The sequence below is a fragment of the Lissotriton helveticus genome, chromosome 1_1 (genome assembly GCF_964261635.1).
Source record: "Lissotriton helveticus chromosome 1_1, aLisHel1.1, whole genome shotgun sequence".
Taxonomy (NCBI): Eukaryota; Metazoa; Chordata; class Amphibia; order Caudata; family Salamandridae; genus Lissotriton; species Lissotriton helveticus.
Window position 1 is genome coordinate 272492016 of NC_136057.1, and position 72089 is coordinate 272564104.

Genomic DNA, 72089 nt, shown 5'->3' on the forward strand with positions numbered 1-72089 from the left:
GTATAACATGTCGATTTACTGCATTATGGACCTAGTATAAAACCAGGTTTTAATGTTAAATCCTCTGAGTTGTGCAGGAGGTGCCAACATCCTGTTGACTGAGTATCCTTTAGTGAAGAATACACCATTACAATTACCTCCTGCATAAGAATAGTAAAGTGAAGCAATTCAACTGGAGGAGAATCAGCAACTAGCTGATTTAGCGCCTCCTGTATTAAGCAGAGAATTTTTCAATCTTATTTCAACTCTAAATCAGGCAACTGTCACCCTATGGTGTTGTGTTTCGGTTTAGATGTCCGTATATAGGTTTTCCCGATACATGTCCTTATATAGGCACACTTCACATTGCCCTTATAAAGGCACAAGATCCCAGCCCTTATTTAGGCATTAGCCATGCTCTCCAAATATGGCATGGTCACCTTCATACGTCCACCCCAACATCACAACGAGTTCTTAGAAACCAGACCTTTAAGCCATTGGGACTTTCCCTATACTAGGACTATTGATTTCTCCAAGAACTAATCTATTATGCATGAACCGCTATTCCTTAAGTGTTCATTCATGACGTCTTCCTCTGCCCGTCTTTACATCAATGCAAACATTATTAAGCACCTTCCAGGTATAAATATACCTTTCCTTACCATGGTAAACCACGGCATGCCTCGACTTGGCTGCATGGTTTGCCACGGCAAGTTCAAAAGAGATCGTATCCCAACCTGACGCACTGACTAGACGCTGTCACCCCTGCTCGCAGAGTATCCAGCTTCCAGTGTTCTAACTCCCTTTGCGGGGTGTTGGAGCTGACTACAACCTAGACGGACTCTTGGGATACCAAACTATAGCTTACCATACTATAGAATACAGCACCTACTTCTTACCTTGTACTACACTTAGGTTAGGTACAACGGGGTAGAACTAATTAGAAGCATTAGATGAGTATCTACATTTTAGCCTGTGTTATTTATGTATATGTATATGAATATGTGTCATAGGTAAAAGACAATGCTATTGCAGTATTATTTCTTCCTACTGCTTACGCTGTAAGTAATATATTTCGCATACTGTGTTACGATTGTAACAGCTCATATCTCTTACACGAGAAATAGGACTGTCTGATAAATCCTTTTATTGAAACGCCCGTCTATCTCTTTCTGTGTAACTCTGAAGAAACTAAGCATGCACGATTGTTTCCACGATTTTGAGACATTTTCCGATACTAAAATGAAACAAAGCTGTCGTGTTTATGTGGTTGCCAGAAACTACTCCCTCCTTATTTTTCAAGGAGTTTCTAGTGGCCTCTGAGATAGCTGGCACTCAAAGTAATTAAGTTTAATGTACACGATAGGAGCATACTGACCTGAGTCCTATGCCAAAACTATACTGTATATTATTCCAATGCGCAGAGCCTATTAGGGAAATAGGAACTACACTAATTTAACGCTAGATACTGAAGTAACTCAGTCGTTCTTTTCTCAGAGACCCCTATTCATGATACTCCATAAGACGTCTGGAGTGGGTAGGGTTAATATCCAAATGCTATGTGTGCGGGTGGACCTGCACACCTGTATAAATATTCTTTTTGAACGTTTTAGGCTGTATTGCTTGGTTCTTGACTGCGTTTCAGCGTGCTATCTCTCGATAGGGTTTAGCCCTAACCCCTTGGTATTAATGAGTAGACTAAATGTTTGGGGTGCCCCAAACCTGCGTGATGCATAGCTAATAACACTAAGGTCTCACAAAAATTCCAATAATTCTCAAACGTTATTATAATTGCTGATATACAAGCTCAAACTCAAGTTAAATATAAGTTGAATATGACAAGCTTGTATTCCTCATCAATCTGCTAAAACAATATACAATACACAAACATAATTGAATCCTCATAGGTTCATGATGCAATATCATGAAAACACATTCTTTCAATATTACAAACACGTAAAATACAAATTTGAGTATAAATCCCAAAACATTTCGGGTTGCAGTCAACCCTTCTCAGGGGTATTTTGTAACAACAAAGTAGTGAAGATGGTGTTTTTGAGGAAGTCCTCTCGATCGCCGCCTCCTGCGTGCGCACGCAGGAGGCGGTGATCGAGAGTAGCAGGGCAAAAACCATTGATTGTACTGAAGCTCAGATGCTTCAGATTTGCACATACCGTGAAACGCGGCTATCTAATTTTCTTTTTGTTCCATACGGAGGACTTCCCTCAAAAACACCATCTGCACTACTTTGTTGTTACGAAATACCCCAGAAGAAGGGTTGACTGCAACCTGAAATGCATTTGGATTTATTCTCAAATTTGTATTTTTCTTTTTTTAATGTGGCGATGAATGGTATATATTTAAGCTCTTGTTAGTAAATAAAGAAAGAACAGTATGATAAATATGTCCAAAATATCGCTACGATTTTCATTTTAAAGCCCCCAAATGTAACTTTCAACCAAGTTCAAATGCTCCATCCACCCAGGTTAAATCAATCATTGTGTTAGTGCAATTCCTTGATGCTATTGAAATTTGGTCTATTTGGTCTTGTATAGTCAATGCAATGTTAGCTACGAAAGAGCAACATTCTGATTCCACTATGGCACAGATACCATCCTTGGTAGACAAGACCACAGGACCTGCAATTCTATTTTACAAAGTAACTGTTATTTGTGGTTCTCCATGTGATCAAAAATGAACCCCAAAGTGAGGACAGTTGCGTAGGGTCCTTTTCCTCAACCTTAGCAACAGTTTTAGACTTGTGGATAGTTGGTACTATTTCATATATATATGGAGTTGGGAAGAAGAAATTCTTGGACAACCTTTTGCCCAGTATTGCCCCTCAATACTCCATCAAGGCCCTTCTTACTTACAAGCCTGTTTTTGAGCCTCAGGTGTGTCTTCCTGTAAATTAGAAACATCTTTGAGTGCTGTACTAGAGAATCATCAGTTTGAACTAAAAGCAGAGTTACTTCAGAATTCGGAAAAGTGCAGTCTTAATAGCTGTTTGAGCACCAATTGTATTGCCCCTAGACATTTCATCTTGTGAAGACTCAGGGCCGGCACATTTATCAATCACAAGAGACAACAAAGTTACATCAAGCAAATCTTAAAATTAAGTATAATTCTTAAGGTGTGCTCCTTAGCTATGCCAGGATGCTAGTATGGCTAAATTTTAGAAATGTAAAACCGGGAAAATGTAGCTGCTATGAGAGTTGTGGGCTATTCCAAAGGCATATTTTGAATCAGTAAATATAGTGCCAATCTTTTGAGCAAAAAGGATGCATTCTTGGGAGGGGCTAGTAACTCAGCAACTTCGGCACCTGAGAGAAACCACAACTCTGCAACTTTGTATTGTACACACACACAACATATTTGATACTAGGGAGCAGAAATCATTCCTGAAATATGAACCCTCAACATAGTATTTGAGATCACATTATGGCATTGGTGAATCAGAGAGTTCAATCCAGGGCATAGTCAAGTATGCAATAACAATCAGGAAATCATAGTGCCCCCTCCCCCTCTCGAGCTTTGGGCATCAGGGATGCTGGGTGTAGAGTAGGGCACTGAACCAGGGATTTTGTGAGAAGCAAAAAGCAAAGGGATCTCATATCTGGAGCATTTATCAGGTTTTAGCAATGAAAAGAAGGGTAGTTGCATATTGGGGCACAGCTACCATGAGTTTGTGTAGAAAAAGCCTAATCTTGGATGATAATCACCATTTGTTTTGGAGTGATGCTGCTGTTTTTTTTCTCAGTACACTGCTGACAGGTGCCAGGGCTTGTGCTCTGACCCCGTAAAACATGTCAAAATTGGCCATACTCCTAATTGGTACATTCAAATTACATGTAAGTCCCTAGCATATAGTACCATGTGATCCTAGGGCCTGTAAATTAAATGCCACTAGTAGACTGTGACACACATTGTGCCACCATTAGAGTGACAGTGCAAAATATGAGTGCATGCCTACCACTGTAGCCTGTCTGTACAGTTTTAAAACTCCAATTTCGACCTATCAACATAGCCCTCTTGACAAGGCTAAACCCTCCAAAAAATTGACACAGAATTTTTTTCACAAACTCTTATTTAAGTTTCTCCTCCTGGCCCTTCTAGAACTCAACAGCCATATAAACGATTGGTAGTTTGTTTTCCCGTGAAAGATCCAAGTAGCTGAACAATTAAACAAATGTCAGAGACGATATAAGGCATTTTTTGCATTTTGAATGTTTCAACCTTAAGATAAATCATTGTATTTGTCATTGAATTTTGTCTGTTTTTAAACCACAGAGGTCCTTACTGCCCAGTCATTGTTCTATATTTGTTATCTTAAAATATAAATCTTATTAAATCATTGATCATACACGAAATTCCTGGCATGTGACACATGATGTGTACTTGGGATTTGTATTTACACAGGGGGGACCCAGGGATCACTGGGGAGCTGAGGTATTGATAGTAACATAAAGAACAGTGGTCCCTATTGATAGCATGTACAATGCAAAGAACCATATAGCATTATCATTGGTCAAGAAAAACCTGGGAATTCAAAAACATGCACAATGGCCAATGAACATTAGTGCAAGCCAACATGCTCTAAGCTCTCTTTTGAAACGATACAATAAAGTGATGAAACATGCCCACCAAGTGTACCAGTGGAACATGCATAGCATGACCGGTCTCAAAAATAGACAGTCTGAAAGGGTTCTTGCTTTTATAACTCTTCAGTGTTTCGATCACTTTGCAAATGATGGGATCACCACTAGGATTCAAAATAATATAATAAGCCTGAGATAGTTCAACGAATGGGATGCACTAGAGGGATTTCAGGAGTCCCGGGGTTGGGGGGGGGGTGGTGTGACGGTCAATCCCATCAGAGACTATGCCTGGGTTGGCATTGGTGATAATGAAGCAGCTGAAATAACAAAGGGGCATATTACCAAGCAATAGTGATAATTATCGCTATTGCTTGGTTAGAGACAACAATTTACCGCTGAGCTGCGGCGATTTTTATCGCAGATAAACCTTGATATTACCAAGGTTTATCGCAAATGCGATAAAAAACGGCCGCAATGCATGAATATCGCTGCAAAGTCAGCGATATTCATGCATTACCGAGCTAATGCTCTTAGCCATGTTATCCACCTCCCATTGGATAACATGGCTAAGAACTGCTCAGAGCAGGTGTTAGCTTTTGGAGATATTCGCGCTTAGCGCGAATATCTCCAAAAGTTGGTAATAGGAGATAGCGATGTTAGCGACTGTTTCCAGTCGCTAACATCTTGGCACGCCCACTTTGCATGTCATTAGTGATAAATATCACTGACATGCAAAGTGGGGCCCAAGATGGTCGCTATCTCCTACTAGCTGTCGCTAACTGGTGTTAGCGAAAGCTAGGTAATAGGGAGATCATTTTATCTCTGCTTTCTTGGCTTTTAAAGCCAAAAAAGCGGAGATTAACCCCCTTGATAATATGCCCCAAAGTCCCTAATTCAGGAGGACAGCAGGGTAATTCTGAAAGGAGGTGACTTTAGTGGAAGCTCCGTGCTTGGGACAAGAGTCTCGGGAAGAAACACTGGAGGACCACAGTCATTCATTGAGTATTTGCATGGTATTGTTCATACTCTTCACACAACTATGTTGATCTGGAAAGTGTTAAATGATGTATAACTAAGTTTAACTGTTCTAGTTTCTATTTATGAATGAAACTAACATCACACAAACACACACTTTTAAAAGGGCTAAAGAGTACAAAAGCCAATTTGAAATTGTAGAGGATTTCATTTTGACCTTAAGTGTGTATATAAGAGTACTTTGCATCAGATAGAAGCTTTAAAAAAAGAATCCAAAATTAAAAATGTCAACACATTAAAATGTAAAATTTTTCTTTATTAATAGCATTGCAAATTAAGCTGTAGAGCAGATAAATCAGCAGAGACATGAGTGTATCACATGAATCAAGCACTTTCTCAAAGTACATATTAAAAATATTTTGCGTACCATGATCTGTGCCTGTCAGGCATTTTTATTATCATGTAACATTTATTAGACATACACAGTGGAAATTCGTGCCAGGCCAAGTCAGAAATACACTATGAGACACAAAAACAGTTTCTTAAGATATAAGACATATAAAGGAAATAACATATGACACGAGATCCTTCAGAGCTCCCTTCCTCTTAGTCTGTGATTGATATGTTGGGTAAGGGTGAAGCTTTTATTCTTCTGGAGGAATTAGCAGATGTGTAATCATTTTATATTTCGTGAAGTCTTGAGAATTTGACCTATATTCACACTATGAAAGTTTTCCCTTCAAAATCTCTTTTTTGGGGTTGGGCTCTGAATTTTTAGTCCAGGATACTAACATCATTTGCAAAATATCAAGAGACAATGGGGCATATTATCAAGGGGGTTTATCTCCGCTTTTGTGGCTTTAAAAGCCAAGAAAGCGGAGATAAAATTATCTCCCTATTACCAAGCTGTCGCTAACACCAGTTAGCGACAGCTAGTAGGAGATAGCGACCATCTTGGGCCCCACTTTGCATGTCAGTGATATTTATCACTAATGACATGCAAAGTGGGCGTGCCAAGATGTTAGCGACTGGAAACAGTCGCTAACATCGCTATCTCCTATTATCAACTTTTGGAGATATTCGCGCTAAGCACGAATATCTCCAAAAGCTAACACCTGCCCCTGAGCAGTTCTTAGCCATGTTATCCAATGGGAGGTGGATAACATGGCTAGGAGCATTAGCTCGATAATGCATGAATATCGCTGACTTTTCAGCGATATTCATGCATTTCGGACGATTTTTATCGCTTAGGAGATAAACCTTGATAATAGCAAGGTTCCTAAGCGATAAAAATAGGCGATGCTTAGCGATACTTAGCGATACAAAAATTGTCTCTAACCCTACTTAGCGATAAATATCGCTATTTGTTGATAATATGCCCCAATATTTCTATACCTAACTCCACAAATATGTACCTTGACAATACTTATACCTTGAAGGTACGTATGTGTGGAGTTAAGAAAAGTAAATCTATGCTTCCCTCTGTGCATTTACCTTTCAATATTTTGTCCCTCGTTATTTTGTCCAGGATAGTAATGTACCACAATATTCTGGTACTCGATATCCAAGAGTACATTTGTGTAAAACTTTTCTCCCTTAAGATTTTTTAGCATTATAACTCAAAGACCTGTTTCACCTCTCTTGTTGAATACAACACTAAACTTGATGTGTTTTATTCACACAATTAAATTATATCTTTACAACCTTCAGAAGTTTTAATGTGTTTGCCACCATTCCCAAAAACTTCACAATGTTTGCACACTCTTAATTAATATTGACGCACGTAAATCAGTGTCTTTACATTGTGCGTACCTTTAATCTCTGGTGATGGGTTGTTTATGAATACCATGGGATAAAAACATGAACATTTTAGAAAAGTGGTCAAGTATCTTTCAAAGGTGTTGAGAAGACACAGGTATGAACCCCTGCCTCATTGGTGGGTTCTAAATCATGTAATTCACATGGCTGTCACACATCTTCAAGAAAGGCTATTTTTATTCATCTTTAAAGTGACACTGCCTTTAGACTACTAAATTGTTCAGAGTTTTATCTTGCAATTTTATGAGTTATAAAGTGTCATTGATTAGTGAAAATGTCATACCCATACTTTCAGCCTTGATTCTGGGGTGGTATCCCTGGAGGGGCAGGTATATCATTGCAATACATATTTTTCTATGATGGATTATATTCTCATTACTTAAAGGTAGTGCATAACATCAAAGACTGAAAGAATAGAGGCTTCAAAAATACTGCCATAAACAATATCGACCATGTGTAAATATCTACCTATAAACATTTAGTTTTTCCACTAAATATGGCATGATGCAAGTTTGGCTCTATATATATATATATATGTAAAACTGGGAAAATTTAGCTGTTATTTGACAACCTATGGTTTTAGATTAACATTTCTCAAGTATATATTGTTTGACATGTCTCTTACTAAAGTGGCAACTGTCAGTACCCTCTCCCCACTTTATCCCTCTTCCACCTAACAAGTCTCTAGTGGGATAAAGGTGATAAAAGAACAAAATCCCATTTTACACAGCCCTTTGAAGATTTTATTATAGATTATTTGCACGTTTACTCTGCACTGGACACCAAAATTTACTTGTGCGTGAATGTCTGACAATGATAGCATGGTTCTCATAGCAAGTATGCCCTCATCTTGTTAGCCAAACCAATTATATGCTCATGAACATGATGGGACTTGCTATTCTTCCTCCCGGGGACCAGTGATGTCAGCAGTGGCGGCCTCCTGAGCAATTTTGCATAGGTTGGAATTGCGTTTAACTTTTGCATAGCCGTTTTCGGCCCATTCTGTCCCCCAACTGTAAGTAATAAGATTAATAATATTGGTAACACATTACAATGCTATTCCTATTACAGAAAAACTCTAACAATAATCGTAAAAAAATGTATTTAAAATGTTTTAAAGATATGCTGGTATTGTAATCATTCATTGACCTTCGATTCCTCTTTGTTATGCCATCCAACTTAGATTTGAAGCCTAGTTTTTTCTTTTCTATCAGCTCTATTAGCACTGTTGGTACTTTGATCCAATTTGATGAGACAAATTGATGGCAATGCAGTGTCTGATCAATGTTACTCTGCTTTACAGAAAAGACCACAGTTTCTTTGCCAGAATTGTTGGGAATTTGACTGGAAAATAGCCAACAGGTATTCAGAACTTCTCCAAAACTAGTGGTGACAAAAAGAGCTATTCTTTATAGTTCCAAAAAATGAAATACATATTAAAGAAGCATTTCTTATATGTCACAACTCTCACAACATTTCTAGAACACTTATATCTTGACTCCCCACATATTTAGACAATTTATCATGGAATTGATCTATCCGTCATGGACCTACTTTAAATACATTGCTGTACACAGATGTAGATCTGCCAAGTATAGTGCAATCCAGTGGACATCAAAATGTTGGCATGAGTAAGAGGAAGAGGCAATGTTGGGCCTGTAATCCTTGGTGTGGTTTTCTCCCAATCCTTTGCCTTCACCCCTCCTGTTTGATAAGTTTTGTCTTTTGTTGGCATTAGGTTTCTGTGCACTTTACCACTGCTAAAGTGTTTGTGCTCTCTCCCTTAAACATGGTAAAACTGGCCCATAACTGATTAGCACACTTAAAGTACTGGTAAGACCCTATTAAAGTGATACTACTTATATCCACTGCCCCAGATGCACTATGCAGAGCACTAATCTAATCTCTTCCCTTTACAGTTTCCATTTTCTCTCTGCCCGCTAACTAATCTGCTATAGCACCAGGATACTCCTCCGAGTGGCAGTTGTGCTCTACAAATACTCTCTAACATAACATAATATAACATCCAGTCCTTGTAAATTAAATGCTACTAGTGAGCCTGCAGTACTCAATACGCCAATTAAACCTGACAATGTAAACCTTTTGTCAGACCTAAGCTTTCCATTTTACTACATATAGGTCACCCTTATGGTGAGCCTAGAAACAACCCACAAGGCAGGGTGCAGTGTATTTAAAAATTAGGATATGTGTTTTTAAGTTTTACATGTTCTGGTAATAACAAAAATCCCACATTTGTTTTTCACTACTGTAAGGCCTATCCCTCCCACTGGATAACACTGGGTTACTTTATTACCGTTGATTAGTGCTGACTTGAGAACAGATAAGAATGGCAAGTTTGGACTCAAATGGATTGTAATTTAAAATCATCTCATATTTAATGGTTAAGTCACAATCCTGAAAATGCCACTTTTGGAAAGTAGGCATTTTCTTGTCCCACCAATTTGGTGCCTGCAGCCTGTGTCCTGGGTCACATAACTTAATAGCTTAGCCTTTATGTATTGCTCCCAGACAGTCAGACAAAGTGGAACCAGGTCCTGGCAGGATGGGCCATCCTACCAGGATTGTGGGGGGAAGCTGTTTCCTGTCTCACTTGCATTTCACATTTTTTCCTCCAAAAGACTCACAAAGGCACTTGACACTAGTCTTTTGTCACCCCAGACTTCTTGGAGCATTGGCATTGGAAGGGGGAACTCTGGAGTACCAATTGTGGTGTGAGGAGGTGGGAATCAGGCTGTCACCCCAACTTGAAAGGCTGGCATAAATATTGGACCTCCTAAACCACCTCTTCAGTACACCCCTGTACCTGTGGAATATTCAGAAGATGCACTGCTTGCTGCCCTGCTGACCTGCTAACCCTCCTGATGGGCTGCTGGAAGGAGTACCTTACTGCCCTGCTGACTGGAGGAGGATTGTGCCTGTTCTTTGAACCAGTACCAGCAGAGTGACTCCAAGGGCTAGTTGGCCTCCTATGTGAGCTCCAGGGACATAACAAGCTCCAGAGACCTAGAACACTGCATCTGGTCTCTGCTTGGAGTGAATGCTACCTAACTCCCCAAGTGATGACCCCAGATCCTGGGCCCTTTGAAGTGGTGTTAGAGATGCTGCCCCTGCTGAATCCTAAACCTTGGTAAGAAAATCCAGCAAAAGGTGCCAAAAGAACCGTCAGAAGACTGGGACCTACCAGCCGTCTGATCCGCCCATGGTGCATTACTTGTAAACACAGGAAATCCTGTTTATCTGTACCTCTGAGCAATGGTTTACGACCCCCTTGATACCTCTTCAGCTATGACTTGCAGCTTCGTCCAGCTGGAGGTTTTTGACTTCCAAAAATAGGTCTAGGCCTGAAGGTAAAAATCTTAATCAGACTCGATGGTGACAGGCTCCGCATTGAAGACAGCATGCTCCTTGGCCTGAAAATTCTGCGTTTCCTGCTCAAAGCTGTTTCTTGCCATTGTCAACAGGCTTCACTGAGACTTCGCCCAGGTGCTCCCTGACAATGATGATGCCTATTCGGATACAGCCTGCTGCCTTGCCCCGCAGAACTCTACATTCTACTGGACTTTTATCTAAAAATGTTGTTAAGTCCAACCTAAGACATAAGCCAAAACCGGACCATACGTCTCTTGTATCCGACCTGCTCTCTATTGTGGTCGTCCTTAACTTTTAACTTTGCCCTGCTCTCGCGAGACCAGATATCCATGGCTGACGCTTTGCTCATTTATGTGCTATTCTTCACTTATAACTTTGCAAATTCAGAACTCTGATTCTACCAATTGGATTTATTTCAATTTGGTGTCATTATATTTATTTATTAAAAGTTTGTCTAATTTGGTAAATGTGTTTTTGATTATTCTTGTAGTGTCACTTTATTACTGTTAATATTACTGCTGCATAAATACTTAATACACTGCCTATAATTTAAGCCTAACTGCTTTTGTGCCACGCTACCAGATAGTTAAGCACAGGTTAATTTAGTGACTTTTGTGGTTCACCTGGACAAGGATTGTGTTTGTTGCTTGAGAAGGTTTCTCACCCCATAACTAAAAGCCCAATTTCTTACAGATAGGAAGAGGAAGGGACAAGAAAATAATAAACTACAAAGAGAATCAGTCTTTCTAAGCCATCCTGAAGCCAAACAGGCAGGCGATGACATAATAGAAGGTCTAAAAGCAATAGAGTCTCAGGATGGTACTTTCACACACACATAGAAATGGAGCTACATCAGTAATGTCACTGTGAAGAAGAGGAGAAAAGCCCAAAAGTGTTTTAATATTGCCCTCACCCACAGAAATCTGTGGCATGCTTCATCATAGGGATGCTAACACACCTCCATGCAGACCAACGCTGGAGGTGGAGCAATAGGGAGGGGGAGACAAAACAAAAGACACTGTGCGGGATCAAGTTAAAGGTGCAGAATGATGTTTAAAATACACCTCGGGATCTCCTAACCAAAACCTTTAATAATGGACTCTCTGGTCTAATTAAAAAGGTCATTCCAGGACCAGAGGATGGTGGATATTAATAAACCACCTACCTCTCCGATATGCAAACGGTCAGGATGGTACTGCCCACCTGTAGTCACCTCTGGACTTTAGTGCTTGACCTCCATCAAAAAAGTGCTAAACCATATAGTCATCTGTGATCAAGAAGGCCGCTGAAACTGTACTCTGGCCTTTAATGGCTGCTCTTCTTCAGGCTGAAAACCAGACCGACTGCGGCAAAAAGGTACTGATTTATGTCCCATGTGATAAACTGCATCAATCATACAGTGCATGGATTTCAATGGCAAAGCCTGACAGCTGTCTGGTGGGCTACTCCATTGCTCGGTATCTCCCTAGGCAACAAAAAGCTTAGTACATGGAAATTGATGTAAGAAAAGATTTCAGCTAGTCAAGTTGATGTGGATCAGATTTGAAGTAGATAATGCAATGTCCATGGATCACCTACATTTATCTTTTGCCTGTTTTCCAAATATTGAAACCTCCTTTCAGTGTTTTTTTGTGCACAAGCTCATGCAACGGATGCACCACCAAATCAGTGATGCGAATGTAAACACACTCCTGTCTAATATTAACCTATTCAAAGTGGAGCAGGGGCTTTACTAGAGGACTGGTCCAGGTAAGGAATCATTTTGATCCAAGGGACAAAGGATTTAAGTTCCACAGAAGCTCACCTGTTCTTGATTATCCAAAAATCTTCGCCATCTTCGGTTCCATAACCGACAATAATGATGGCATGGTTTACTTCCTCTGCACAGACTCCATCAAATATTCCTATGAAAAATATGTTCCAGAGTTAGCAGTGCTTTAAACCCCAAAATTCAAATTATCCTCCAAATATGTAACCGCCTTGTTTGTAAAATCTTCACAATGTATACTAAATGGTCATTATATAGGTGAATTCCTTTTCTTACAATTGGGATTCACCTGCAAGCCCCTGGTCAGCGAGTAGCAGTGCAGATTCATTATAGCATAATACTGAGTCAATAACAATAAAAAGGCAAGAATGTCCTCCTAAAACCCCTTCCCCCTCTACCCAGCCCCCAAGCAGCAACAAATATCAAGCAATTTAACAGACTATGTTATTGCTAATATATGCAAAGTGAGAGGCCATGTCCCTGTAAAAAGCACTAAGAAATTTAAGGGATTCTCACTTTGTCATCTGAGCAGGGTCTTTAGAATAAGATGGAAGATTCATTGGACATGAGGAGTGTGTAGTTCTTGTGTTCCCAAGAGATCATTCTAATAAACAGAGGCCAGTATGTATTATATACCTTAAGTCTGTTCTTTAGAGATATTGGAATTTTTTCCATGGCAAGGGCCTCTCACAATTGCAGCAGCCAGTTTCGGGACTCTATGCTTCTCCAGTAGACTAAAATGACTTGTATAGCTGTTACGGGAGTGACCGTTAGTTGATTCCTTTCAAGGATCTGTGGGATCTTTAACTAGGAAATTACAGGCCATGGGGAACTACCACAGGATCTCTCAGAATCTATACTTCAAAATCCTAGTCTAACTTTTTGAGAACCTTCTACTAATATCTATGTAAGTTGGGACAATTACACAGTAGCTGAATTAGCCAATAGCGCCACATGCCACTTGTCTGGTTTTGATTATTCTAATGTAGTTATTTTACCTGGGGTATTATACCAATATGTGAGGGTCTGTTATGGGTTTCTCTAAGATCACATTCTGACCAGAGATGGTGCTTTGTTATATAAGTGGCCCAAGTTTTTTGGGGCTATATCCCCACCAAGCTCCCAGTCCCACCGTTTCTGTTCATGTGTTTTCGCAGTCGAGGCCGGGCCCAATAATAATTTTTATAGGACCAATATTACCTTGCAATCATCAGTCCAATCCTAAAGTAATTTTCGAAGGATTTGAATGGAGAATCTGTTACATTCTTCATTGAAGGGTGGAAAATCCAGTGCCTTATCTGCAAGTATGCAAACCTCTCTGTTTCTGACAGGTTACAGTGCTTTTTAATGTCTTATTTTATGTGATCCCTGTAAAACAGAGAGCTAACCATAATACATCTATCGCCGCACCCCCCATCTTCGAAACCTTCACAAAGTTCAGAACTGACACCATCACCATCATATCTTTTATTAAGTTGCATTTAATGGACGTCAGAAGCTGAACATCAGGAAAAACAATAAACTACAAATGTAGATAGCAATGACAATACCCACAAAAAGTTACCAGTGAACCCACTGTCCATTAACCTTACAAAGCATTCTTGGACAAACATCATCAGGGAGATTTGTCAATGAATTGGCTTAAACTGTCATAATCTGCAATGCTCATGCATTTAGAATGTGTTTTGATGTTTAATTGTCTTGGGGCCAGATGTAGCTTGCCAATTACCGGTCGGTAATGGCCGATTTCGGCCATTACCGACCGGTATTTGGGAATTGACATGTAGGTGGCCTCATATTTACAGAATCTGTATATTTACCGATTCAGTAAATTTACCGATTCTGTAAAATACAGAATAGGTAAATTTACCGACTCGGTAAATGCAGATGTAGGTGGCACTGGAAGTGCACAGGCCATTACTGATTCGTTATTTACCATGTAATACAATTGCATGGTAAATAACGAATTCCAGTGTACAGGCACATCTGTGCATGTACACCTGTGCCATGTGGCACACAGACATACCCTAAGGGCATGTTTGTGTGTCACATGCCACACAGGCCAAAATCAGGGGTGCAACAGGGTGTCAAAGTGACACCCTGTTCCCCTTGCAAAATCGGTAATTTTACCGAATCGGTAATTGCCATTGATTCCTATGGGCCTCTAGGCCCATAGGAATCAATGGCAATTACCGAATCGGTAAATACCGATTCGGTAATTACCGAATCATACAGATTCAGTAAAAATTACCGATTTTTTACCTACATCTGATTTACCGAATCTAGAATACCGAATCGGTAAAATTCGGTATTCTAGAGTCGGTAAATCAGATTTACCTACATCTGGACTCTAGTGACTTTACCTAGACCAAAGTAGCGTATTCAGCCTCAAAACACCTGACGAATGAACGATATTTACGAACTGCAGAAGGAGGAGTTTCTAATCCCCATCCCCCGTTTTGCGTCCTTCTCTGAAACAGACCACAAGAGTGAAAATAATCAGCTTTATTCAGAGGTATCTAGGTGATACATAGATGTATTAGTGTGTCCCATGACAACACTTATGAGACGCTCCTCCTTTTTCCGTGAAACTGTTTTCCATGGACACCTCATTCAGAAAATACTTCCTTACAAAAATATCCCTTATATATTATCCCCACAATTCCAGTGGTCCCGATATTGACACACCTCACTTTTTTTCATCTTGAGAAAAGTCTGTCAGAATCACGCTGTATTCATTTTGTCCACACAAAACAATATCAAATGTCAATTTATTCCATGCCTTTTCCAGCAGCATCATGGCAATCACAGGACATAGCACTGGCATTTTTGTCTTAAGAGTAACCACATACGATCATTCACAAGTATTTTAATCACCATACGCAGCCTGTATCCATTCTTCCACAAACACGCAGAAGGTGATGGGAAGAATGCTTGCAATTTGTCTAACCACTGGCAGTCACACCTGGCAGCATTTCAACCCATTATTTTGCCCACCATGCCACCTCAGATTACATCCAGACATATGCTCACGAGTCTTAGTCCTGCGCTGATAGGGGCAGTCCAGCCCCAACTGCCATACAAGGTCCTCTCTGAACATGAATATAAGCATCCCAGGTCCGGTTTCAGCCTGATTCGACCTTTTCATGTGGGTAGTAGGTACAGCTTGGTTCCAGTTGAACATTGAGCAAGGGCCCATGTCTGGGCATACCTTTGGCTGCAGAGGGCATTACATCAAACACATAAAAGGTGATGTGAGAAATTTTTGCAATTAATGTAACCATTGGGTAGGATTCTATTCTTCCTATTTCAAATCTGCTATAAAAATCAATGTTAGGCCCACACTCTCAAAAGTTTACGCATTCCCTCTGGTCACCTCTTGCATATCACCTGCTAATGGTATTGTTGACAAGAAATCTTTAGATATTAATATCATATTCCGGCATCTGGCAAAAACACTCAATTGTGTAAGAGAATTCTGACAAACTCAGTTTCTATTTAGCAATTACTGTTATTCCACAAAAATCAATCAGCACTTTAAAGTAACCACTGCAATGTGTCCGCGCTGCAATAAGGTGGGCGCAGATTTCTCTCACATGATGTGGGGATGTCCAGAGTTAGGATTATATTGGGAAGAGGTGGTGACACAATTGCAGTAAATTACTACTAGGGATATAGAGACCACAATGGGCCTTTGTTTATTACATTAGTTCCCGCACTCATCTAAGAATAAGGTAACAAGCAAATTCATTGATTTAGGGCTGGTACTGGCGAAGAGGGAGATCACAATTCATTGGAAATCGAAAAAAGGCCCTAGTTTTCGAAGATGGCACGCCGAGTTTCTTAAATGGGCAGAGTGTGAAGGGACTACGAGAATACTTCTGGAGACCCGAGCTAATAATGAAAAAGCTGTAGAGATGGCGCATGCTTGGGAAGCAACGGTGGTGTTGTTAAAAATTCCAGAAGCAGACTCGGATGCAAGTTCAAGTGAACCAGACTTAAACATGTCGCCTTGAGAGGGCCCCTGTTAGCAAGGAGGAGCCCTTTATTGTCTTGTTGGGGTATTACCACTAACGGTGGCGCAAAATGTTATTGTATGACATCCTACATTAGCCTAAACTAATTGCAGCTGCAATATGTACTTCCAAATGCCTATTTATTGCTGTTACACCAATGAGGATGGAGGAGGGATTTGTGGGTGGGGTGGGAGTTCGAATTTAGTAATGTCAGGTTTGTGACAAGAAGTTTTATACATCTTTTCTGCTATATAACTAAGAGTGATTACACTTCATTGTACGAAACCTTGACTATATATATAGCTGTTTGTTGACAATTACCGCGATGTTTACATTAAAACAATAAAAATATATTCAAAAAAATTAAAAAAGAAGCTCCTTTAGAGGTATATACTTCAACCAATGATTTATCATCAGCACGAAGAACAAAGTTCTTGTTTCCCCATAATCATGGTCGTAAGTCATGCACACACTACTAGCACACCAATGTCTCATATTTGATTACAGAGATTGTTGCTACCACACTCCTCACAGCTCTGGAAGTGAATGCTTCACTTCTTCTGTTCCACCTCTTCTCTGCCTGAATACTTAGCAAACAGACACTCACACTGATGGCTACTATTTTGGGGTCACACATGCTAAAAGCCTTAAACAACATCTTTTCTCCCCTCCACAATAGCAAGTGAACGTTCTTCTCCACATACTAATGCTTCTCCTAAATGCTCATAAAGGAACTTTTTCTAAAAAAACGTGGAAGAAATCTGGTGTAAAATTGTACTGTGTCCACGAAAGATCTCCATTGCTCCTTATTTTGCAAATTGGAGGTAACTTGGAAAGCTTCAACTTAACTCCCCTTGTGTGTTGCACCATTGCTTGATGATGCCTTACGTAGGCCATGCCAGCGCCTTGAGACCCTCACAGGTGATTTGCCATGCTTTATAAATTCTTGATTGATTCCACTCACTCCATACTTAAGTGATCACAATGTCATTCCCTTTTCACTCAAGATTCCCAGTAAATGCTCCGATATCTTTTAGTACACTCTTTAATACAGTAATACATCACATTGAAAGCATAACATTTCATCAAGACTCTTTAAGAGGACGCCCATTACTCTGAGGAAAACAGCTGAGGCCAATGTCAGTCCAAATGTCATGCCTATTTAGATTTTCAATGTATGTTAAGTGTTTGTAGTCTTTGTGAAGTACAATTTGGTGCTTCGTGACTGCTGTGTTTAGGTTGGTGAATACCTTTGCACTTTTAAGTGATGTCAACATCTCTGATATATTTGACAGTGGCTGCCTGTACACCCAAATGTTAGTATTCAAGTTGTAGAAGTCAACATCCATCCTGAATGATCCATTTGCCTTTTGGGCAGAAAACTAGAAACGACCATTCTGCACTCGCTATTATTTATAACATATTAACTTAGAAGAGATGATTTAGCTGTGCTTTTAATTCTTCCTTTAACTATATTGGTATCCTCCGGGCTGTATGGACACTGGGTTGCAAATTAAACAGACATGAGTTGTATTGTGTATTAGCCATTTGACTTTAGAGACTTTTTAATGTCACACCTCGGGAAATTTCCATTACAAATAAGGTTTTCTAGTCTATTAATTGTCTTTTTTTCTCTTTTCAACAAAACCTAATCTAGGAGATTGGCTTGAGAACTGTCTCAAGATATCTTTGTTCTCCCAACTCTTACCTTCATTATCAACATACATAATTCTTCATATGGAATTTGTTCTAAACTGTAGAATAGCATCACACTCCTTATGGGTTTCTTCACATATGCTATGGGTCTGGCACTCCATTTTCTCAAGGTCATGCCATTATATTTTATACCATTCTTGTTCTTCAATTAATGTGCATCACGATTCTGAATCCGGCCTCATTTTCATGCACACCCCATTAACACACATCATTACCTTAATAAGTTGCAAACTCTCTTCACTCTCTCATCACTGTCCTGAATGACTTCAAAACTGCTTGTCTAATGCATTTAAATTACGAAATTATTTTCATTAATAATAACAAACGAAGCAAAAGGAATGTGTGCTAGTGCAGTTGTGCGTGACTCGTCAGTATGAATAAGAAGTTTGTGAACATGGAGTGAGCTGGTTGGCTGGCTACGGCGCTAACTAAAGGTGGAATCTGACTGTCTGTAAAATGATGTCAGTCCCAGAGTGGGGATGTAGCAAGTAACAAAATGTAGTGTTACCCAGTGCAGTAGACATCTTTGCACCTGTGCTTTTTCATAGGGTTTTCTACCGTGCACCAGGAAAACTCTCAAGATGGCATCAGTGGCGGCTTCTCCGCTAAGGTGGAGCAGCGTCGCGCCACTGCTTAAAGGAAAAATAAAATGATAACAACGTATTGTTATTATGATTTTATTTTTCACATTGGAGACAGTGGTGGGCCGTGCTGGCAGGGGCAGGGAGAGGAGTAGTTTGCACTCCTTAAGTGGATATGACTGCTGGGTGAGCCAAAGAGTAGCTTGTGAGTTACCAAAAAGTAGGTCTCCTGAGTGCTGCCCACCTATTAAATTAGAAGCTTTTACTTGGCTGACTTACTAGATATATATCAGATTTGAAAACAGAGTATTCGAGATAAAAATGGGTGTATTTGCAGAACTCCGAAGCTGATGTCAGGAGAAAAAAAGGTTGAATTACCAAAATATATTTAAAGCTTATATTTGAGTGATAAATCATGCAGCATTGAAGAGAAGTTCCTAATATTATCTTAGTGCCAGTGGCATTGGAGCTATGATTGTTATCTTGCCCTGATATAATCTTGTTTGATGGGGTCACTGTTACACCACAAATAATAATATTAGCTCAGGATGATTTTCAATCAATGTAAGTGGCTCTTGTTAAAGAAAAGGTTGGCGACCCCTGGCCCAGTGTCATCATAGGTAGAGTCGCAGGCCTGGCAATGACACAAGTTTCGCTGCAATCTTTAAGGGGCAAAGCTTTCTCCTTGACTCAGGGTTCTGGGAGCCATAGAGCTACTGGCAACAAAGACTGCACAAACCCTCGGGCTATTGAAAGGACACACACCTCTTTAACAAACATGTGCATCCTTTGTTTATAATGGTCACGTGATAGATGGAGTTAAACATATTACCTTCCCCGCTATGCAGCATAAAATCGAGGGAGACAGCGAATGCTACAGTAACCGGTCCCTCGAAAGCCACCGCGGCGGCAATGTTGGATTCTTCGGGCAGGACGTAAAATTTGGATATATTCATTTTTATAGCATCTTTCTCTTGGTAGGCGCACATCTCAGCCTGCAGGAAGAAATAGAAACAACCTTAGGCGAGCGACCACCATTTCATTTTCTATCGCGGACAGTGAAAGTTAATCACATGAAAAAGTGCTAATGTGCTAATGTACTGAGAGGTGATTTCCGGTCCAGTCCACAGTTTATTCAATTGCACAAAGCAGCCTGGACAATCCTGTGTTATTTAGCGCAGCACCCACATGAATGAAATAGTATTTTGTTCCCTCTTTTCCAAACGTATACTTATTATATAAAGATTACAAAAATATGTGAGATTGGGCTTTTGTTCGAAAATTGGAACTTTCGCAATGATTTTAATATTGCATACTCCGCTTTTTCGCAATTTTTGCACGCAGGTGTACTTGAGCCTCCCTTTTCCTTGACACTGTAGCTTCACCCACAGAGGGGAGCGACGCAAGCTATGCTTTCACATGTAAACACTTACAGATTAGCATCCTTTGTGCCAAGAGTTGAGCTGAGATAATTCCCAGGTATGCACAGAGCCAAACAATGGGTCCTCACTTAGAAGACATCCAGATCCAATTGTGATTGGCTGTTCTAAGTAAAGGAATCCCCCAATGCAAAATCAGAACTGATGCATGAGAACAAGTAATTAGGGCACTTAGGTCTGAGTGTGAAAGTTGATGTACCAATGTAAGTCATTCCAAATTCAACTTACCTTCATCAGACATAATTATGACTGGTTTCCACAGGGAGGACTTTCAATGCACGCCTATAGAAGGAGACCATCCTATGGGGCTACAAGTCATGCACACTCTATGCCCAGCTCAGTCTGAGGGACAAGCCCTATTAGGAGCCCTTTGACAAGACTATGGGTCTGGAGTTTGGAGGACGTATTACGCCATTACAAACGTGACAGATATCCTGCCTGCCTTATTTCAAAAGCATTACATGGTATGGCCCTAGCAAAAAGGCAGAAGGGATATCTGACACATTTGTGATGGAGCATCCGACCGCCAAACTCTAAAGCAGGCCTATGTCATTCATACAAATCCTTTGACTCAAGATACTAAACTGTGAGTCGGGTTTGCTTCAGAGAACCTTTGTACACCTCTGTCTCCAGGTGCACTCCCTGCTTGGATACAGTACATTAAAGCCTTGACTCACTTCTCTTGCTGTTCGGTTTGTGACATCATCATGAGTGGCCTCAGTCCAGAAAATGCAATTAGTTTCCTTCCTTGAGCAAGGAAGTAGCAGATCACAATCACCCCACGTGGTTAAACTCAATTACTGCTAGCAGCAGGGTCACCTGTACCTCTGGTACAGACTCATCCTCCACCTGAGCTGTGAGCTCTGTGGATGTCACCACCAGAAGGACATTAGAAGGAGATGGCATCTCAACAAACATCAACCCACCCTTTAAAGCTATCCGGCACAAAGGCTTAGAGACACAAAGCAACCCATTTGAGATTCTCGATTTCTATTTAGGTAGAAGGAAAAACCTGGACAATTTGCAGTGTGTGTATATATATATATATATATATATATATATATATATATATATATATATATATATATGCACAGGAAGCCAGCAAAAGGAAGAGGCCACACGGGCAATCCAATTTAGGAGGCTTTAATATAAACAGCATGCAGGCATAATGCATTTCGGCCAAAGGCCTTCCTCAGACGCCCTCTGCTAATCAAACAGCACCACCAACTTTGCGCCTCATATGCTCCTGCTGTTCCCTCATTGGTAAAACAGAAATCCCTCTCCAATCACGTGGACACCCTACAGATAGAGCACTGTGAGCACTGCATCTCCCAGATTGCATCAGTGCTGGGCAGGTATTGGGTGGAGGCAACGAAAATGATGTCCTGTGGGCAGGAGTCCTGTAGGGCAAGGCGCCGTGTGCCTGATTAAATAACAGTCCCAAAAGCCTCCTTAGGTCCCCGCATACGTTTTCAACCCCTTGGCAATGAGCACGCCGGGCCGTGAGTTCTAATTATAATAAATCATATATATATATACCGCCCTGCTTGAAATTTGTCTATCAGGGGCAAATGTAATGCTATGTTAAGTGTTGCTTGATGCACACAGTTCTCTTCTGAAATACAAGTGTAGTAGGGACACAATATCAAGCAGGTAAGTGCACAGAGGGAGTTAAGGGTTTACTATTCTTAACTCCATGTCTACATACCTTGAAAATATTTATAAAGCATATGAGGTAGAGTTAGGTACACAAAATGTATAAATGTTTTACATACCCTTTCATATTTTATCCTATGATATTCTGGTCACGCTATTGTGGCCATTTTATATTTGTCTGCGATATCCTGACCTACCCCTGAAACACACTTTCAATAAATCCATCTAGATGCCTTTGTCTCTAGTGCAGGCTTCTCCAACGAGTACCTCGTGAGCTACTGGTAGCTCGTCAGCTACCAAAAAGCAGGTCTCCCAAGTGCTGCCCAGCCTACTAAATTAGAGGGTTTTGTTTGGTTGAGTTAATAAATGTATACCAGAATTCAAAAGACAGTATAGCTCTTGTTAACCCCTTCCATGCTCATGACGGAACGGTTCGGTCATGAGCGTCGGTTGGCCTGTGCTCATGACGGGACCGTTCCATCATGAGTCCATAGGTTCTTTAGAACCTTCAGCACCGCAGCGGAATTCGCGCAGCACTGAAGGGGTTAAAGAAAAGATTGGAGACCCCTGCTCTATTGTAATTGAGAGACTTACATGTTCAACATATTTGTAATCTTCTTTCTTCATAATTCCGTGTTCACTGACATATTCAAAGGCCAGCCTTGGCAACCCTCCACAGCAGGCTCTGTTTCGCGAGTCGCAGTCGACAAGTTGCTGCTCACTGAAGTCTAAGAGCTGTTTATGTTTAATGCAGTAACGGGACTCTAGGGCTCCAACCTGTGTAAAAAAATACATTATTGTCTGCTTCATAAACAAAAGTAAAATTCGCACATTGTTGAAAAACAATATCAAATGTATTGAGTATTTGCAAGAACAATGGTGATGACGTGTGGTGCCACTGTTTGTCTTCCTGGAGAAATCCACCCTAGAATTGTTCTTTTACATTAACGCCTTCACTGCGGACGTGATTTTTCCCCTGTGCTGTAAACAAACGAACAGGGCGGGGCCGTGACGAACCCCAGCCTTCATCAGCACACGCCCACCGCGGGGCATGATGGCTGGGGTTCGTCACCAGCATGGGAGGGGTTAAACCCTACAGATACATGCAAGATCCACAAAAATCCAACATATAATCCAGTTTCTAGTCCAGTCATGGGACGGAAACCACATTACCTGTGGTAAGGTATGAAATCAGTGGAATCAAAGCCTGCATATCCATACTCCTGATTTCTAAGGATGCATCACCATTATCATGTGATCAATAGCTGATTCTCCATCCTGATGCTTTCAATTACTATCTTTCTATTCTCAAGTAAACAACAGTTGCCTCTCCATTGTAAATCTATTAGAGCAGTCAACTGCCTCCAATACTGTTACTCATGATCATCTAATGAACTAAATTCAGGAAGCCAGCATAGCTTCTAATGCCTCTCTGCAAAGATTTTAATGCTACAATCGAAACTGACATCAGACAGTGATATGGGACCTCTTCTTCTGTGGCCTAATTCTGGCAATCTAAGCCTTCCACATGTCATGTTTCCCTCTTATTTAATATTTATTTGCTGCATCTCAAGGAATGGTGTTTTGAATGCATGTTGATGATATGCAGAATTACCATAAACGAAGAGATTTGCTATTCAAGGTGCTGAATATCTCAGAGGAGAGGATGGATGAAAGTGTCATCAAATGAAACAGGTCAACAACCCTCCTAGGCGATAACACTTCTGCAATACGACCTTCCGCATCATGTCCCCAAACACTTTCTTTGCTCACGCCCCCACCGTTTCAAAATGAGTCACAAACCTAGGTTCTTCAAAGAGAACAAGTTCAGCATATACTTATATATGAAGAGGAAACATGGTTCTAATGGATGAGGCTTCTTTGGATTGCAGTTCTGCACACCGACCACAACCAGTTTGTAGAAGGTGGTGTAACCAAACCAATGCACATTACATCAAATGAATGGCGAACTAGTCAAAAAAGTACAACTAATTGCTAGCTTCAAAATAGAGTCCATCACAACTGTACTAGAGTGCAAGAATGTAGGTAAAGCATTGTGTATAATATTCATTTTTCTTTGTTCCAACCTGACATACCATACCGCTAAATGTAATGAATGCTCAGACACCAAACATACTCTCGAGTCATATGAAAATACTGCACTGTGCCAAGGGAATAAAGATGCTGTGCATTCCTCAAAAAGTAGAATGTAAATGCTTACGGTGGCAAATGCCCAGCAAGATCCACAGAAGGAGCCTTGATTTTTGGGTTCTGTGACACAGTTTTCTTTCCTCCAGTCAACCTCTTTGGGAAGGTTGACATTAGTACGGTATTTTTTGACTTCCATGGGTTTTTCTGCAGATCGTGGAGCGATCAAACATCCCCTTGATTCTCGTTCATGTGCTGTCTGGATATAAGACATATCATTAAATTTTTTTTATGCAGTAATGCAGTGGGATTTGCACAGTCGAAGAAGTCTGTCTCTTTGGACCGGAGCAAAAAGTCTACTCCCAGGAGATTGGAAAGGGGCATCTGATCTGCTCTAAATCTGCAATGCACAATTAAATCATCTCTTTACACTGACAAGCAACTCCCTACGATTTGCATGAAGACAACTAATCGAGATTGAACATTTTATGATGATCTAGTTATAGCCTTCTTCCCAGCTACCACACAATGGAAGTCTCTGCTGCATGACCTTCTACAGATATCTTGTGGTTGGGTTATATGGTGCTTAGCGTGCTCTTCTCACAGGTGCAGAGGTTCATTATTCAGCACAAAAGCAACACATACCGGAACATGATGATACCATTTAATTAATGTGTACTGTTGTAGCTTAAACGAGAGAAGGGAAAGATACACAGCAGACAGACAAGCATTTCAATTTAACAAGAGTCATTTTAATTCAAGGCCTATACGAACTATGGTCAACTTTAACATGACAATCACACTCAATATAAGTGTGTGAGTGGTGCAGATTAATGCAGATGTTATGCTAAGATTAACATGATGACCTCTCTTCACCAGTAGCTATTCCTAATAATTCACACATGTCCTTAGAGATTTCAGAAATGTATTCAACTCACACCAAAAGTGATGTACATTCACCAAAAGGCCTAGTTGGAGTATATGAGACCAAATGATATAAGTTAATGATGACATCACAGGAATATTGTCACATGATGCTTGACCCTGATACCATCACAGAAAGTGGTTCATGAAAGCAAAGTAGGGCATATTTGGCACTTTTTTGTAATGCGTTGATGTGGTTTTTAGACAAGTTGAATATTTTCTGACATAGCTCATGTTCTAAAAGGCCAGTTTTTCTTCTATGCAAATATGTAGACACATTTGCCTAAGAGATTTCGTTTCAGGGCATTTAAACACTGCAGCTTGAATCGCCATACTTATGAATCCCCCTTTCCCACATCAGTGGAGCCAAAATATTTTTATTGTAAGTAATATAAACTAAGGGCACAAGGGACAGAATGAATTAGAACTGCATTGTCTCCTGTATACAATGTCGCTTTTCAATCTTTAACTTTTTAAAATGGTTTTCTTCTTGCATTTCAAGTACACAAAGTATGACAACACATTATCGCTAGACTGCAGCATCACAAGTACTTTCTTTTATGCAAAAGTCAACCGTAATAGCATTTCAGAAGTTAGACAAATAAGAACAGTAAAGCATTATTAAGGATTCCTTATTTAATTTAATTTATTTATTAATTAATTTTTTAAGCATGTAAATACTGAAGAAGTTGACCCAGCGTTGGATCTTGTGAAGACTGTTTCTAGTGCAAATTATTTCTGTTAGCCTATCAAAAGGTATATAAGAAAAGAAAAACTAAGACCGAAAAAGCCATGTTGATAGTTGATAACTAGGGAGGTGATTTCAAGCTAGTCGTAGTTTTTTAAATGAAGGAACATGTGAAAAGAAAAACTGAGGAAGATCCGAAATTTCTAGTAGGTTGATGGACGCAAAGGAGATTTTAAGATGAAAGTGTTACAAAGTGGAGTGCATAATGTCAAAAGGTGTTGTGAACAGGATCCTTACACTTGCTCTTGTACAATTATTTTCTCTACACCTTGCAAACCTCCTATCATCATCCCCCAGTAAAATTTGTACTAACATGAAACGATCAGATGGAAAGCCCAACCTTCATAAATGGATTACTCTGTGACCACACACCTGTTCAGCCACCTCCTCAGCTTACAGATATCCAGATTTGTGGATTAGAACCACCCCATTCAAGAGATGTCCTCATGGGACAACATCAGATCTAAAGTGCAGAGTAGTCACTTGCATCTGGAGATGACTATTCAAGATGTATTCCCAAACGTACCATGTAAGACGTCACTATGCTATCCATCTGCATGACTGTCATCAATCAATCGGTGGTTACAATCTCTTGTTGGATATTGAGGGTGTTGGGAAGATTTTCTAACCTCCTGGCATGCGGAACCCAAAAAACTGTAGTCCAGGTATTAATCCTTTCCAGACTTGACAATGGGAACATACTGTACCTCGGGACCCTGGACTATCTAATTCATCGAGTGCAAATGGTGTTGGATATGTCAATTCCCCTTTTGTTTAAACTTCCCAACCATGCCTCTATCTCCCAATACCATGATCAATTGCACTGGCTACCCGTTAAAAAGAGTATCAGGTTCAAAGCACTGATGGTGGCCCATGCCACCTTTTATAATATGGGACCTAAGTACCTGTCCAATAGGATGGTTGCATACTGTCTCAAAAGAACTCTGCATTCACAGTCCGCAAGATTGCTAACTATCCCTATCACCGTACGGAAGAAATGGGGTGGATCAGCCTGCTCTGTTCTTGCGGCCAAGTACTGGAATGAGTTCCCTCTCCCTCTCAGATGCATTTCTGAGAAGAAATAATTTCATAAGCATGCTGAAACTCATCTGTTTTAGCTGTAGTGTGTGAGATTCAATCTATTAGCCATCTGCGTTAGCACCGGGACACTCTTGCAGTAACTGTTGCGCTTTAGAAATCCCCTCATTCATTCAGAAGGTTTCTCCCCCAAGAATAGTTGGATTACAACACCATCCTTAATTGTATGATAAGTGGTGCCTTTGTCGCTGTTGCAAAGCACACAACCTATGAACTCCATAACAACAATGTTTGACGTGCAGAAGTATACCTCCTGTAAAAGTTTAGGGTATATGGGTTTGAAATTAGGTTATACAGCCATCCAGCTGCGGCTCCTCCACTAAGGCAGAGAAGCGCTGCCCCACTGCTCTGTGAGCAGTGAAAAAAGAAAAAAGAAAATGATAATAGCACAACGTAATTATCATTTTACTTTTCCATACTGGGGAGGTTTACAGCGCTGGCTGGGATGTCATCACAGCCAGAAGGGGAGGAGTGGCTATGGCACTAAAGTGAACACATCTTTGTGGTTGTTCCCTCAGCATTACTCCTCATATCCATCTGGATGTCTCTTTGTGGTTACTCAGCCATGCTATCATTTTCCTAGCCTTATTTCAATTTTTGTATAATTTCTTCTATACTCCCATTTAGTGTGCCCCAGAAACATCAGTTAGTTTCCCTCTATTTGTTCTTCAGTCTATGCAATATACATTGCCCCTTTTCGGTCTTAGTGGATGCTCCCATTTCTGGTGCCAAAAAAGTAGTTTCAAGATCTCTGATGCTCTGTATGTTCCTAGGGGCAATGCAGGACATCTCAAAGAAGGAGACTGATGAAGACCTCTGGTCAATCAGGGTATGGCTGTTCAGGTCTCATGTGTTTAACCTTTGTACATCCCTACTTCACCTATGTGCTCCACAACAGGCTTACAATATTGATGACTGGGAAACCCAAAAGTTCATATGAACTAAAATGAAATTGAAATTACTTTGATGCAAGCTCTAGAAATCTTTGGAATTGAAATTGCAAGATTTTTAAAGTGTCGGCAGTTAGGGAAAATCAAAGAAATGGGCCTAACACTCGCACACTACATTATGATTTGCCTTAATGGGCGGTTCACAGGCACAGGCCAGCTCAGGCTTCATCAGGAAATGCAAATTCAATATTTCACCCGCAACTCATATTTCACTTCCTCTCCTCATCACCTTGTTTTATTTGCTCCCTCTGCTTTCATTCTGTACAGATCTCAGGTACTTTATAGTTGGGTTTACACTATATAAATCCAATACATACATACTTCAAAGGGATACTGATGAATATTCAAACAATAATGCAGGTGCATGCAATGCAGAGTTTACAAAGGATGCCATGAAACATGTTTTCAAAACTCCCAAAGAGGAGGGTGTAAACAAAAAAAAAGAGAAAAAGTATGGACTCCAGGGATGCTTGTTTAGGGATGCAAGAATCAGAGTAAACCACAGTCAGCAAATCAGATATGTATTTTCAATGATATCACTTACATTGATCTGTCTGGCACATGTCCTACCTACCCAAATGTGTATATCTTGAACCTTTAAACATTTGATAGACAGTAGTGTTGACTTTATATTGTAAATCTGACAGGAAAGATAAGCACATACCAAATCTGCAAAATGGTTCATTTCCAATCGGTAGCTCTTGTTGCCACGGTCAGCCAGAAGGTTGTGATCCCTCACTTTCTGCCACGTGGCCTCCCATGCATTCCTTCGGACCTTCTCCATATCAGCATTTAAGTATTTCCTTCCTGAAAAAGAAGAAGAAATGCAAATATGAAGAGCCCTCTGTGCATACATTGTACTGATCTCTGCCAAATGTTTTCTGTGTGATCCCTTTAGTGAAATAATGTTGGAGTCACCAAAATTGCTACTTTTTAAGAATGAATACAATTTAGGGATAAGAAGTGCTTCCCAAGTCCCATCCTCCCTGACCTCCATGTGTCATTGAAGTGCTATCGTGCTAGACCAGTGCTGTGTGGCTCTGAACAGTATAGCTGTCTACACCACAATTACCCTTGCCACTAGAACAGTCTCTCTTTGGAGCTGGATTTCTGTTAGGCTACAAGAGCCCATGCCAATGATATAGAATTTTAGGTTGCTTCTAGCCAGGCATTTCTCATGCAACTGGGTCCTACATCTGAAGCACGGGGTTTGTTTCCTAGTTGAGAGAGGGGAAGGCAGGAAGGTTAGAACAGTGGAGCATTTATGTGCCCATTTGTCAGATCATTCGTCAGTTTGCCTGAGCCTGAAGGTGGGCAGAAAATCCCCACCATCAAGGTGGACTCTGGATAGAACTCTATTGTTAGACCCACACGTGAGATCAAAGTTGAAGGAGATAACTGAGGATTATTTTTGTACAAATGGTACACCTTACCTCAGGTTACCTGGGAAGCTTACAAAGCTGTTGTTAGGGGGAGGCTAGTTGGGATTGCTGCATATCAAAATAAGGTCAGCAAGGGCAAAATAAGCTCCATAGAAAATAGATTGAAACAGCCGTAAGAAATGGTGAGGGCGAGAACGAGCACAGGATACACAGAATATGAGCTCTGCGGATTTGGAAATAGGAGAAAGGAAGGAAGAATTATCTTGTATTTTCGAGGGGATAGTCAGGAGAAAGTGGGAGGCGAGCAAGTACGCACACCATGAATATGGGGAAGGATGCATAATGCTCCTGGCTTGGGAATTAAAAATGGATCAGAACCAAAATAGGATACCAGCCATTATGTTAGAGGGGCAGACCTCACCAAGTTGTGGGGGCAAAGAGATAGAAGGTGCTTTTTTAGATTTTTTTCAAACCCTCTATACAGATGATGTGGGAGCTACAGAGGAGCAGGATGGGGGATATCCAAATGATTTGAAATGGCCATTTTTGTCAGATGAGCAAACGGGGTTGTTGAATGCTTAAATAACGATTGAAGAGGCAGTAGAGGCAATAGCGAGACTGAAGAGGGGGAAGGCGGCTGGTCTAATGCCCTCCCAAACGAGATTTATCTGTCCCTTAAAGATGAGATTGCCCATTTTTAAACAAAGAAATTTAACTTGTTTTTTCTTGGAGGGTCTTCTATACTGGAGTCTTAGAAGACTACTATTTGCATCTGCGAAGTGTTGTGAATCTCATTGCTGAATAGGGGCTATAAGATCTTTACGCAGATTCTGGCTGGGAGACTGGGAGAGGTAGCAGGCAATCTGATACATCAAGACCAGAAAGGGTTTATAAAAGTTAGGCAGATTTTCGAGCTGACAAGAGTTATTAGGGGCAATAGACATAGCAACTCAAGAAGGGCTCCCTCTGTCAATAATTACCTTCAACGCAGCAAAGGCTTTTCATAGGGTGAGCTGGCCCTTACAGGAAAGAGTCATACGGGTTCGGAGAGGCTTTTGGTAGGGCCTTGAAGATGATCTATAGAAGACCATCTGCTAGGATACTGGTAAATGGGAACCTCACGCAAAAAACATCCATATCACGAGGTACAAGGCAGGGCTGCCCTCTCTCCCCTCTTCTCTTCAATCTTTATATTGAACCATTGGCCATCAAAACCAGGGCCAGTCAACAGATTTTGCCATTTGAGTTTGGGGTCTGGGAGAAGAGGATAGTATTGTACGCAGATGATCTGTTGATATTCACAAGGGACTTGATATTTTCACTCCAAGAAATTTTTAGACACATTTGGGGAGGTTTTGGGTACCAGATAAACTGGCAAAAAACTGATATAATGGAGTGGAACTTGCAGACTAACAACCCCCTGGTGAAGGAATCAATTAGGTATTTGGGTATCATGGTGACAAAGAGCTTCAAAGACACTGCACAGGGGAATTAAGGGAGGGTAGCAAATGAGTCCAAATAGTTAAAATAAAATTCGGGCAGGGCTTCCACTCTCTTTTTTAGTAAGATGGAATATCTTGAAGATGGCGATACTACCAAAATTCACTTTTCTGTGTGCCTCAATCCCCCAAAATTCACTTTTCTGTGTGCCTCAATCCCCTTGGACAAATTGCAGGGTGCACTGTCTAGTTTTATTTGGCCTTCTAAAGCAGCCAGAATTGCATAAAGGAAAACTCCGAAGGGGAAAACAACAGGGAGGAATTGCTAGCCCAGATGTTTCCCAATATTGTAGAGCATTTCAGTTTCAATCATCTAGAATTATACTTCAAGAATATCCAAAGTAGCCATCGCATTTACATTCAATGACTCAGTTTGAAGGAGACCACTTTTTGTATAAATTCGGCCATCCAAAGTTTTTCAAAAAAGTAAAACTGAAGATACTACTAGCAGCATGCAAACTTTGATGTCAAATCAGAAGAACCGTAGGAATCCCTTATTACAGTAATTGTGCCCCAATATGGGCATCTCCAGGGACTCCTGAGTTTTTGAAGGATAGCCTTTCTGGCATGTTAGTAGATGCAGGAATAACAAGATGGGGCCAGTTACTCAATGGGAAGACTCTGATAGACTGGGAGCAGTTATCACTAATGACGAATAGGGGGATCTCCAGATTTAAATCAGTTGGCCAGTTTGGCAAAATCATTGGAGAAGGTAGCAGTGGGTTGTAGTATATTGGAAGAGAAGTTTTTAAGAAGTTTTCCACAGAACAAGGAGGTATCAGATTGGTACTGGCTGTTTGTACTCACTGGAGAAGAAGATTTCACTCATTTTCATTTCATAAGCTTTATTCGGTACATATCAAAGAAATTACCATAAAAGCGAGAAGATTTCACTCTTCCTGTTGAGATCTGGAGGAAGGATCTTCCATCAGGAGACATACAAAGCGCTTGAAAAATATATATATCGACTGCGTGGTATGTTGTTTGTGCTGCTTCACTCAGGAGAAATCATTCATTCACGCTAGACAGGGCCGGTTGGTCACCAAAAAGGCTAACAAGGATGAATAAGCAGTCAGTCAAGTGTTGTCCTAAGTGTGGGGAAAAAGAAGAGGACGACCTCCATATGTTCTGTCATTGCCTGAATCTCCAGGTGTATTGGCACGATGTAAGTGAAGTCCTTTTAACATCATTGGGCATGAACCTAGAGGTGAGCCTAAGTTTAATTATGTTCGGGGTTGCGTTAGAGGAAGAGACCAGGGTAATTCTGAGCAGCAAAGAAAAGAAGCCACTGTTTGTGCTGATATTGTTAGCAAGGTGTGACATTTGTATAAAGTGGATATCGCAACACCCTCCCTTAAGGAGGGAATGGTTGGACTAAATTCAAAGGGTCCGAAAGTTGGATGGAAGTAGGGAAGGGATTAAGAAACTGGACTGCTGAGATAATTGGGATCAGAATTGTTCGTTTTGATATTTTTACACTGGTGTTTTAATTTTGTTAAATCTGGTTCAGAAGTCCAATGTTTAAGCAATTTGGCAATAACTCCCGGGCTCCTGGGTTGAGGACTGGTTTTTCTAGACCTTTTCTCCAGGTCAGCCCTGTGGCAATAGGAAAAATGGGAACAACTGGTGTCATTGGTGATGAAGCAATGGACAAAATATAATATTTGCTACTTTAATCTATTTGGTGGTTTATTTGTTCATGGCATTGGCTTAGAAACAGACATCCGCAGTAGGTGGGCTAATCCCACCAGGATTTTTGATCCATCTAAAAATCAAAATTACATATATAAACATTTCTTCATAAATGACCAGAGCTTGAAATACTTTTACTTTACATTTCAGGAAGCTTGGTTTATTTCTGGCACAGTTATAAGAGAAGGGTGTGTAAGATTTCTGGTGAACTGTTTCCCATGTCATTGAAATCTTCCAATTTACGGAATCATTCTCAACATGGTTGACTTCTATGTTTTAACAGATGGATGTACTTTGGAAACTACAGAGCGCCTTTCTTACCGTACTTGGACTTCCATGTCTCCCATTCCTGGTCAAGATGTTTGAAAGCAATGGAAAAGGCCAGGAGAGCTGGCAGGAGGATAACTGCTTGCATCACCTGCATCCTACAAGAAGGAAATAGGCAGTGTAAAGTTTCAATTGATGTAATTTGTTCCACGTTTACATCTTGTTCTACCCTCTGACTACTGCTAGAGCCCCCTTCACTGGGATCAATGTGCTCCCCTGTAGGAACTCTCGATAGACATCTCTAATTACTAATACACCCAAGAAATCCTTACAGTCTCAGCACTCAGGAAGTTGTACGCTTTGATTGGGTCTACCAATGAGAACATGGAAGTGACTTATGAGGTGCCTGTTTTTTATTCTGACGGTCAATGATGGTCATGAATGAAAGACATACAGAAACGAGTGGCGTAACACACATCCCCATGACCTCCGCTGTGCGGGGGGCCCACTCTTCTATATATGAAGGGGGCCCACTCAGCTTGTTTGTCCAGGGTGTGTGTTTCCTGTAAAGCAGATGCAGTTTGCAGCCTGCTTTGAGCTGCTCGGCGCCGACACAGGATGACTCAGCAGTGAAGAGAAACATAATAACAACTTTTGTTTCTCTTTCACTCTGAACCTGCGAGGCCCCCTTCAAGAGCAGATACCCCCTCTCACTCCTCACAAAAAGTGTCTTCCTTAGAGCACTGCTTGTCTGAGAAGGGAAGAGGCTGCAAAGAACTTATTGCGGCAGAGATAAGGTTGCTACCTTTATTTGCTAACAGACAAATATAGCCATCTGTTCACAATTTAACTTTCTGTAAAAAGGCCCCAAAATGGTTCTGAAATTGAACTTTATAAGAAATCATTGTTATTCCTTTGAATATGGCCTTTTTTTTTATGGCCTTCTGTTTTTGTCAGCCAGGGGTCACCAGGGCAGCTGTGGAGCACACTTAAAGTGTTTTCTTCTTACATTGCCTCTTTAAACTATGAACTAATGAGGGGAAAAACCAATCTGATTTTTCTAATTGTTGCACTGGCCGGTACATTGAAATGCAGCTCATGCCCCTATAAAACCAGTTAGGTGTCAACCATAGGAAGAGGCTGTGTGCAATGGAGGGAAAAAATATAGCTGGAATGTTGAATTAGTGGTGAAGGATGTGGAGGGAGGATTGCATATGAGTGATTGTGGTAGTTGAGCGTAAGGAAGTTGCCCCCCTCCCCCAAAAGGCTCTCCTACAACACAAGCCTTTTTCTCCCAATGACAAGCACAGTTGTGCCTTGCACAGGGATCTTGTTTTTTAAATGGAATGCTGTAAGGGGACAGGGATATAATTTTTTAAAATAGTTAAATGCAGGCATTGTGTCCTCTGCACCCAATAGGAGTGATTGTGTGCAGTGCTTAATTTATAAAATATTAAGTGCCAGGGCCCTGACAAGGAGTCCACTGCAACTTGCGCCAACCATCGCTCCTGTTATCGCTGCCAAAACCACTAATAGCCATCTCTCTTGCCAACAAGTGCTACAGTTCAGATAATTCGAGGTCCCCATAGCTAAAGGAATGACTATGGTGGCAGATATTAGTAATTTTTAATGTATATTGTATTTATAAATAACCGTTGTTCTGCTCATCTCTAAATTAGATGAGCAGCGCCACCATGTGGCAGACTGTCCTAAGTGTTGTGTTAACAATTAAGTGCCCTTGTGGAGCACCGGAAACAAATTAAGATCCAGTTTTGAGCACCGGAAACCACCGGCTCAAATTAACCACTGGTTGTGTGGAGACGTAATATATTTTAATCCAAGCAGGTAAATTGAAAAGGTAATTCAATACAAGTATTTTAAATGTATTACCCAAATCAGCATTTACCCATGCCTGCGTGGACAATCACAGACATCTGCACTATTTTCTCTATGCGTTTTTTATTGTATGCGTTGTCTAGAACAGTGATACTCAAAGTACAGCCCGGGGGCCACTTGCGGCCCTCTTGACCTTTCCATGCGGCCCCCCGGTTAACAGCAGCACTAGCTGCTGTTTAGTTGCTGGGAACTAATATTCAGAAAAAAATGTTAAATAAACAGGCAAGCATGTATTAACCTGCAAATACATGTTTGGCCTTTTATTTAACATGTTTTTAGACCTCCTTACCCAATCCCTGACCCACACTGACCCCGACCACCAGCCTGCTGGCATCAGTGCGGCCCTCAGTCACGCCACAGACAGTACTTTGTGGCCCTAGGGCAAATGTTTGTGAGTACCCATGGTCTAGAATATCACTAGTGGAACTATCTGTAGTGTCCTTAGAAGCACATTGTAGGGGGGTCTAAATTAGGACATAGTTAAACTGGTGGCTGTATTTTATTAAATAAATCTGCACTATTTTCTCTATGCGTTTTTTATTGTATGCATTGTCTAGAATATCACTAGTGGAACTATCTGTAGTGTCCTTGGAAGCACATTGTAGGGGGGTCTACATTAGGACATAGTTAAACTGCTTGCTGTACTTTATGAGATAAAGCATCCCCTGCCATACATTATAAGGATATTTCAACTCACTGAGGAGTTCCATGACCATATAACGGAATGAGGCCGAAGGTGACTTACAATATCTTTATCATCTAAAGCAGCAGGTACTTTATTCCATGTAACACACCATCACCTTTCCCACAAGCCACTTAAATCTTTGGTGTGTAGCTAGTGGTGTAACAATAGCCTCTTCAGCACCCATGGTGCAGAGGGCCCCCTGCTCCAGAATGCCCCCTCCTGCACTGTGCAAGGGTGGTGAGATCCCTGTCCCTAAAGGTCCTCTCTGGGTCGAGGGTATGGGGTGCCCCCCTTTGTGAAATTTGCAGGGTGGCCCCCTTAGGTTTCATAACACCACTGACAGGAACAAGACATGTCATGAAAGATACCTGTTAACGTGCACACTTTAACCAGACTTATCTAAGTTTCAATGTCACAGTGTATTAAATATTGTTACATTTCGATTGACTAACAATGGCTGCCTTGGTGTGCTTTAGTTTTCAATTTTAGGTGGAAAGGCAATCATGGTTTAATCTGTAAGGCCATAAGGGTTTGGGTCTAGATACAGTCGAACATAGGGAATAACAAGAATTAAAGACATAGAGATACACTTCTTCAGATTTACTACCTCACCTGGTCCCAATTTATGACCTTTTTTTAAATGTACAAATGTTTTCCAAGTTATACTTACAAACTGTGCTCAAAACAGCTACCTACTAATCCTGAAAAACAATTGTGTGTTTGATTTCTAAAAGAAATAATATAGCCATGGGTATTTTGGGAAAAAAACAAAAAATAGCAAATTATAATGCACTTCGGAGGTTTTTCTTCTTATCAGAGAAAAAAAGGGTTACACAATGGTTTGTTAATAATAACATTTTTTGTGAAATTGTGGGTGGTGACAACATTCAGGGCATTCCCACCCAGGAATGCCCACCGGCCACTGCCAGGAGCAGATTTATTCAGTTTGACTAATTCCATTTACAAGTCTAAAAGCTTGTTTTCTCCCTTGTAAACCAACCTATTTATGCAAGTAGGAATGATTTACATGACCAAAAACCCAAGAATGCAGCATTCAATGCCAGGCAATGTCTTGGAAGGATAGACTTTATTTACAGACAAAAATAAATGATTTACTATGATATGATATGGTATGATATGATATGATTTGAAGGATATTTGTAGAACGCTGCAAATGCCGAATGCGTCAAGGTAATAACATGATATTTGTCAAATAAAAATTGAGCCTGGCACGCTCAGGGCCTGGAATACAATTCAAGTGTTTGAAAGCTGTGAGGCACAGACCCGACAACTACTCTGTGTGTATGACTGTTTCCTCATTTCATTCCCAACTCCAGGCCCCAATCACATCCCCTCCCAAGAAGTAATTTCAACATCATCCCCAACTAGACCCAGGCACACTCTCAACTCAAGGCCTGCTCTTGAACCCCAGTCTCTTTCTGCCCTATCCCTTGTGCATCTCAGCCCAGTTTACAATCTTTCCTAGCTTTGTTCTTGCCTGTCCTCAGCTGGTACTCATACTTATGGCTTCTTTTCTCTGACCTCTTAATTTAACATACATCATACCTTATTTGTCTTGTGGGGTTCGAAGATTTAAGTCTTCTGTTTTGTAATTTGTGTTTGTTTACTTGAAGTGCCCTAACTGGCTAAATGTCAAGGAAAGAATTCAAAACAGACAACTAGATGAGCATCTGACACCTGTTTTGAATAAAATAAAAAAATATATAACAATAAATATTATTAAATATTTTATTTTTGAATTTAAAAATAATGTAAAAATCAATGTTATTACTAAATAATAATGTTTATTGTTACAATATTTCTAAGTTTGAAAAAGGTGATTAAATATGTATAATTAAATAATACATATATACTATTTGGATATATTTGTCACATTAATTTATATGTGGAACTATTTTGTGTCATTCAATTTAATTTTACAGTATTTCTTATGGGGTTTTATTTTGAGTCCCAAAACAACAGTAGAGGAAGTGTAGAGGTAATGATAGAATCACCCTGCTAACTGATCTATATAAACAACAGGATTCTATCAATGTGTAATAGTGACTAATTTTAGGTGTGGAACTAGGCTCTCTCTTGAGATGACAAGACGAGGGCACTATGTGCTTTTAAAATAAAAAAAACTTGGAGCGGCACAAGGGTATGATTAAGGCATTGCACTAAGAAGTGGTAACTTTACCGCGTGGAACACCCTTCGTTTGCCAGCTCATGAGGCACACTAGATTTGCCTTACCAAGACCACAATAGGTCCGTTTTTTCTACGTTTCACTTTAGGCCCACTCATGCCCAGAAGCTCAACTAGGGAAAACAAAAGGAGGCTCGGGTCCTGTCACTGTCTGGCCTGGACCTCTACAATCTAATAAACAAAAACAATTGGCCCGACAGGTTCTATTTGAACTGCTACCCCGCCTAGTTTAATAAATTACTAGGTCGGACAACTTTAGTTAAACAAATTCATACTTTATATAGAATTTTTTTGAAAATTATTCTTTTGTCATCAAAGAAAACACAATAAGTGACATATATATATATATATATATATACAATTTTACAAAGTGAAACATAAATGTAATAATTAAATGGCAAACATCACAAAAAGATTGTTACATACACAACTAAAGAATGCCTCTTAGTGAATTGGTTGTGAGGCACCAGTCCTTAATAGAAATCCCCTCAAATCATAGTGGGATCGAAACGCGTTGACAACTCGCCACCTAAGACAAAGAATAGAAGGGGCTACATAGGGATAAGACAACGCATTTTGTGCAAATTCCATCGCTCATAACCCCTACAAGTAGCACCCTCCATGAATGCAAAATTACGTCTTAGGGTGGTGTAGACAAGGAGGCTTGTATAATAATTAGTATGTCCACTTGTCAGTTTTTATTTCTATTAAGGACTGGTGCCTCACAACCAATTCACTAAGAGGCATTCTTTAGTTGTGTGTGTAACAATCTTTTTGTGATGTTTGCCATTTAATTATTACATTTATGTTTCACTTTGTAAAATTGTATATATATGTCACTTATTGTGTTTTCTTTGATGACAAAAGAATAATTTTCTAAAAAATTCTATATAAAGTATGAATTTGTTTAACTAAAGTTGTCCGACCTAGTAATTTATTAAACTAGGCGGGGTAGCAGTTCAAATAGAACCTGTCGGGCCAATTGTTTTTGTTTATCAGAAGCTCAACTAGGCAGCCGATTTTTGCTACCTAGTTGTAGGACCGTAGGCATACTACTTTAGAATCCGAAACTAAGTACTTTTCTGTAGGGACCATCAGAGGTCCTGATGAATAAGCAGTAGGGGACTGCTTATGAAACATGTTGACCATGTAGCAAGCTAATAGTTCTACCAACAAAACCCCTTTTTAATGTTCCCAGCCAGAGAAGTTAATAAAATATATTTTTTCTACTAGCCAGGGAATTTTTAATTTTTATTTTGCACCCACATATACAGGTCCCTACACTTCACTGATATCACCTACACTGCACCACACATAGCCTATTGTCACAACAAAACTAGTGCTCCCACGTAGCCCGTAGGTCGCAGAACGCCCCGCCCCGTAGAGGGACGGGAAGACCCCTTTGATGAAGCATGACACAAAGGGATTCTTAGTGTGTGAGGGGTATTTTAAAAGCACATAGTGCCCTCGTCTTGTCATCTCAAGAGAGAGCCGAGTTCCACACCTATTAAATAGATAATCATCACAAAAATTAAAATTAGTCACTATTACACATTGATAGAATCCTGTTGTTTATATAGTTTTATTTTGAGTCCCAACCTCCATTTTTTTCTATTGGACGGTGTTGCAGTACCAGTAGTAGGCCATGTGTAGTGCCGGACTTACTACAAAAATGAAAGTTAATGCAAAAGTGTAAGTTGCTACAAAAGTGCAGTGTGTAAATATCAAAAAATAGTAAACTTACTCAAAAGTGTAACTTTAATCAAAAGTGCAAGCTACCTTTGTGAATCAGACCCATAGTTACTACTAGGGCTAATAGGTGTTGCATCAGTCAGAGAACTAGGGAGGAGCTGGGAATGGTTGCAAAACAGCAGTGCAGAGCATCTCTGTGGCTTGTGAACAGTGGATTACAGAATTACAACATATATGTGTATATCTTCAAGAAAACAGAAGGGATTTGTCACACACATCAAAATACTTATGACAATAAACCAAGCGCATGTTGCAAGCATTTGTTAGTTGATAGTAAATATAGGAGAATACGATTACAATATCTCACATGAGTGTGAAGTTATAATTTGTAATGGTTATCCTGTGAGTTGCAAGAATACTAAATACATTGCACAGCCCCAAGCATAACTATGGGATTGTAAAATTTGAGAGAAATGCAGGGAGAGCACACATCTTAAAAGCTGGCGGTGAGGTAGGACGAGCTGTGTTAATGGGGACATCTAGTGAAGAAAACCCTGTTCAGTATAGAAATCACTAAAACAGTGGGTAATGCCCCTGTTCCTTGTATAGCAGAAGTACCACTTTTTCTCGTAAGCATTGGCCTGATCAACAGGTCTGCCATATTGTTTCAGGAAGTGTTTGTTAATAGTTAGCCGATCTTGTGTGTGTTATTTTTAGGAGTCCTAGAAAGAAAGTTCCTTAATGAAGCACCAATTTAGGCTGTAAATACATGGAGGCTGGAAGTATGGCTCATCTGCTGAACAGACTGAATTAGGAATGTCAGGGAGCGCCCCCAAAGGAGGGCTACTGGAATTTTGCAAACTAAGTATTGCAAATGGTAGTATTTTTGTTTCATCATTAATAAATCCCACACGCATCTCAATTTTGAATAAATAACGCTGTAAACAGCATCCAAACAACCTGTCATTCTAAAAACAAATAATCTATTTACTAGCAATTAAAAACTCACTATGTCAATTACACAAATATATCAAAGAGCATACACTATCATGTTGCATCTGCAGTCTAACACAAAAATGCTCGATGTCCTGTAACCAATTGCCAATGGGAACACAAAATAGCTTTATTTACCATTCTACTGTGTTGACTGTATAGAGCCGATTAACTTTACTTGCTTACTTCCATACAGCCTTAGATAGCAAGAATGTAGACGTGCTTTTTTTTGTATAATACACTCAAAAGTTGCCTTAAATTCTATCCCCCACTCCCAGGCTCACTGACATGTCCTCTGATTTACTCTATCTGGCTTGCTTAGTTCTTAGTTCATTCAAAATGAAACCCTCAAATCTGGTAAAGAGAGGCACGTTCAAATAATAGCATTCTGTGACATTTGTCCCACACAATTATCTACTACCATCACTGTTATAAAACATTTAAGTAAAATAATATATTTACAATTTGCATGTTATGAGTCTTCAGCTGAGCCTTCTAGTAAGTTACCTGACTGGTAGGCCTTGCAGGTTTTCTTCGATCTCGAGATGCGCACTCCAGTGGTACCTCTTGGAGAAGGATACCCAAGTCTTTTGCGCTGGCCATTTTATGGAGCCCTTAGAATCTGACAAGGGCCCTGATTTTCCTGTCTCATTTCCTCTGCTGGTGGGTGGGCTTGGGTAAGATGATCCCCAAGAGAGATGTGGCCTTATCACAACGGTCTCCTCAAACGTCTGTCAATATCCTCAGGCCTACTACATTCCCATTCATAATCTGCATCAACTGTCAACCACCCAGTGACCACAGCTTTCATGACTGTTGTGGACAAGCACATCACGATGGAGGAATCACAGCATGTCCATTCATCACATTAAGTCTTAGATCAAGTAAAATACATACTAGAAATAAATCACAGGGGGTCGAGGTTACAGTGTTGTGTCTGGGGAAATGGCTAGCTTTCCATAGAGATCAAGACATGTTAGGGACAGTGCAGAGTGGGGATGAGCCAGCAAGATGTAGTCAGACCCCAGCTAAGGACAATTAAGTGAGAATCTCAAAGCCATTCTTAAGTGCACAAATCATGGGGAAAGAAGGAGGTGGGCACAAAGCAAGAGACATTCCAAATCTAAAAGAGGTTATAACAAGAATTGATAAAGCCAAAAGGTTTTGTTTGCTTTCTTGAGATATATTTTTGTTCTTTTGTGGTGTTGGTGTTTGTTGTTATTGTTTAGCTTCTGTAGCTTTATTTCTGGTGTAATTATTGTACTGTGTTGGGGTTTCAAAACATTGTGTTGCTGATTGGGGCAGTGACATTCTACATTTGCAGTTTGTGAAATATTTTTCGTTTTGAAATGGTTTTCCTAATAGAGAACTTATAGAAGGAACAGATTTTCCAGAATTTGGACATCATTTTTGGCAATAAAATTAAACTAAGATGACGAAAATCATTGTCATACGCCTAGACGAGTGCCGTCCTTTGGTCCTGGTCTGGGAAGGGCAGGCTTTTAAGTGATATAATCAAATTGGAAACTTTTGAAAAGTTCACTCCAGCGGACACAGAATCAACTATTCTAAAGGCCAGGCCAGGTCACACATGGACCCATGTCTGCCTAGCATTTTAAAACAGGTTGTATCAATAGTTAATATACAGATCAACCCAGTAGCAGGCGGCAACATTTAAACATGGAGGGGTGCAATGCCCAAACAACTTACCCTATACATGTTGCATGTGCTTGAGGGTACTGTTGCTGTCTCTCTCTTCTCTCCTCAGCAGAAAGGGAAGGACTTCCTCTCAGGTACAACCGAAACCAACCTATCCTGGAGCTGTAGCGCAGCTCCAGGATTGGTTGGAGCAGGCTAACCCAGTGTTCATTTTGAGACTGAGGGCCTGCAGCTGCAATTCCTTTGCTGTTTCTCAGACCTAGGATTGCAGGCTCTGAAGTTCGCAGGTCAGATTGGCCGTCTGAAAACAGCCAGCCACTCTGACATGGACCCTGGCAGGGGGTTGAAGTAATAGTGCAATTGCACTAATCAGCTCCACCCCCGGGCTTCGCACTGTATCAGTGCAAGCCTGCCACACATAATAAAATAGTACCTATTAATGTGTGTGCCTACTGTGTTGGCAGCAGGAAGAGCAACGCTCCTCTGCCATAACAGAGGAGCTTTCCCTGGATCAACCCACTATTTAATCAATCACTGAAACTAGGAGCAGTCCCCCACTCATGGGATGAATCTCAAGTGCTCTTACTGTTGAAAATGTCCAATGCAGACCCACTTTGTCTCAGCCTATTTTCATTCTTCCAGCCAGGTTACCCAGATAACGGAAAGTAAATGGATCCTGCGTGTTACTCAATCAGGCTTTGGTCCCCATGTAGCTCAATTAGAGGTTACTGAGGGGCATATTACCAAGGCGGCGCTATAAAATTATCGTCGCTTTTGCGGCAGTTTTAGGCCAAAAAGCGGCAATAATGTTATCTCCTAATCAGCAAAGACACACTATTGCGTGTTTTGCTGATTTAGCGCCCCTTACAACAACGCCCAGCTTTGCATCTCTAATGAGATGCAAAGTGGGCGCTCCTTACCAAAATAACTGGAGAAATGTCGCTAACCGACATTGCTCCAATTATTAAGCTGCACGCAAACAAGCTGAGCGTTAAGAAAAGTAGCGCTAACCACAGTTAATGTTACTTTCCTAATGCCTGCTTGTAACCTGACTTAGCCATGTACTCCAATGGGAGGTGAATTACATGGCTAAGATCACCCTGCCCCTATCAGCAAGGTTTTACTGGTTGCAGTGTGATTATAGCTGAATTACCAGTGATAATCAGACTGTTTTCCAGCTAACGCATAGATTCCTATCGCTTGGGAGATAAGCTTTGATGATAGCACGCTATCTCTGCGATAGAATCCAGCGTTAGGCTGCGATAATTATCCTCGCGCAAAAAGCGTTGATCGATAATTATCTCAGGACCTTGCTAATATGCCCCTGAGTTTGTTAAGGTTTACCTTGACAATGGGAAAAAAAGCAATGGTCATTCATTTAGATCTCTTGGTGGCTTTTGACACAGTGTCCCATAACATCCCTCTAAAGAGGCTGGAGGAATCTGGGATAGTAGAAAAAGCAACGATGTGGCAAAAATCTTTTTCATCTGAAGGGAAACAGGGTATTATCTTCCACCATTTAACAAGAGCCATAAAGAATCGAGATATGGGTTACTGTAGGGTTTAGCTCATAGCCCCATGCTGTTTAATGGATCACTGACAGAATATCGAGGAGCAAAATATCAACCTGCCAAAATATCATGGAAATAATAAAGAATGCCAGAATATAGAATTCCAATCTACAAACAGGTAAGTACAAAAATATCGAATCGAAAATATTGTTGTAAATAATATAGGGGCATATTACCAAGGAGGGCGATAGGCAAATATCGCCGCGTTAGCGACCGTTTTCGGACGCTAAGCGGCGATAATTCTATCGCCCTATTAACAGGCTGTCTCTAACAGCAGTTAGCGACAACTTGTAGGCGATAGCGAGCGGTTTGGGGCCCGCTTTGCATGTCAACTATATTTATCGCTAATGACATGCAAAGTGGGTGTACCCAACCCGTTAGCGACTGACAGCAGTCGCTAACGTCGCTATCGCCTATTAGCAAGGCAAGCGTAGCATTGGAAATATTCGCGCTAAGCGCGAATATCTCCAAATACTAACACCTGCCCAGACCAGTTCTTAGCCATGTTATCCAATGGGAGATGGATAACATGGCTAAGAGCATTTAGTCGCTAATGCATGAATATCGTTGTATTCACAGGGATATTCAGCATTTCGCTGCTATCGCCTGGATTTTATCGCTTTTGAGATAAACCGTGCTAATAGCAAGTTATCTCAGCGATAAAAAACGGTGATGCGAGGCGATAAAAATATTGCGGCTAACCCTACTTAGCGGTAATTATCGCTATATGTTGGTAATATGCCCCATAGTTTGTTAAAATATCACATTTTTTAAATGTCTTAAAAGTAATGTAAAATTAATGAAATAAAAATAATTAACTAAAACATATTTAAAAATAGGTAAATAACCTTAAAATTGATAAATAATTAACAATAAAACAAATATGCATTTTTTAATACATATGTATATATTAACTTAATATTAATAAAAAATATTCGATATTATTAACGTAGGATAGCAAAAGGATAAAATGTACTATTCCCACTCCAGTGAGCACAACAGTAGGGAAAGCGTTGGATAGCAGGAGGGTACAAATTACTATCCCCACTCCAGTGAGTGCAACAGTAGGGAAAGCGTTGGATAGCGTAGGGGTAAAAAGTTACTATTCCCACTCCAGAAAGTGCAACAGTAGGGAAAGCGTTGGATAGCGTAGGGGTAAAAATTACTATTCCCACTCCAGTAAGTGCAGCAGTAGGGAAAGCGTTGGATAGCGTAGGGGTAAAAATTACTATTCCCCTATATCCATTCAATATTCTTTTACGATATTTTGTCTAGTCACCCTTTTTAATATTTAGATGGTATCGCTGGCAAAGCAAGTACAGCTGTGGTGTTTTAAATTGTGTCCTATGCTCATGATAGACAATGCATGCTAGCATTTTAGCAAGATGAGGACATGGTTGTGGAGAAAGTCCATGGCTGCCACATGGTGGCAGCTTGGTGAATGCAATACAGCAGTCTCAAACTGTACTCAGACAAGACTGAGGTTCTGGTTTTTGGGAGCTCAGCGTCTTTAGACCATGTGAAACTATGGCCCAAAGATCTTGGCAAGCCCCCTGGTCCCTACATCGGTTGATAACACTTTGGAATAAGAAGACAGGCATTGAGTTTGATGTGTCTTCTCTCCCTATGTGCCAAACTCATCTAATTTCTCCTGCTTTGGACAGAATGCACTTGGACAGTCGTTCAACTTTCCCCAACATATTTCTTGGAATCATCCAAGACTAACTTGACTCTCATACCCCAGATTGAACTTCAACTGTGTCACTCTCACCAACCTTAATAACTGTTTCATAGTTACACACTGATCATTTGACAATTTGACAGCATTAACCTTCTCACTTTCACAACCATCTGGAGAGAGCCAAATCTCACCCTCTCTTTCCTTGTCCTGGTTTCAGGGACTTTCATATGGGAAAGGTAATTTGCTTCCAGCTTTCAATGTTAACATTTTTAGTAAATCAAATCTTTCTTTGATCTTACTTTTGCTAGATCCAAATATATCCAGGACATGCTTCATACTATCCATTACACTTTCTTTACCACTCTGTTCACCAACCTTAATCTTAGGCAGTCATGCAGGCTGCAGCAAATTCAGTGAATATCTACCTCTAAGAGCGCTGAATGTTATGATGTCTGTCACACTGTGCAGTAAGCCCACAACATTGTTCTTAGGGCGCCACCATTTTCAGCACCTTCCATAATTGCCCCTTTAAGACATTCACTTACCAAACAATTCAGACCGTTTGCCAAACCAATGCTTTGATGTTGGTATGGATGACACCTTTTGTGTTTAATGCCTGCACCTGTTAATTCCTTCTTTTCCATAGAAGGGAACTGGACACAATTGTCCAGTAGCAGCTGCAGTGAAGAACAAAATTATACTCTTTTTATCCATCTTCCCCGCCAACTTCCCTTCTATCCATTTGGAGAGACATGCAACTAAGACAATGGCATCCTGTGTTATATCTTTCGTCCTCGGGATCGTTTGTTGCTTAATGGGGTCCACCTCTTGACCTAACCACGCCTGATTGTCGTAATGACACAGGACGATAGAAGGATCACGCGAGGGAAGGTAGGGAAAGGGACAGCATGGAGGGAAACAACAAATAGACAGTGATCACTTTTACTATAACAGATATCACGTGCCTCATGTGCTATGAAATAGAAGGAATCTATATATATTTACCCTAAACTGCGGGTAACTGACTCTGTGTCTAACTGTACCAAAGAAAGGAAAGTTGCTGTCCCTGGTCAGGCAAGATAGGCAGAGTGACACTGCACAAGGAAGACAAAACCCACGATGAGCCCGTATGACTACTACGGCCCAAAGAAGTAATACTGTGCTGACTCTTTGTCTCTTACCTGCCTAAACGCCAAAAGGTAGAAATAACTGTGACACAGTTCATCGTAGAGATAACGTTGTAAATCCAATAGCTTGAGTTAATAGCACTCAATGAGTACTTACAACGAATTCCGGGTCTGGAGTTCCCAGGTTGGACATAATGAATCTCCAAACGTAAAGCACTACCCTCCAATATAAGAACAACCAAAATCGTCCTCCGCACGAACTCCAGCCCTAGAGTTCGCCAACGGAGGACCTGTGTGTAAGGCGGCTGGAAATGCCGTCCGGTATATCGTGAAGCCTTCACAATGATTACCAGTTCTCTCTGACGGCCGTAATGCCGTCCGAAAATTCAATAGACTACCGTCCCCCGCATGAGCAATAAAAGTAATGCTCGCCAACGGAGGACTCGAGTGGACCTTTAGAATTACAAGTGTCGTCCTCCGCACGAGCACCGAAGCGGCTCACCAACGGAGGGCAAACAGGTTGGAATCGTCGATCATTTCTACTGAGTGCAGCCGCACTACAGTGAATCGCGCAATTCTCGCTGAGTAAAACAGTACCGTGTACAAATATCCGGAAAATCAGGAACAAAGTCTTGAGCCCAAAACAGCAGGTCCAAACAAGGAACACAGCTAGCCTCTGTGGCCAGTCAGCAGAATATTCGACCCACTTCCTGGTCTGTCATGTGGTTAAATAGACGTCACATGATCACCCAACTGCAAAGCCTTATGAGAGATGTAGTTCTTTTCACATATATCCTCCCCATCATCGTTGCGCACGAGTTGAACCATGACATCCTGCAAGCAGGTGGCAAGATACTGATGGCCCCCAAAAACAATGCATACTCTTTACCATATTTTTTCAGGACACCCCACCTCAAGCATGAGTGGAACCCTACTTTTAACCACCGTATTATTCCATATTCATCTTGCACAATTTCCAACCCTGTTTTCACATCCATAGCCATACCAGGCCACCAGGGGAATTTCCAGATGACCACCACGAATGTTGTCAATCAATTTACACCTAATAACATGTGTGGAATTAACTTATCTTCACTAAAGAGCAACCCCTCTTCAACAGACAGTTACACTTGTATCTTGCTTTGAGCTTGCCAATCATCAGGAAGCTTTTACCAATGATACATGATCAATGCCTTCTTTTAATAGACTAGTCTCCTCAAGCACATTCCTCCATTTGGTTTTCATGAACAGATTTCATGGATTTCAACTGACTTCATTAGTCAAATCTTCCATACTCTCAGTTCCATCTTCACCTTATCCCAGAAGGCAAGAGAAACAATCCACCTTCTTTTGCTTTCTCCATGGTCCATATACAACCTCTCAATAGTGTTGCAACAATTTTGAACTTAGTCTGACTTATTGGGCTGTCTTTCTGCTGGAATTCACATTGTTACCTCTTGAAATCAGAATTAAAGGCTTCTGATCTGTCAGCATCACACATTTGTCTCCCCAAACACAGGATCTCACAGCCCAAGTACAGTCTAATATTTCACACTCAATAATCAATCAATCAGGGGTTTGTAAAGCGTGGCTACTCACCTGTGAGGGCTTCAAGGTGCTGAGAAGGGGAAAGTGGCACTGCTGATCCATCTGGGCGCTGGGTTGCAGTCAAAGAGCCAGTTCTTGAAATCCTTCCTGATTTGAGTCAGCGATGGCAATTTCCTGAGGTTGAGAGGCAGGGTGTTCCAGGTCTTGGCGGCGTGGTAGGAGAAAAATCTTCCTCCGGTTTTGGTCTTGTGGGATGGTGGCCAGCACCAGTTGGGCGGAACCGAGGTGTCTGGTGAGTTCGTGGAATGAATGGCAGTGGTTCAGATATACTGGTTGTGCGTCATGGATGGCATTGTAGGCTTGTGTGAGGAGCTTGAATGTGATTCTTTTGTTGACTATGAGCCAGTGAATTTCTTGAAGGTATTCAGTGATGTGGCTGTGGTGGGAGATGTTGAGGACCAGTCTGGCTGTGGCATTTTGAACATTTTGTAGTTTGCTGAAGAATTTCTGGGTGACACTGGCAAAGAGTGTGTTGCCGTAGTAGATTCTGCTGCTAATGAGTGCATGGGTGACCGTTTTTCTGGATTCAGTTGGAATCCATCTGCATGTCTTGTGAAGCAGGCGAAACATGTGGAACCATGATGAGGATGCAGCGTTGATCTGGCAGTTCATTGTGAGTGAGGAGTCCAGTATGTTACCGAGGTTTCGTGTGTGGTCTGTGGGGGTGTGTTCCCAGTGCGGCGGGCCACCAGGAGTCATCCCAAGCTAATGGGATGGGTCCCAGGATGATGACTTTGGTCTTGTCTGAGTTGAGTTTGAGGCAACTGTCAGGTGGCGACGGACATATAATTGCTCCTGTTCATGTAGGATTAGGGTGTGAGATACAACAACAATAGTTCTATCATTAATACCCTTTCTCTCCCCTATGCCCATACAGCTGCCAATCACTGTGATAAAAAGATTATTGCCAGGAACATATGGGCTCAGCAAAAGAGTGTCTAACAATATCCTGTTTATCTCTTTGAATGCATGATCCAGTTCGGTTCTTCAAACAAAAGTAACATATTTCTTTCAAGATCATATACAATGGTACAGCAATCATGGCTAAATTATCTATGAATCTGGCATAGAAGTCACATATTTGCAGAGAAGCATACAATTAAACACGGTTTTCTGGCATTGGTATGCCCTCTACCGGGTCTAAAAGCAATATTATTCCCAAAGCTAACATGTTAAAGATACTCCGCCTACTGCATGCAAAAAACACACTCATTCTTCCTCAATGCCAAACTCTTTCTGCCCTGGGTCTGTAGAACTTGCTCCAACCATTACACCTAATCGTTGACAAAAATAAGAGTATCATCTTGAAAGGCCATCACATCAGGTAATACCTCCAAATGAGCTGCTGAAAGACTGCTGTGTTGATGCATGACTGAATGGTAACCTGCAAAATTGTAAGACGCTATCATGGGTTGCAAAAGCTATAAGATGCAGGGACTGTTCAGCCAAAAACAGGTTATGGTATGCAGAATGCATATCCAACTTGGAAATAAATGTCTATTAAGACTTCTCAGAGCAATACATAATCTATGTGTTTAGTGTTGGGATTATATGCCATAACTACTGGAGACAATAATAGAGAATACTCAGTAGGGTCAACCATCTCATCTACACAAAGACAGCTCAATAGCTCAGTTTACCTCTTACACTCAGCTGCACATTTCACAATTTATGCTTCACAGGCAGACATCCGTCTTTTATCTTTATAGCATATTAACTACCTTCAAGCTTCCTCAGCCTACCCTCAAAACACTTTAATATTGTGTGCCACTACTTTTCCAAACCCTTGGAGTGCTGTTCTTCATGTAAGTATTTCACCCACAGCACTTTCTGGCTACAACCTGGCCTTAGTATAATCCCCAACATCCTTGATAGGGCCACTTGAGAATATCTGGACCATCTACTGGGAAATACACTTTCCCTTACACAATACAATCTCTAATCTCAATCGGATTTTAAAAATACCCTTCAAGATCAAATTTGATATCATTGAACCATCAAGGACAGACATGTGGTAGGACAAGCTCTCTGGTTAACTGCCTCCCCTCAAATATTCTCCTAGGAATAACTGTTACTTTGCAACCAAAATCATTAACAAGTGCACACTAATTCCAAGAATCCTGAAGTTCTCGGTAGGATATTTTGCTGTTGAACATAAACTTGCTTAATTTTCCCTACACTTTACCATAAGGGGATTCCACGGTCAGGCGGAGAGCCACATTGCAAAGTATTGGGGAAAATAGAAATAGTTTATTAAGTGTATAACAATATTTAATAGTTTTATGTGAAATATTAAAGCAGATGAATGTTATATATTTATTTTAAAATAAATGCTACAGCACTATTCATTTATTTCTAATGTAATCTTTGATTAATGTACATACATTAAATTCAAATTATTTATCTGAAGTTTAAATAAACAAATAAATCCCCACCTTTTTTATTATACTTTTTTTATTATACATTATGAATTATTAAAAGTGAATTAGTTAAAAGTAATTTAACTATATTTTGATAAAATTTACCTTTTCAGATTTATCTTCAAATTGCATGAAAGTTATTAAAATACTTTATAATTAACCCAAAAATATGTAAACTTTTTAGACATTTATTTCAATATAAAATTATATGTATTTATATTTTTAACAAGTTCAAATAATCTGGTCCGGTGGCTCAGCGGGCTAATGCATCCACTGCAGGGACCTTTGTTCGACCTCATGGTCACAGTTTCAAATCCTGGCGGGTCCACTCAGCCTTTCATCCATCTGAGGCTGATAAAATGAGTCACATGGAGTTGGGTAACAATAAACATCTGCTATTCAGCGCCAAGATACCCTGCTAGGGGTGTATGTGTGCTTTACAAACGCTTTTGTTATTTAGTTTAACATTGTTTTCCTATCGGGCTTTATTTAAGGTCCTATCTTTATTATTTGCAGTGTGATGGTGTTGAAATGCCGATGCTTGGCCATTTGTAGTATTGGACTTATTACTTACTTATTACTTACACTATGCGTGGAAGGGGCGTTCCATGGGTGTCCATGGGTGTCACTGTGGGTGTTCCCAGGCAACACCCATGGTTTTTGACTTTGCCCCAGATTTACAACATAGCGTAAATCGGGGCAGCGCCAAAACTAACACCTCCCCAAAGCAGGCGTCATGAGGAGAAATGCATTCTGCAGCACACATAGAAAAAGGAAAACCCCTCTTTTGATTGTTTTTGTGCAGGAACGTGTACCTTCCTGCACAAAAACAATCATGCCAATGAACCAGACACTGTTGCACCATTGGGCAAAGGAGCCTGCGTTGGCGCTCAGCTGCAGTTTGTGTGCTGGCAAAAAGGACAGGAGCGCGTCGTATCTTGTAAATACGGCACATTCCTGCCCTTTGTGCATTTCTTTTGTTGTAGGGCAGCATAGCTAGAAGGCTCGCAGCGCTGCCTCATGCCAAAATATTGTAAATATGCCCCTATGTTGTTATCACCTAGGTTCATACTTTAGAAATACCAAAACATACCTACATGCTAACATCTTACTTGGCTTACTATCTTTTCTCTGCAGCCCTGTTCTCCCTTCAGCTCCCCTCAGCTCACGCTAACATCCTTCTATGCATGTTTATTCCTAAATATTCGTTACTCCCTCCATGGAGGAGTCTATAGCCCAGATGTCCAGAGCATTCTCTGCGGTTGCAACCCATCAGAAAGGCATTTCTTTATGTACAAAAATCTTTCTGACTTGCAAAAGGTTTTTAGTTTTCCTTCCTCAGTTGTGAGTAAGAATGAAAGGGTTGTCTGCCTCCTATTTCTGATTCAGAGAGGATTGTATAAATGCTTGGTGTACTTGAGGTCGCATACCAATGATAAGCTGCTGACCCCGCAGCTGGGATACTCATTGATTTGCAAAGGGGGAGCGGTCCCCTGGGGATGAATCGTGTTGGCAGTCTTGGGGAGTGGGCAATAGTGCAGGACCTCAAACCTCAATATCTTACAATAGGAATCAACAAATACCATTTTCACGCTGTGAACCTTCAGAGTAGTCATTGAAACCAATGCACTGTACGGAAAATGTCCGGCTGTGAAAGCATTAAGTAGCTCAGTGTAAGGAGTATCATTGCACCTATTAAAGGTTTAAATACAGGCTTCCTCCAGGAACCGTGCCCTCCTTCCAGCATATTTGAGACTGATGGCTAAAAGAAGGTGGACATGTTCTAAGAGAAAAACATGGTGCCTCGGCACTCTTAATATCCTTTTCTCTATTCTTAGCCAGTAAACATTTCACTCTGTCTAAGTATTAATATAGCCACTCACAGGAAATATCAGTCTTGATAATTCACTTCAAAGAAGTTATTTTTAATTTTCAATTGTCAATGCTCGACTTAACAATGTGAAATCATGCCTCAGTAATTTATATAAGTCAACACAGCATGGTTAAATATACAACATGGATGTATGACATTACAACGCATGCTTTTACATCGCATGCCTTCACAACACGGTTTTTACAACGCATGCCTTTACAACGCATAGTGCTTTTGGGCGCTGGATAGTGAATTGTTTAATTTACTATTCCAACTCCAGTCCCCGTGGATAGTAGGGAAGGTGTTGGATAGTACATTAAACCTATTCCCTATCCTAGAGCGCCCCCCAGCGCAATGCGTTGTAATGGTTTGCGTTGTAAAAGTTTCGGCGTAAAGGCACCATACAACATTGGACAGATGGAGGTCCTGTTCCTGAGGCCTCCTTGGTGACAGGCTGATGGCAGCCGACACGCGTTTCGTTACTGCTGTAACTTCTTCAAGGCTTAAGTCCTTAAGGATTGCCGTTCTCATAAATAATGATGGCTTTGCAAGTTTTTCAAGAAAAATCAAGGGACCCTTATAATAAGAAGTCCCAGGATAGAGAAAGTCGCTTGAATGATCCACGTGAAGCACAGTAGGTCCAGGGAGGGTTCCGAAGAGAGTATATCCAGATTCCAATAATCAATACGTATACACTAACCACTGTTGTGTGGTAGTTGTCAAACCTTAAGTAGGATAAAAGTGTCTGTATTCGGTCAGCAAAGTTATTTGGAGAGAACTTGCACAATTCACCAATTGAGTAAACATGGGCTGTGATATGCCCCTCTTTGCGCCGATCCCGTCATATGTCACTCCATCCGACCCGGTCCCTCACACATAAGTATCGACCATGTTCTAAGAGAGTATGGTCATTGCGTCGAGTTTGACTTGCAGGGGAAATGCCCCTGGGCTGTGGAAAAAACTATTGAGATAGTTCCTACTACCACTAAGCTGTTTTGTCACTATACACTCTGCCACTTCATGTTAATTAAGGCCTGTGAACATAATTTCTCTCATTGGTTTTCCACTCAAGTCCATTTCCAATCTCAGCATTCCAATACTGATCTTTGATGATCTTTAATTCTAGTAATTCTACCCCTGCTTTTCCATCCACACTCCAAATCGTACTGATGTTTGTTGCTCTTTTTCGACCGTGCACAAAGTTTCTCTGAAGGATAAGTGTAAATCTTCAGCTGTTGCACCTGTCCCTTTAGCTTTCATCAGTCTCAAGTGTACTTGTCTCACCTGCTCCACTCCTCCATCCTGACCCTTGGTGCAGTGTCCTATTGCAAGCAAGTTCCAAATTCCCACAAGAGCTATTTTGCTATCTAGACCACAGTTATGCATCAAATAATAATCCTCAAGGTCATACATGTGAAATCAATAAAATGCCATGGGTAGACGAAAGGTGACGTCAGGTGTTTCTTTACTAATCATGATATCACCAGGATGACCCTTGTCCTCGCCTTAAGGCCTCCATAGCCTTCTGTGTGATGCTGATGGATTGGTTAAGGATAAGAACTATGGAATGAAACAGGACTCGTTAGCACTCTCCCTACAGCTTCATTCATGGCCTCTGAGTAAAAAGAGGTTTTGGCTAGTTGACATGTTCTTAACATAAGAATCGAAACACACTTTAAGAATATAATGCCATGCATCCATATATTAAACCCTTCATCCTGTCCTTCTCTAATGCACCTCTAAATATTGCTCCAATAGCCTTGGTTCACGAGGTTTGACAGATGCTCAAGAAACTTTCACTTCGTTTTTACGTCGAGCCAGATATTATTCCATCAAGTCCGGCAATCCTACCAGCCTTCTCATTGTGAGTCCTTGTTGTTAAGAAATGTGTCAGAAAAAAAAGGTTGCAGAATATGCAAAAGATTCGGATTAATCGACCTATTAATAGATGTGGAAGACACATCTTTGAGACTTACAAAGTGAGCGAGAGGGGTTCTCTCCAGTTCATCACATTGATGTTAAATAAAATCAAACATTGTCCTGGTTGGGCAGACATTTTAACCCTGGGCTGCCTGTCTGAGATATTTTGCAAAGTCTGCTCTGAATCTGTTTACAATCTTGTGATTAGGTGGTCTCACTGCACACAATTTTAATATTCTTGAGTAAAGTTTACCCAAATGAAGCGATTTTCTAGCGGCCAAGTACATTTAGAATCTTAAAAGAACCATCATTTCATAGACTGCTCTGTAATTATACTATTGTTTATTTAAATATATAATTGTCCCTAATTATTTCTTACTCACATGCACCATAGTTGGCATTTTGTGTCAACGGCAGTTTAACTTTCTCCACGATAAACCCACGCAAACGGCAGATTTGCACAGACTAGTTAGATTAGGTAAAATGTAAGTGATTTCAGGAAATTCGAAAATGATAATGATCTAACGGTTTCCAGGGACGACTTTAAAAACCAACAACAGCAACTGTAGATGTGAATTTCGAGATTATTCATGTCAGAAAAATTGCTGACAGATATATACAAATATTTGTGTTTAACAAAAGGGCATAAACTTTATTTTGTATACACTTCACTGCGGCAAGTGATGCAATTTATCTTCTTGTACTAAGGTTTGGCCCTAGAGTTTTTACAGTCACAGTGCCAAAGACCATGTCATCATCCACCCCCCTTTTACGGCACTCACATACACAAATACATCAAAGTGAGAAATTTACTTATTTTACTAATATATAGTTCACCCATAACTGGTGCCATTAGCAATAATACATTTTGAAAGGTACATGCAGATTTCATAGCTTTTTTACATCTGGACACATCTCAGTAGCCCCTCGCTGTGCATTGAAATATATATGACATTAATAAAACACAAATTACTGCAAAATTACTAACTAAGAAGCTATGAACTCTTTTTTTTGCATATTATTTTTTCATACCATAACACACAATGAATTCAATATCACGCGGTCGTACATTCTCCTCCCCTCGTGTCACTACATTCTGTAGTTGTAGGCAGTTGTACGGTGGACGCTGTTTCCGGGCCCCTACTATTCAGGTTGTTTGTCTGTACACACCAAGCAAGGTTGTCAGGATATGGCAATTCCATCGTGTAATGTTTTAGCCCTTTCCGGCCCATCCGTTCCATATTTGGCTGAATTTCTTGGGACAGCGTCTAATTTATACATATTTTTTTCTCTAGCATAGCTAGGGTGACCAACTGGCATGGGTGCAAATTCAGGACAGTGAGTGTACAAATTCAGGACAAAGGGTCAAAATTCAGGACAAAAATTCAGGACAAAACTTCGGGACAAAAGGTAACTTTTACAAACACATCAGAGGAGGTCACGCAATAGTATTTAAGTAAGTAAAAAGATACCCACTTAAGTACAAGTCAAAATAAGTTTATATGAGGTTGAGACAATCGTTTCCAGTATGCCCACAGCTTGCTACCTTAGTTATCAAAACTTGCATCTCGCTCCAGCTGGTACATTAGTCAGCAGACAATGGTGACCACACCTGAATATAAGTAACTAAACCACCCCACCCCGCTATACAGCCTCAAAGGGAAACACCCAATCCGGCCAGTCCGCCCTTGCCACCACCCTCCAATGGTGCCCCTCGTCTTCACATAGACTGGCCCTCATGTGTATTTAATTTCTTTTATAGTGTTACTCATTCCAAGTATGTAGGGCAGGGTGTCGGAGTACGATACATCACACACACACTTTATGTAGAGACAAAGACTCACATAAATCTGAAAGTCTATATATAGGAAGTGTTACTTAAGATAATGGGTGCTACAAGGTGTAATTCTTTCATCTATCATTCAGTCTTTCACCATTCATTCTGTCCTTCCATCTGTGTGCCCATCTATCTCCAAACATATGCAACCATGTATCCTTCCATACAAACCTTTCACTCATCCATTCCTCCATCCACCATTTCACTCATTCGTCCAGTATTTCACCACATCCATCCTTACACTCATCTATCCACTCTTCCACCCATCCATTTATTCAATCATCCATCCATCCAGCCATTTACCCTTTCCCCATCCAGCCATTCTTTCACTTACTCATCCATCCACCCATTCAATTGTCCTTCCACCCATTCACCCTTTCAGTCATTCATCCCCCCTTTCTCTCTGCATCTCCCTTTCACTTATCCATCCAACCAACCTTCCACTCACCCATCTACTTATCCATTCATGAATCCATCTATTGACCCTATTACTCATCCATCCTTTCATTCATCCAACCATCTGTTCTCTCATTCATCCACCCTTTCACTTCTTCACTACCCACTTCACTACCCACTTTCACTCACTCCTCAATCCTTACATCCACTCTTTCCCTCATCCAGCCATCCATTCACCCTTTCACTTATCAATTCATCAATCCATCCATCCTTTCACTCATCCATCAATCCATCCATCTGTTCACTCATCCATCCACCCATTCACTCACCTATCTACCCTTTCACTCATCCAGGCTTCCTTTCACTCACTCATCTACCCTTCCACTCATACATCCATCTATTTACCTTTTCTCTCATCCATTCATCCTTTTTCATTATGTATCCATTCACCCTTACATTCATCCATTCATCCGTTCACTAATCCATCCAGCCATTCACCCATTCCTTCACTTATTTACTCACCCACCGTTTCAAATTATGAGTTAAGCCTTTGTCTGCAGAGTTACAGACAGAAGACACCCATCAAGAACTTCACCCTTGCTATAGAAAGCAAGGTGTGCGTTGGTTGAGGGTTTACTATGCCCCTGCACATAGGAAAAATGAAAACGTAGAAGTCAGAAGTCATGCATGATGGAAACTGCCAGTAAGTGAGGTGACTGTGACATGGCGGTGTTTCCAGGACTTTAAGTGGGGTAACAAATGGGGGTCTCTTCAAAGGGGTTGTTCAATGTAATTAAGGGGGTGGCTTAGAACACCAAGGCTAAAAATTAGGGGGCATATTATCAAGGGGCTTTATCTCCGCTTTTTTGGCTTTAAAAGCCAAGAAAGCGGAGATAAAATTATCTCCCTATTACCAAGCTGTCGCTAACACCAGTTAGCGACAGCTAATAGGAGATAGTGACCATCTTGGGCCCCGCTTTGCATGTCAGTGATATTTATCACTAATGACATGCAAAGTGGGCGTGCCAAGATGTTAGCGACTGAAAACAGTCGCTAACATCGCTATCTCCTATTACCAACTTTTGGAGATATTCGCGCTAAGCGCGAATATCTCCAAAAGCTAACACTTGCCCAGGAGCAGTTCTTAGCCATGTTATCCAATGGGAGGTGGATAACATGGCTAAGAGCATTTGCTCGATAATGCATGAATATCGCTGACTTTTCAGCGATATTCATGCATTGCGGCCGTTTTTTATCGCATTTGCGATAAACCTTGCTAATAGCAAGGTTTATCTGCGATAAAAATCCCCGATTTGCGGCGATAAGTTTTTGTCTCTAAACAAGTTAGAGACAAAAATTATCTCTATTGGTTGGTAATATGCCCCTAGGTGCTTAGCATAGTGTTCCTCCCGAATGGTGGTATGCTGTTTCGGTCATTGCATTCAGATATATAATACAGCAAGTATTACACCAACAACAAGCCAGGACTATTGGCATTGTCAATGGTTGTTAGTTGCTTAAAATAAAAAAGCAGCAACCATGGCTTTGTTGAATTTAATATTGAATTTTACTTGTTTCACAGTCTTCTTTATATAAACTGTATTCTCACGTTGCAGCATACGCGTTTTACCTTTTTTATCTCTCACAGAATGCCCTGCTGTACACTGAGGCAGGGGGAGGCCACCACAACAGCCCAGATTTCCCCATTGTCATTCTGCATGTGACAATCATCAGTCCCATCCAGAATGACAATGGGCAGGTAGGGCTGCTCTTGTGCTCAGAGAAGTGCTAGGCGGCCCCATCAGGGGGCTGAGGCTTCTGGCAGGGGATCAGTGCTGCTCCCTGCGAGGCCAGAATTACGGCCAAAAGGCGTCCATAAAAGGGATCCTCACGGACGTGAGGTCCAATTTATGGACGGTCCATGAAATTTAAGGACGGTTGGTCACCCTAAGCATAGCATACATGCATTTCGCTTTCCCAATCACCCCAGTCTAATGCAATTTCTCGTTTGGCAAGTAGGAAACCCAGATTAATGAGTCTCTTATAGGAGGTTGTTTCTGACTCTCTCAATCTTTCCAGCAGTACTAAAGATGCTTGTGTGTCCATCCACCTTTCCGTAGAGCCTCTAATCATAATTTAACTCCCTTCCAAAAGTTGTGAAGTTGCGGACAGTCCCATATTGTGTGGTAGAAGGTGCCCTTCTCTCCACATTGTTGTCACTTGGTGTTGCCAGTTGTTGTCACTGGTTTTCCTTACCCTGTAGAGGAGGGTTCTTGTGTAATATACCATATGCCGTATTTTTAATTGAATCAGTCGGTAGCTGGCTTTTATCTCCACCTCTCTAGGGAAATGTAAGCCCTACCTCCAGTGGCCGTCGTCTGTGTCGCCCACGTCTGTTTACCAGCTCACCCTCAGGTGTGTGTTTCTCAGTAATGTGTGGAGAACTCTAAAAGTCCCAGAAATCAACTCTTGAGAAACCTTTTAGTCCATTACCCTCGTAACTCAAAATACCAACTAGATAGAAGCGTGTACCATGTAAGACATACAATTGCAAAAAAAAATTATAAAACTAATAACACATTACTTGTTTGTTAAAAAAGTTGCACAGTTTATTACAAATCAATAAAATCATTAATGCATCACAACAATACAGTGCCAAGTAACTAAAAAAAGATTAACGTATAATTTTGTTAAAAAACCTATACAAATGTATAGCATATAAAAACCAACAGGATCATAATTTTGCAAGGTTATTCGATCCACATAGTTCAGAGTTGTCAAGGTCGTCGACGCAGCGTTTCGGTGTATTATGATACCACCTTCATCAGGACAAACAATTCTATACAAAGAAAGCGTACAATTAGATGACTCCTAGGGTTTTGTTTACAAAAACGCATTTGTTTTACATTTATCTCGGCACTAATCGTTCTGGCAAAAAGTCCTATACAAATTTCTACACGGATCTCATGCATCATTAATTTGAGAAAGAAAGTCTTTTGAGTTACAAAGGGCTATGCAATCAGGTTCCAAACTGTATGACCTTAAGTCACTGTGAAGGTAGCTGTTTTAAGGAGGATAATCCCTCATGCATACCTGTAGATGTCTAATTAGTCCTCTCGTTTTAATTGGAGGTATTTTGGAATCATGTCGTAGATCATGGAAAAGATGGTCTGGTCTATTACATCAGAGAGGTTAAAAATTCCTTGCTGAGAGGGACACAAAATTACAGGACGGGACTGTTAATTGATGCGTCACTTTTTATTTATAGATTTGTTTGAAGCTTATGAATGACTCAAATACTTTTGTATTACCTGTCAATTTAAGGAACACAATGGTGAGGATACTGCCGGAGGGGGGCCACCGTTATTATGCAATTGTCCCTAAGGAAGAGGACATATCGACACTTAGCAAGTCAGTTCTACGTGGCAAGAACACACAAGGAGATTCTTGTGTATCATGACTGATTGCATCTGGTTCTCGATTGATTATGCAGAGCGTGATACTCACCCTAGAGATATGGTTGTGTGGCTCTCACCGCAGCGTGACTTGAATCTTTTTTCTTGTCGCAACACTTGGATTCTGCGTTTTTGCTGTGATTTTTTCAATTTCACCTGCAAAAGGTTACATTATTTGACTCTCATTTGTTTTAGCTTCGTGCGTCTAATTATACACATGAGGAGTTTTGCGCAATATATTACAAACTAGAGATGAATGGCTTAACAGTTTAGGATTTTTATATTGAGGACTGTTGTCTATTTATTGTCAAATTTAGTATGTCCTCAGAATCGGTAGTGGTTTGTCTATTCCTTTATTTTACTGTTGGTCTAATTACAAAAACCCACTTTTCGCAGGGTTATAAAGTTAGAAATTTTCATAAACACTGCACTATTCGCGGCCAACTGTCGCCTCTGTGGGACATTTATTAACTACACTGTCTGGTATTCACATAGTTAACACATCCCTTCGAATCTTTATTATTCGTAGCTGTTATTCTCCTTTTAAAAAAATGTCTCGCAGACAAATAATAACGACTCACATTATCGAAATCAGTTTTAGGAGCACGACTGTTTCTTGTTTTAGTGGGCCATTTATTTAAAACATTGTGCATCTGATTTTTCGATTCCTATTGCTATCCTAGTTTTGGTAAATTAAGGCAAAGACAACTGCAATGGTTGCCGATATAGTATTACAAAAGGGGCTGAGTGTGGAATTCGTTTCATAGTCCAAATATCGGGGGAAGGTGCTTACCGCTTAGTCTTTATGCGGCCTCCCTGCTCCCCTCACGGCTCCTCGCAAACCCGGTCAGGTTGAAATGTTACCCTTGTTTCAGGTGGTTTGTTATTTAAAGGCATTTTGCGCGGGTTTTTTTAGGTCACGTGTTCACGCCGACCGTTGTTACGACGAGTTACGTCGGTTAATGCGCGACGCGCATTGTTTGGACTACAATTGTAGTTTTCAGTATGCTGTATTCACTTTGTGTTTGTGTTTTATGGTCAATCATCAGTATGCGACACGCATAAAGATGCGCTCCTGTTGTGCTAATATATAATCAAATAACCCCGTGCTTATTGAATATTTTCTAAAGGCAGTATTGGGCATTGATAGTGGCGATACTGTTATTTTAAAAATATATATTTACTACGTTAGTTATGATTATGAAACAAACATTAAAAGTACCATCATTTATTTTCCATACATTTCGCTGTTATTGTACTGTTTTCGATGGTTTGATGGCATAATACGCCTAGTGAGACGCTTTATCGTTTAGTTATTACAGTGGCTCTCGATTTTACAGAGAGCATGTGACTACCATTCACTGCGTTATATTAACGATCGTCCTGGTAGCTATTTGGTATTAGTACTGATAAAGTATTATCTAACATCTCGTTCCCTGATTATTTGTGCTAAGCAACTATATTTATCCGGAGAGGAGCGATTATAAAATCCTCTCCCAGTCCTCTCTGGTGTTGAGTCCTTCCTTTACTGAGTTAAATCTGGACATGAAAAATTGTTCACGTTTTTTTCGTTTGGTGTCAATATCACCACCTCTGCTGTTTTGGAAGGTTAATTCTAAACCGCACCACCGAAGATCATCTTCACTGTGTCCTGCTGTTTTCCAGTGGTCTGATAAGGGCGCACCAACTTTATTACAGTGAATAGCAGATTTGTGTTAATTTAGACTTAGCCTTATTTCGCGAGATGTCTCTCCTATGTATATCTGATCACAGGGACATCTGATCAAGTATACCATATTTTTAGATCTACAGTTCATAAATGATTTGATTTTATGTTTGGTTGTTTTGTGTTGGGGACGCAAGGAAGCGGAAAATCCAAAGTTCAGGTCAACCACAATGGAGGGCAGGCCAGCTACGAGACTCATGCAGGTACTGCAGAAAAAGTACCTTGGAAGGAGGAATGAGTCAATGTCGAGAGCACAAAGAGTTGGTTCTGATTCACAATGGTACCCCTGTCGCGTTCGAGCTTCATAGAGATGCTGGCAATTGGTTGTTGTCGTGCCACGCAGGCTGTAGAACCAAAGGGCAATGTGTTCATTCTTATCAGAGCAGTGGTGACGATGCATCACTTTTGTAGCAAAGCAGCTGCAAAAACAACTTCCGTGGCCCAAGACCCGAGTAGGCAACTCAGGCAGGGGAAGGATTCGCAGATGGCAGAGTCTAGTAGCAACAAGATTGCAGGAAGTGTTTTGTGTCCCTGAGACTTCAGAAAACAGGAGGCATGCCAGCAAGCCCTTGGAGTCACTCTGGGTTAAAGTGAGATGGGTCCAGACCTTGTCCCGCAGTAGGGCAGAGATCAGCAGGAAACAGGGCTGCTTAGCAAAGCAGAGAAGTATTTAATTAGAGCAGTCAGTCAAGGCAAAGTGGCAATCCTTACAGCACAGCAGTCTTTACTCCAGCTGAATTCTTTCCAGGTCCAGTGGTGGACTGAATTGGTAGAGTCAGAGCCCCAGTACTTATACCCAAAAGTGCCTCTGATGTACGGGGTGACTTCCAAGAAGCTCTATGAAGTGCGCAAAGATCCATTTCAACCCAGTTCTGTCTGCCAGGCTAAATGTGGGGAGTGAAATATTGCTTTGTGTGTGAACAGGACACTACCTATTAAAGGGTAAGTGTCAGACATTCCCATTCCTTCCTGCACAGGAAGACCCCTCAGAATGCAAATGAATGCAGATGAGTGCTCAGAATGCAGATGAGCCTCATCTTCCTGTTAGAGGAATTCACAAAGTGTAGCTGTCACCCAGCCCAGATGTGTATTGGAGACAAGCTGCAGGCACACAGAGCAAAGTTTAGAGCAGAGAAATATCCACTTTCTAAAATAGTAATGCCTAATCCAACTTTACCACTATGTTTATCATTACCAATCCAAAGATATGAAAGATGATCAAGCCACTCCTTTATAATCCGGAATTACAGCTCAACGTGTTTTAAGAAATTCCCAATACTGGCCTAGGAGAGGAGTAGGCTTCACAGTAGTGAACAACAAATGTAGCTGTTTGTCACTATCAGGACATACATGTAAGTCTTAAATGTACATGTCCTACCTTTCAGTTGCACAGCACCCTGCCCATAGAGCAACCTCAGACCTATTTTAGGGGTGACCTATGTGTAATAAAAGGTGAGTTTAGGGTTTGGCAATAGGATTTAAATGCCAAGTGGAAGTGGCAGTAAACTGCACACACAGGCCTTGCAATGGCAGGTCTGAGATAGGTTTGAAAGGCTACTTGTGTGTATGACACAATCAGTGATGAAGGCCCACTAGTAGTATTAGATTACAGGCCCAGATTATATGGTATACAACTTTACAAGGGACTTACAGGTAAACTAAATAGGGCAATCAAGTACATACCAATGTCACCATGTTTTAGGGAAGAAGCACATGCACTTAAGCACTGGCCAGCAGTGGTCTAAAGCCAACACAAAGAAACTGCAAAAAGTGGAGGTTAGCAGGCAAAACGTTGGGGGAAGACCACCTTAAGGATAATAGATATAACAGCCCCCTTCATACGTGGACCAGTGGAGTGTGAGTAGCGCTATCCAAGGTGGGCTGTCCATCCACAATAGGGGCTGAAGTAACGTATTTATTGTCTGGAAGAATGCCTTGACTATGGTGTAGGGGTTTTTGGAAATAATATACATGAATCCTGGCAGTGTGATCATATTAAAGATTGCTGCGAAGCCCATCAATTGAAGTGGTAGCATCTGCCAATGTTCCACATTTGCCTCTGATCTCTGGGTCAAATTGTCTTCACAGTGTGAGCTCTCATCTCTGGAGATCCACAACCCCAGAACCCTTCTCAATCTTCAGTGGTATGGGAGACGGGCGGTCATCACCCATAAACCCATCAGGAATATAAGTGATTTCTCCCAGTTTATGTTTAGACACAAGTAACTCACATAGACCTTAAATATTTCTCCTATTTTCAGCAGGGATTGTTCAGGTTCCCGTCAGATATACCAGAACATCATCTGCATTTAGTTATATGCACTCTTCCCCGTGTGGCCCGATATATAACCCTAACCCTCAACTTTGGCATCGACCCATACCCATTCGCCACTGCCTCCATCACCAGTGCAAAGAGAATTGGCGATAGTGAGCAGACAGTCCAGTTTCCTTTGTGTATGGGGTAGTCCTGCAAGAGGATGCTATTTACTTTAATCTGTGCCCTAGGGTTAGTATTTATATATTTCACCCAAGTATGAAACTTGGGTCTGAAGCCCATTTTCAATAGGAGTTCAGATAGAAAAGGTCATTCTACTGCATCAAAAGCTTTATTCGTATCCAGTGAGACTACTACCAATGATAATCTCACATCTTTTGCTGCAATTATGTCATTATAGAGTCTGTGGAGGTTAAGCATGGTTGACCTGTGGGGGCATAAACACATTTTGGTCTGGGTGGCCAAATCCAAAATCACTCCTCTCTGTCTTTTGCGCTAAGGCCTTAGCTGGTGTTTTAGTGTCTGTGTCTGCACATGTCCCATCTATCCACGGGACCCTGGCTTGGGTATGGTATCACCATTGCCATGCACAGGTTGCTAAGAAGCTTGCCTTTTTGGTGGGCTTCCAGGTGGAGTTCATGCAGTGGTGCAATCATTTTTGCAGACATTTTCTTCAAAAGTTCTGCCGCTAGGTCTTTCAGACATGGGGCGTTCCCGAATTGCACCTGGGAGATTGCGGTTTGTTTTCAGTTTGTATTTTAGTTTCACTCAGGTCTGCCTAAAGTTCTAATGCTTTGTCTGTCTCCAGTATTCTACAGGGATATTTTTGGATAAATTATCTGAGGTCAGTGTCCCGTGTTGGCAACGTCCCCATGTAGACCTGCATATAGTCTGCCATTACCTCCACTATTGCCTCGGTTCCTGTAACCCTCTCTCTATTTCAGTAATGGATTTCACTAATGTGTGTCTTCTCTACGTCTCTGGCCAGGAGCCATGTCAGAAGTTTTCCAGCATTGTGCCTGCTTCCTTTGTTTGGCTATTTAGGTGTGTTTGCTTTCATTGGTTAGGAGGGAGGGATATTCCTCCATTTTGCAGACTATTTGTTGAGCAAGGGTTTCTGTAGGGTTGTGGGCATGTATTTCCTCTGATTTCTTGAGTTCTCATCCTGACTCTCGTCTTACTAGCGCCTTCTGTCATTTCCCTCCCATCTCTTCCCATATGGTGGGTTTGTATGCCTCCCAGTGGGCAGACGTATCTTGCGCCAAGTAAGTGTTTTCTGTGAAATAGAAGTCTGTGACTTTGTGCAGCCAATTCACCTCTTGGCAATTTATTAATTACATTTTAGCCATTTTCGCTTCACTCATCCCTCACAGATGCGTGTTACAAGTGTGATACTTAAGGGGGAGTGGTCAGATATTCCTCCTGCCTTGTACTCATCCTCCATAAACCAGTGGATCATTGACTAATCAAAACAAGTATGTGTGTTGTGAGCTACTAACTAGTAGGTGTACCTTGAGTGTGTCCAGTGCAGCGGTCTCCAGATATTTCCCATTCCTACTGCGTTGATGAAGCTCTACAGCTTCTCCATGTGAGCATGTCATACCTGTCCAGTGCAAGTCCTTTGTAGGTGAGGCTGGAGTATCTCCTGCATGACCAATCACCCTATATTTTCTCCTGCTGTGTACTGGAACATTTGTCTCTTTCTTGTGCCATTGACATTCATTGTCAGTAGCATGAGAGTTTGTACAGTCACTCTTCATATTGATCAGCCCCTCTTCTGTGGCATCCGCTTTCAATTGAGCATTGTGACCCAGCTGTAGGTTCCTTATAATTCAATAACATTGTAAACTGTGTAGTCTTCGCCCAACTCCCATCCCTCCGTACCTTACTGTGCCATGGTCTTGAAACTGACTGCCACCCAATTCACTGTATGTCCTTTACACAATTAATGTAACATTTGCATGTCCTTTCATTGATGTACTATGCCTTTGTATTCCAGCTGTCGGGGTGGTACAGCTCAGAGTGCATCTGATCTGCAGCAGGTTGTTTCATGTATATCTATTACGTTCTACTGGAGAGTGGACCATTGGACTTTGGGCTGCGCTCCATCCCAAAGACTTTAGCCTGTTCCTCAAGCCACTAATAGACTGCTTCTGGAGTCACGAAAAAGTAGGAATTGCCTTGTGAGATAATGCGTAACTTGGTAGGGAAAATAGTAAATTGTTTTAAGTGGTGCTTGACCTCCAAGAAGATTTCTCCTTTCTCATTGCAGGTCTATGGTGTAGTCTGGATAAATATTCACTGTTGCCCCTTCTACTTGCCAAGGCCTGTGCATCCTCACTATTCTCTTTCTAGGTAGTTTAATAGTCTGGCTAATATGGCTTGCGAAGGGGCGCCCCCGGGTACTACCAGTAAAACAGTCTAAGAAGCTAAGAATTCTTAATGTTGTAATTAATTGCATATCAAATATATGAACTTGGAATTAGGAATTCATAAGACATGATGTGTGAGGTTTGTGATCAAGTAATATTTTTAGGTCTTGCCTAAGACAGCAGAGACACTGTCTGGTACCAGACTTTTTGTTAGCTTCCAATGGTCAAACTAATTCTTTAGCATTAGTTGGCCTCACTGTCACTCACATTTTATTGTTTCTTATCTAATAACTTGTGTGGCCTTAACTTCTCCATTATAAGTTTGTCTCTCCCCTGGAGCATGAATACATAATTGTGTCCTTATACAGCTCATTTTTGTGTTGCTACTTTTAACTTTTTAGTTAGGCACTCTATAAGAGCATGTGTGTTTTCCAGCTGTCTCTCGCATATGGCGAGTCACACGCTTGGTGGGATTTTTACTGACAATCCCCATAAAAAATTTGAAAAGGCTCTACCCCGTGCTTGATTCGATCACTCAGCAATGATGTTCAATATCACAGGGACAGAGAACATGCCTCTCTAAGCAATACCTCATAAAATGAAAATAATGCACTCTTCACAAAAATTAGACCTTGAAAATGTAAAAATGGCCCTCACTAAAACTAAACGTGCCTATACTAAAACTTTAGACCAGGCTGTCTCTGAATACCACTCATGGTTAGATAACGCTGTTAGTCAGTCCCCAAGAAAAAATCAACTAACCACAGGCTGAAGTCTACTAAACTCTGGTTATTAGACAGGCACAAAACACAAAAACAATTGTGCTGTAAACTAGAACATAGATGGAGGCAATAAAGATTCAGACATATATATAAAAAAACTAAAATAACACAAAACTAGGGTTTTTTAAAGAAAAGTTATCTTTCTTTACTCATAAAATTGAAACTGTCAAAGGCTCTCTTAAAGAGCTCTTCAAAACCTTTGAAATCGCTATCCAACACCTCTGAGAATAAAAACACCAATTCTTGTCACCATCTTCCATACTAAAGTCTCAGATGTCTATGCAGCTTTTACAGCTAATTCTACACCATCATCTAGCTCATCTAGCGATATATCTCCTTTCACCAGCTCAGAATCTCTGACTTCCTTCTTGCCGCTTACAACCGTTAAGTTACCCACACTGACCAAATCCATGAAGTCTGTGTCCCTTAATGACCCCTGTCGTCAGAAAATCATTCACAAGTACCTGAAATATTCTAAGCCTATCTAACTAATATCTTCAATCATATGTTTAACACAGGTTATTTCCCAAAAGTCTGAAAAAGATCATTTGTCTTACCTCTAGTAAAAAACAACAAATCTCCCGCTAACAGGCCTGAGTAATTATTGGCCAATATCCCGTTTGCTATTCCCAGCAAAAATCACAGACAAGGCCATGAACCAACAGTTGACAGCCTTCATTGAAGTAGATTGCCTTCTAGATGCTACTCAATTTGGCTTTAGAAGCCAGCACAGCACAGAGTCTGCGTTAATTGTTGCATCTGAGAGTATAAGAGCCTCCATTGATAAAGGAGAAAATACCGCCCTAATCCTGTTAGACCTCTCAGCGGCATTTGACAAGGTCAACCACAAGTAAGTAAGTAAGTTTATTGTGCATAGTTAATTAAAACCAGTGCAAAGCATGGTACAAAACAGTAAAAAAAAAAAGGACTTTAAAATATCATAAAAATGTGTACATTGTTCTCGTCATTAAAAAGCATGCACAAAGGAACCCAGTCTGATTAGCCAGGAGCAATTGTCTTTATGGTGGGGCAGCGTATTCCCGTGAGTCCTATAGGCCACCTACATGTTGTCTGTGTCAATGATCGAAAGTTTTTTATTTTGACAGTTTTTGCTCGATCATTGCAAGGAACTTAACGTATCTCCAATTCAGTTTCGTGTTCGAAGGGTTCAGGCAGGCGAGGACCGCTTGCCTTCTCGTGCAAGTCCCTAGCTGCTTAAGCTGAGCCTTTAAGAGCTGTTGACGGGATGGCCGTAGCGCTTCGCAAAGACAGGTCAGATGAAGTATATCGCCCTTGTCTATGTTACAAAACGGACAAACCTTGTGGCCATTGCTCCTGAGCCATGGTGGGAGATACTCTCTGCTGGGCAGAACCCCTAGTCTGTATTTCAAGAACTTCAGTTTTGTTGTCTTAGGATAGCCCTAGCTGAAGTAAGGTTGTGGTATCAGCGTTTTGTAAGAGTTTAATGACATCCAGGCATGGTTTCTTTTGGCGAATGTGGCCTTGTCCTCTAGTAAGGATAGAGTTTTAACAGTTTTCCAATTTAGTTTTTTGAATGGGTTGTGCCCGAGTTGCATGTCCCAAATCGCAGTTAGATTGGTAGCCGCCAGAGCTGCCTTCAGGTAGGATCTTGCCTGAGATATGTCCCTATAGGTCAACCACAAGATTTTGATTGACCGCCTTTACTCACTGGGAATTAAAGAAAGGCCCTCACCCTCTTAACATACTTCTTGTCAGAATGAGAACACTGTGTAGCATTAGATGACTTTGTGTCAAACTCCTTTACCCTTCCAGGCGGTGTAACATAGGACACCTTTCTCAGCCCGTCTCTTTTTAAATTATATATTAGTCCCATGGCCAAACTGATCAAGTCGTCTTGGTTCTCAGTTATATCATGCGCTGACGATACCCAAATTGTGGTCTCGGTCTTAGGCAATGCAGACCACACGGCTACCAAATTTCATAATTGTATGAAAAACATTGGAGACTGGATAAACTACAATTGTTTAAAATTAAATTTAGGAGTCCCCCTATTTAGAAATAACACATCATTTTGATCCCCTAGTTGGTGGCCCTAGGATTCGGGTGCTCCGCCAACTCCAGTTGAAAAAGTATAAGGAACCTAGATATCCTTTCAATAATAGGCTGACTATCGACAGCCAGGTTAATCAAATTGCCTCATCCGTTTTCTATATCCTAAAAATAATCAGGCAAATCCTCCTTTTTATATCAACCTAAAGGCTATTGTCAATTCCTGGTACATGTAGCAACTTTATCGTTCATAAGGAATTAGGATTGTCCAGAATTAGTGATACAATCAAAATGGCCTGCTACTGCTGTGGCTAACAATTTGGAAAAGAGATACCGTCCAACTTAATCAGCTACTCATAAGCGATATCATGAAATTTGATCGTGCCACAACTATCCCCTGGTTAACTTTTGGCAGACAGACCCCCTATATCAATAGTCCTGAAGGATCTGTATGGAAATCCTTGCACCAGCGAAACATACTCTAAATTGAGACTGCAAGAGCTCCTTAAAGTGAAAAGTGACCAGATAAGATGGGAAAAGAACGAAACAAAAAGCACAGTAATTACTTACCTGGCCTTAACTCCTGTTCTGCGTGGTCAATCCTCTTATCTTTCTTTTGTTATGAATTCTCAGCACCGTTATTTATTGACAATATTTAGATTAAATTACGTTCCCTTGATGTTGGGCTTCCTGGAAAAAACATTTTCATTAAACCTTGTCCTTGCAATGTCTTATCCAAACAAACAACCTTCCACATCTTATTTTTCTATGCCTTATTTGTGACAGAGTGTTAAAGGTTTATTGTGCCGCTATTGCACAAGCTCACTCTGAGTAGTCATACTTCAGCATTCTCAGTTCTTTTACAATTAGAAACACCATTTGTGTGTTTTATGATGACATCTTTTCTACAAGCTGTCCTAAAAACTAGGAAGATTGCCAATATAATGTTATCTTGGTTTGACAATATTGGATAGAGATGGATTTAATCTTGTGCGACTTTTATGGTGAGATAAATTCATTTATACTACGCAATATTTAAGTGATTAAATCTCGTTGTATATATGTCATCTATCATCTAGGGCAATAGATGCCATTTAACACAGAAGTGTAATATTGTATAATCATTTGTTTAATATTTTAAAGATTTTAATGAAAGGATGATTCATTTAATATAAATTGGACGACTTTCTTAAAATATTTGTTTTTAGTATTGTATTAACTGTATGCATTGAAATCTTATGTCCTTTTATACATTTTTTAAATGCGAAATAAAGTTATGATTGATTGACCTATCAACCTTCAAAAGTCAATTGCCACAGCATTGATCCTGTTTAATTGGACCATTGCAACGCCCTATACATTAATATACAACAAAAACTATTGACCAAACTGCAAACACTGCAAAATGCTGCAGCACGTCTCTTCTTTGGACTACCTAAACATCAGTCAGCAACTTTTGCACCTAAAGATCTACACTGGTCACCTACAAAAACAAGTATAGCTTTCAAGGCTTTTAAGAAACTTCACAATACAGGACTAGAGTATTTACTTCAAAACATCTCCTGGTATGTCCCCACCAGACAATTACGGTCAAAGGCTGCAAAAAATGTTAGTTCCCAAATTCAGAAAATCCCACTGGGGAGGCACAAGTTTTGTTGTTTGCACAACCAAGGTATGGAACTCTCTCTCTCTCAAATTGAAAGAACTGACGAATCTCCTACATTTCAGGAAATCACTTAAAACATGGTTTTGTAATGAATAAATCAGTTGTTTCCAGTTTTGTTTGTCTCTCTTCCAGCAAAAAAGAACAGTTCTTACTGGTTTCCTAAAACAAGGCAGCGCTAAGACAACCTTGGGTAATGTGCTTCTCTACCCCCATCTCTGGTCTCCGTGATGCTCTGCCTAGCTGTGTGCTTATATGCTCTCTTCTACCCTCATGACCTATATCATGTCTATGTGGGGATATTTGTAAAGCATACTGTTACTCCAAAGAGTGTCCTGGCGCTGGCCGAATGGTAGCAGCATGGGAGAAAGAGCTTAGGGGCAGGAAAACAGCCATGTTTTCAGCTTTTTCCGAAACAGGGGAGTGGATTCAATGCGTCTCAAATGAAGTGGCATTTTGTTCCAGTGGCAAGGTCCCAGGAAGGAGACAGGCTTACCTCCTAACCTAGTTTTTTTAAAATGGGGGACATTGACCAACAGCAGGTCAGTGGAGCGTAGCTGTCAACGAGGAGAGTAGAAAGATATCCTACGTTTAAGGTAGCTTGGTCCTTACCCATAGACTGCTTGATAAGCAGAGTTTTAAATATGATTCTTTTCTTTACAGGGAGCCAGCGCAGGCTCCTCAGAAGGTGACACACGCCAGTTTTGAGGGAGCTCAAAAATGGTCCAGGCTGCTGCATTCTGGACAAGTTGAAGCCTGTCCAGCAAAAAGCCAGGCATACCCAGATAGAGTCCATTCCCATAATCCAGCCTTGATATATTCAGAGCTTGGATCTCCTGTTGTCTGGCCTCTTTAGAAAGAAAAAACAGGAATTTCCATAGAAGACACAGCAAAGCAAAACAGGTGCCAGCTACTGCGTTCACCTGAGCACGAAATAGCAGCTGGTTATCCAGTTTGAAGCCCAGATTTTTCACCACCATGCAATGCGTTGAGGGGACTGGAGCGTCCGCAGGCCAGAAGACATGTAAAGGAGTCTCCACCGCTTTACCAAAGAAGAGTAGTTCTGTTTTAGCAGCGTTACATTTCAGCTGGTTGGAGGCCAGCCAACCGAAAACAGCTGCAGGGCAGGAACTGATTAGCACACCCGGGAAAGGCTTGTTAGCCTTCTATGTAAACAACAACTATGTGTTGTCTGCATAGGACCCAAATTTGGCCCCACATGATTTAGCCATCTCAGCTGGAGGAGTGAGGTAGATGTTAAACACGGTTGGGTTCAAAGCCGAACCCTGTGGACCCCCACCTCCAATAAGCGTGAGGAAGCTGAGAAAGGATTACACCACAACTCCTGCCCCTCTAAAAAAGAAGCGAACCATTTCCAAGCCAAACCCCTGATGCCAATCGCGTGAAGCAGGGTCAGGAGCATCTTGGGTGACACCATATTGAAGGCGGCGAAAAGATCTAACAATATCAGCAACGCCTTCTCGCCTGCCTCCTGACTCAGCCGGATAAAGTCCACCACTTCTAACAGAGCTGTTTCCGTACTGTGATTTGGGCAAAAGCCTGACTGGCTAGGGTGG

At 40.9% G+C, this 72089-nt stretch overlaps 1 protein-coding gene across 1 annotated transcript; it reads right to left on the bottom strand.

Annotated features, from left to right (window-relative positions):
* Positions 1 to 5847: 5847 nt before the first annotated feature.
* On the bottom strand, positions 5848 to 40678 carry LOC144792181 (cathepsin S-like). The gene is made up of 8 exons (XM_078667116.1): positions 40624 to 40678; positions 32699 to 32802; positions 28469 to 28611; positions 24158 to 24343; positions 22531 to 22713; positions 19674 to 19836; positions 12565 to 12664; positions 5848 to 8383 (listed from the first exon to the last, which is right to left on the bottom strand). Exons 2-8 carry the CDS (start codon positions 32799 to 32801, stop codon positions 8266 to 8268), a joined length of 996 nt encoding a protein of 331 aa, XP_078523242.1. The 5' UTR covers position 32802; positions 40624 to 40678; the 3' UTR covers positions 5848 to 8265.
* Between the last annotated feature and the right edge of the window lie 31411 nt (positions 40679 to 72089).

Coding starts and splice junctions, on each gene's coding strand:
- LOC144792181 (XM_078667116.1), bottom strand. CDS start 32,801: ATGCAGGTGATGCAAGCAGTTATCCTCCTGCCAGCTCTCCTGGCCTTT. Junction 28,612..32,698: donor GACATGGAAGTCCAAGTACG/GTAAGAAAGGCG, acceptor CTTCTTTTTCAG/GAAGGAAATACTTAAATGCT. Junction 24,344..28,468: donor TGAACCATTTTGCAGATTTG/GTATGTGCTTAT, acceptor TCTTATATCCAG/ACAGCACATGAACGAGAATC.